Genomic DNA, 72,089 nt, shown 5'->3' on the forward strand with positions numbered 1-72,089 from the left:
TGATTTTCTATTTCTCCATTGGTTTTGTTTGTGTGTGGAAGTAAAATATACAGAATATAGAATTTGCCAGTTTTTCTATTTTTAAGTGTACACTTCAGTGGCATTTAAATACATGCACCATTTTACCTTCCCACCAGCATTGCACAGGGTTTCAGTTTCTCCACATCCTGCCCAACATTTGTTTTTCTGGTTTTCTTGGTTTCTGTTTTTTGTTTGTTTGTTTTGATAATAGCTATTCTAATGGGTGTGAAGTGGTATTGCATTTTGGTTTGGATTTACATTTCCCTAGTGACTAGTGATGTTGAGCGTCTTTTCAAGTGCTTATTGGCCATTTGTATATCATCTTTGGAGCAATGTTCGTGTACGTCCTTTGCCCAGTTTTGAATTGTGGTATTTGTCTTTTTGGAGTTCTCTATATAGTCTGGATATTAATTCCTTATAATGTATGTAGTTTACAAATATTTTCTCCATTCTCTGGGTTGCCTTTTACTCTGTTGACGGCAGTCCTTGATGCACAAAAGTTTTTAATTCTGATGAAGTCCGGTTTGTCTATGTTTTCTTTTGTTGCCTGTGCCTTTGATGTTCTATACAAGAAATCATTGCCAAATTCATTGTCATGAAGCTTTTCCCATTTTCTTCTAAACGTTTTCTAACTTTAGCTCTTACATTGAGGTTTTGGTCTATTTTAAGTTACTTTTTGTATTTGGTGTTAGGTAAGGGTCCAACCTCATTTTAGCTAAAATTTTATGTATTTTAAAATTTATTATGGAAATCATGAAATGTTTAGTTGAATAGAAAATTTTGTGCAGTGGAATTAACTGAATCTTTAAAACCTTTTTATTATGGAAATATCCAAACTATTCCATACATAGAAGAATATAATGAGTCCCCCATGTGCCCAGGCCCCAGCATTAATTATCAATATTTTGCCAATCTCTTTGATTTACACACACCCACACACACATTTTTTCCTAAATTTTAAGTAAAATCACAGATACTATGTCATTTTACCCATAAGTACATAAATGTACATTTCTTAATGTGGTATGTCTTTCTGTCATCACCTGTTTTCTTCTTTATTTTTATACATTATACTATGTCATTATCAAACCTTGTAAAATTAACAAGAATTCCTTAATATGTCGTATCCAGTTAATGATTGACTCATTTCTACTCTAGCTAAAGTACAATTTAGGAGGAGGTTTGAGGACATTTTGTAACATTAAGATGTAAACTTTTATAACAACTGCTTAAATAATTGTTCCGAGAGTCTAACATTTCTATTGGCAAATTGGAAATTAGTTTACATAGACATAGATTCTGCTCATTTTACTTTCAATCTAAAATCATAGTTAAGATTACTGGCCAGGTGCAGTGGCTCACACCTGTAATCCCAGCAATTAGGGAGGCAGAGGCAGCTGGATCACGTGGTCAAGAGTTTGAGACCAGCCTGGCCAATGTCGTGAAACCCCGTCTCTACTAAAAATACAAAAAAAATTATTCCGGCATGGTGGCAGGCTCCTGTAACCCCAGCTACTCGGGAAGCTGAGGCAGAGAATTGTTTGAACCCGGGAGGTGGAGGTCGCAGTGAGCCGAGATCGCATCACAGCACTCCAGCCTGGGTGACAGAGAGAGTCTCTGTCTCAAAAAATAAAAAAAGATTGCTACGCTAGAAAGTCTTCCTGTAGAGGCATTTTTAAGAAACATTATGATAGGCATTGCCTCTGGAAAGCAGGCATGAATAGATGGCTGGGGTCCATCATGAGAGAGACCGTTCTCTATATATCATTTTGTACCTTGACATGTTGCCTTTTGTTTTGTTTTGGTCCTTTTTTGAGACAGGACCTTGCTGTGTCACTCAAGCTAGAGTGCAGTGGCATGATCATAGCTCACTATAACCTTGAACTCCTGGGCTCAAGTGATCCTCTTTCCCCAGCTCCCCGAGTAGCTGGGATTACAGGCATGCACCCCCATGCGTGGATGTATGTTGCTATTTTGTGTTTTAAAAACCTAATCCTGACTGTGCTGGTAGTCACATGAATCTGTGCACATACATGCAAACAAGTACATGTAAAACTGGTGAAATCTGAATAAGGTTCATGGATTATATCAATGTCAGTTTCCTGATTCTGACAGTGTATGATACTTATGCAAGATGTCATCACTGAGACAAAGCGAGTAAAGAATATATGAGATCTTTGTATTACTTCTTACAACTGCAAAATAAAAAGTTTTTAAAACTAAATTATAATAACAAAAAAAGAACTGTTTCAAAACTAAAATATAAAGTTGAAATACTGATTTTATTTTTTAGGAATCTGATGGACTGTAAAAAACTTTGGTGAAATTTCGGGAACCATAGCCATTGAAATAGATGAGGGAACATATATACATGCACTCGACAATGGTCTTTTTACCCTGGGAGCTCCACACAAAGAAGGTTTGTGTCTGGAAGGGAAGAGGCTGCCACAGGTGTAGATTTTAGGACATTCATTCACTTAGGCCAAACTCTAACTAGTCTCAAACATTTTCCAAAGGAATGGAACCATTGCATTTGACTCTTCCATTTTTTTTTTTTTAGTTCCTTAATATTTACCAGCCATTGGCAAGTCCCTCTTCCTAATATAAGCATTTGAAAACATTCCGCATAGTTCCAGAAGAGTATCTTTGGAAATCAAAAGAAGATGAATAATTAAAATAGTAAGTGGAAAGAAAAAAGAAAACCTATTTGAGTCAAAATGTTTGAATTTCTTTTTTATTCAGACCTATTACCAAAACTAACCTGGGTGCGTTCAACAATTTGAAGTTTCCTCATTTTCTTTAGCCCATTAGAGGAAGCACTAATGAGATATGAAGTAATTAGAAGATAAAAAGCAGTATCGTTTGGTCAGCAAAGCCATCCCTTGAATAAATGAAAGCATTTAGCTTTTTAAATAAGTGCTTATTTATGACTGTATTTTAAAACATAAAGAGAAGCTATCTCAAAAGTTATTAAATAAGCATTATATCACCCTGTCTTACTCAGTATATAAAATTAGCACTGTAGTTAAAAGAAGATAAAATAGATCTTGATTCCAAAGATACAGTATTACAGTGACATCAGTATATCTGAATATTCTTACATTTAATTGCAGAAGAAAATAGCCACATTTTTTAAAGCTAAATAATGTCTTTATATTTATAGCAAATGTCAAATTTATTTTCAAATGTTTTTTCTCCAATAGTTGATGAGGGCCCTAGTCCTCCAGAGCAGTTTGCGGCTATCAGATGATCTGATTCCAGGTGAGCTTATGTTGTAATATAATTAGTAACCAGTTATTTTAAAAATTTAATTATATTCATTAAAAATTTTAGTATCTGTCTTAAGCCCACAGGGTAATTTTGATATAAAAAACAAAATAGCTTTTTTGAAAAATAGATTTTGTGATCTACTTTTAGTGGGTTTCCTATCAATATATAATGCTAGGCTGGAAAAAAAATATGTAAGTTAAAAAGTGAAGATTAATAATTTCACACACCGAATAAGATAGATTAAAAAATAAATCAAACACTACAAAACCTGGTTCACTGTTGCTATGATATTTAAACTCACTGTTTGGAATTCCAAAGGCAAACAGGAAGACTAAAAAAAGGAATATTGTTGAAACCAGCAGAGAAGGTTACAGAAACATAACGACCAAAAGAATATTTTTACTCAATATTTTTAGAGTCATTTTATAAAGTAACCTTTTTTATTCTCACCTTGTGCAAAAGTATAGAATGATTCTTTGGGTAGAAGATACTGAAAGTGAATTTACATATTTTAGTAATTGGTTACATCAATATGATAATGATTTTTGTTATATAATCATTAATGTATAAAGGAGTAAAAGTCAATTCTGGAATCCCAGGAGATTCTCGGTAAGGTAAAAGATTAGAAATCATAATTTTAAAAAATCACATTTAGATGATTATTGCTGTACTTTCTTTGAAAGTCTGATAAGTATGGTGAAAGACAAAGAATAAAAGCAGAGGAAGAAAAAATTCAATAGTTTTAAACTGCTTTACAATTATAAACAAAAAAGGATTATAAAGAAAATTAACTGACAAAGGAGGAAAATATTTGCAACAATCTTAATAGGCAGTGAGTTCTTACTCTTCATATGTATCTTATATAGAATTCATAGCACTGAAGACCCCAGTAGAAAAATTGCGATCAGATCTCAATAGAAAAATGGACAAGGGACATTACCAGATAATCTAAAAACTAAAAAGGAAAGGAAAAGAAAAACAATTGTTATTCTAGTTGACTACTAAAATGCAAATTTATAGGATAATGTTTTTTCCATATCAGGTTTTCAAGTATTTTTTTAAAGTCAATGTTTAAAAAATCCGTGATACAAAACATAATCTATTAATTTGAGGTAAGAATGTAAATGGAAGCAGCATTTTCTGGAAAACAGTTTTATGACATAAGAACTTTATACCCTTCGATCCAATTATTTCTAGGAATATTTTCTAAGGATAAAGCAGTTCTATGTCAGAATAGATGTACATAGAACTATTTATAATAGGAGAAAAAGTTTTAGTAATTTATTATTGAAGTTTATAACTAAAGAGGTATAATTGAAGAATGATGAATTTTGAAAATATTTGTTATGTAATATATAAGGTACAATGTTTATATTTAAAAAGCACAATATAAAACTAAATTTAAAACTGCACTGTCCAACATGGCAGCAACTAGTCACATGTAGCTTTTTTTTTTTTTTAAAGGCACAGAGTCTCACTCTGTCACCCAGGCTGGAGTGCAGTGGTGTGACTGTATCTCACTATAACCTCAAATTTCTGGGCTCAAGCAATCCTCCTGTGTCAGCCTCCCAAGTAGCTGGTATTACATGTGAACGCCACCATGCCCAGCTAATTTTTTAAATTTTTTGTGGAGATGGGGTCTCACTTTGTTGTCCAGGTTGATCTTGAACTTTTTGCCTCAAGCAATTATCCCATTGGCTTCCCAAAGCACAGAGATTACAGGAGTGAGTCACCACTGAGTCACATGCAGCTTTTGAACACTTGGAATATGTCCAGTCTGAAATTTTAGATATGTACACACCCACACACATACACGTGTCCTGTTTTGATGTTCTATTATTAATTTTCTCTCAGTTTTTAACTTTTATCTATCTTATTAATGTAGAGAATTGCCCTGAAATCTGGCTATGGAAAATATCTTGGTATAAATTCAGATGGATTTGTTGTCGGGCGTTCAGATGCAATTGGACCAAGAGAACAATGGGAACCAGTCTTTCAAAATGTAAGTGCTATTATTGTTCATAAAAACTTCCTGTCAGTTTAACAGAAAGTCTGTAACAATCATAATATATTTAAAAAGAAAAAGTAGTATGCAATACTATAATACATTAAATTGGAATAAATCAATAAGAACATAGAGCCTTAAAGAGATCTCAAAATAGAGTGCAACAAAAATAGCATTAGTACTTTTGCCCACAATTACTTCTGTATACCCTTAGTGCCTAGATATGGATCTCATTTCCATTAAAGAACCAGTCAATTTTAGGTCTCAGAGTAGGAAAACAGAATAGTTCCTAAGTATCTTCTTTGTAGCAGAAATCATGGATGCTTTCAGAAACATTCGAGACTGTCAGCGAACAGTGGAGCTTGCTAAGACCAAGTTGTGACAATTTGTGCATAAAATAAATAATAATCGTTCATTGAAGTAAATTATCTCTAAAAGACTTTCAGTTCATAAGCTTAAAATAGTGTACGAAAAGATAATTTTAATATAAGAAGAAAAAAGATACATACTAATTCTTAATTTTAGTAAGTAGACAGTTGTACTATATGGACGTTTTGTTAAATCTTTGTTGATACAGAATACATAATTTCCTTTTTCTGTTTGTGTGAGAAGTAAAGATTGAACAAAAATATGTGAGTGCTAAACAGTCTTTAAAAAGTAGATAACTATATCAAAAACAGTAAGGACCAACAGGCAGCTTGCAGAACAAGCAAATAGAAGATAAGCTCAGCCTGAGTAGCAGCTTTGGTATTGTACACTAATGAATTGAAAATAGGAATTCAGAGTGTTTTCTAAGATGACAGATTAAACAAACTTCCCCCCAGAAAGAGGTAATCACTTAGATTGATTTCTTCACCCCCTAGGATAAAATCTTAAGTCAGTGACTTGAAAACTATTTTGACCCAACCCATTGAGAAATGCATTTTTACATTGCAGCCCAGCACACACACATGTATAACTGAAGCAAGAGTTGTGCTTAACAATACTTATCCCTGTGTTATGCATCTTGATATTTCTTATTCTCTTTTACCCCTTCCTCTGTGTATCTGTGTGTATTCCTTCCCCCACCCCCCATACCGTTCAGGAAACACTACATTGAAACACTACATTGATTTCATGACCCGTTAATGTGCTGCAACCCCTTTGAGATGATCCTACTAGTTATGATGAGATACTTGTAATAAAAGTTACACCAGTAGAAAAGGCCAATATATCCTAAGGCCTTAGATGATGACTTAGGTAGTCCTAATAATACAACACTTTAGGAAAGTTCATTTCATTTTATTTTTAGGAAGGACACTAAGTTTCAAAAATTTTAAATTTAAATGAAAGAGGGTCTTAAAACTCTATTGCAAAAAGGACTCAGCTGAATAATCTGTGGCACAGGTTTAAATTGTCTTGGACCACCCTGCCATGTTCCAGGGCTCACCAGGAGCCATCCAGATGAGAGACCACCCAGCCCTTGTGACCTTGACTAAGAAATTAAATCCACGTTATCAGCACTTTTTTAACTGTATGTGATATAAGGTTAACATATTTTGTAATCATTGTATTTATAAATATTTTGTCTAAATATTATGGTATTCCAAGTTTTCCAAAACAATCAACCAAATACAAGTTATAAACATTATATTTGTTAAGGGAGTTAAGCTAACCAAATTTATAACCCAGACTTAGATACACAAGAAAATCAGTCTTTAAAGTTTTGTTTAATAGAAAGTAGTGTAATATATCAAACATTAAAAAACTAAAAAAGTTTATGAATATTTTTACACACAAAAGTCCCTCAGACATTGATTCTTAAATTCAAAACACCAAAGGCATTGTATATACCTTTTCATGTTTTCTAATTGTGAAGAAAATAAATTTTACTTAAAATGCTAATATTTGAATAAATTCCTACTAGGAAGATACACTACAAATGTTTATTGTGGTAATCTTTGAATAGTAAAATGATAGGTGATTTTGGCTTCCTTTTCTATATGTTGTTGTATTATATTTTTCAGGTTTTTCTATAAGTTCTTTCCTTTGATTTTTAAATCAGGGAGGAAAAATTAATCCGGTCTAAACACTTAATATTTCTTCTACAAGAAGTATCCTCATGGCTATTTTGTTATTTTGTTTCACTTAGGGGAAAATGGCTTTATTGGCCTCAAATAGCTGCTTTATTAGATGCAATGAGGCAGGAGACATAGAAGCAAAAAGTAAAACAGCAGGAGAAGAAATGATCAAGGTAATGATATTTTATACAGATAACTCCATTCACACATGCTATGTGACTGTATCTCTTTAAAATATTAAATGGTCATTTATTGTCACTGTAAAGATTTAGTTAATAGCTTTTTGTAATGTGGTGGTTCAAATAGACTCATTTTTGATTATAAATCCCGTAGTTGATGGCTTGTTTATACAATGTGGCAGAGAAATGAGTGCATCTAGGAGCTACCTTGCCATTATCTCCATGGATTAGTATCTTTTTCTGGTAGTTCCACATGCTCTCTTTAGGCTTTCATGTTCTTGTTTTCTTGTATTTTAAAATCTAATTTTTAAAATAGATAACATGTACACGTGGTCCAACATTTTCAAATAAAAGCATGTGAAGACATAGGCCTGCCATGCGTCTTACTCACCTGTGTCCCAGCTCCTGTTCCCCTTTCCCTTTCTTTTTATAGCCTCCTAAAATTTCTTTATAAACATATGAATATATTTATAATTTTCAACTGTTTTACACTAAAGGTAGCCTCCTCTATAGTCTTCTAGACTTTGATTTTTCTTAAAACCATATCTTGGAGAGTTTTCTACTATTAGTTTAAATGTAGAAAGTTTTTTCTTTTTCTTGCTTTTCCTCTCTTTCTCTTTTTTAACAGCCACATAATATTCCATTTTAGGGATGTACCTTAATTTATTTAGTCTCTTATAGATGGAAATTTAGGCTGTTGCCAGTCTTTTGCTCTTATAAACAGTGCTGCAGTTCATAACATTGAATATTCATCAATTTGTAGATGTGCGGGTGGACCTGAAGATAAATTTCCAGAAGGAGAATTACCATGTCAGGGGTATATGCATTTGTATTTATGTAATGCTTGAGCTTCTGTGATGATAGTCACTCTATGAAACATAAAAAATCATAGCAGAACTTCTGGGGCCTTAGCCCTCACATTTTAAAAATATTTTTATTAATAATTCCAGTCTTCTTTGCATTAGGAGAAACATTAATCACATAAAACATGATTTTTATTTTATTTTTAAAATTTGTGTGTGTCACTAAGCTGGAAATAAAAGTTCCTTATTCCAGGCTAAATTCCCTCATCTGTAGTCAGATGCATTATCCATTGCACCACTGGCCTGTGCCCTCCCTAATCCTACTCTTTGTTTTACATCACTGTAAAAGTTACACAGACACCTTCATATCAAGGTGAAATTCTAAATAATACTGTTAATATAACCTAGATAAATCAAGTAGTTAATTGGAATTTGATAAAAACATTTAAGGCTTTTTTAGACTCACAGAAGCCACTGATCTTTAATTATAAACATATACCAAGATGTGTCTGAAGAATAAATCCCCCCTTATTGACACATAGTTTTTCTGTTTCTTGGCATTCTGTCCCAGTACTGAGCATCCTGAACCTTGCTTTGTCTGTCTCTGTTGGGAATCACAGGTTGCATCCAGTCTGACCCAGATTTGCTCTGTAAGGCATTGTGGGGGCCGGAGTGGAAGGCCCTAAGAGGGGGGCAAATGCCTTTTCTAAAATGCCTGTCATTCTTATTAGAGCATAAAAATTTATATTACATTTTTCTCTACTACCAGTGCAATTTAAAAGCATCTATCAAATTTCTGTACGTGCTTCATGTTAGATTTCAGGTTATATGTTTGATTTTCTTTCTAGAATAGTCTTGATTTCAAATAATTTCAAATCTAAAGCTCAAACAATTTCAATCTAAAATGTAGGTATTTTCTTACAGAGAAGGGAAATGTTATATTTTTTCATTGCATGCACCCAGCACATGCGTTGTAGTCTTGAATTTCCATAATGCCCCTGTGAGGTGGATGTGAGCTCAGCGTTACAGACAAGAAGACAGCCTTTGACCCTCCTTAAATCCTCATGGTTTTTGTCAGTCAGTTCATGGAAATCACAGTGATTTCAAGGTGTGGTAAGACAGGATGTGTACCCAGGCCCAGCTGACTCCAGAGGCCACTCTCAATATTTCATAACACATTGCTTCTCAGGAAACAGGTCAATGGGGAAATGCAGATGGGTTTGTGACTTATATTTAATTTTATTTATATTTTATTGTATCATGTTTAAATTATTTTGCATCTGGATATCACCACAAAAATGTTATTGAAGGCAACAATTGCAAATATATATGCAGTGCTTTGCACTTACACAAAGATACAAAGATACTTACACAAAGATTGCATTTTTCACTATTTAAAGCAATTTTCAGACGAAATACAAAGTTTTCTGGGTCTCTTTGGCTAGTCAAGTACCTGGAAGCTCTGAACAGTGATTATTTAGGACTCTTTTCCTTTACCATTTAATTGCAGGCTCTCCTAATCTCTGTCAGCCCTTCACCTTTATGGCCTTGCCTTATCTACCAGAACACAGCTCCCTCTTACTGAAGGTAGCCTTGTGTTACCTCCGTCAGCCCTTCACCTTTATGACCAGAACACAGATCCCTCTTACTGAAGGTAGCCTTGTGTTACCTCTGTCAGCCCTTCATCTTTATGACCAGAACACAAATCCCTCTTACTAAAGGTAGCATTGTGTTACCTCTGTCAGCCCCTCACCTTTATGACCAGAACACAGATCCCTCTTACTAAAGGTAGCATTGTGTTACCTCTGTCAGCCCCTCACCTTTATGACCAGAACACAGATCCCTCTTACTAAAGGTAGCATTGTATTACCTCTGTCAGCCCTTCACCTTTATGACCAGAACACAGGTCCCTCTTACTAAAGGTAGCATTGTGTTACAGGCCCTAGCACGGAATGTTTTCAGGTCTGGGACCCCTTTAATCAAAACTGTCACAAAGATGTCATTGGCACAAACACGTTATTTATCATCACTTTCTAAGCAGCCCTGGAACTGGACTCTGGCCACAGAGATCCCTTAGGAGACATGAGTCCTTACCATTGCCAATTGCCTGTTCGGTGGGTGATCCTAATTGTTGAATGCAGATCAATTTACTTATGACATGTGATGGTAAACATCTATCCAAACTTAGGAGGATATAAGAAGCTAGTAAAAGAGGTGGGTTCCAATTAATTAAAAACAAGTTGTGTAATGCTAAAAGTTTTAATACTTTGGTAATAGTCTGTGCAACATAAAATAGCTATTAAGCTTTCAGTCTGACCAAATTAACACTTGTCTACTAGGGATAATTTGATCCTAGTGTATTCACTTGGAGGACAAAATTAAATTAGTTAATGATTGCTTTACTGCCTAGCAGGATCTGATGTGTAAAACGTTTCTGAAATAATTTTGTCTGTAGTGTTTCTGACACAAGGGCTTAGGAGGAAGCATGTGATAGCACTTACTCATATAGATTATATGTATGAAGTAAAAACACATAGCCAGAACCTTTTTCTGAATATAGTTGCTCAGTTAATTTTTTCTTCTGCATAGGAAATCATCTCAAATGTTCTTATGTGGTACATAAAGTGGGGAAGATGGAAGATAAACATATAACCCATTGGATTCTCTTTTCCAATATCTAGATTAGATCCTGTGCTGAAAGAGAAACCAAGAAAAAAGATGACATTCCAGAAGAAGACAAAGAAAGTGTAAAACAATGTGAAATCAATTATGTGTATGTATTCTTTTCCTTTTAGACCTACAGATTTGACAGTGAAGTGCTTCTCAAAGTGCTTTCAAAATAAATTACCTAATTAGCTGGGGATGGTGGTACATGCCTATAGGCCCAGCTACTCGGGAGGCTGAGACGGGAGGATTGAGCCCAGGAGTTCAAGGACGCAGTGAGCTCTGATCACCACTGCATTCCAGACTGGGTGGCAGAGCAAGACCCTGTCTGAAAAAATAAAACTGACAAGAAGGTACAACACAATGTGGCCTCTAGGACAGAGCACTGAGTTAAATGCTTTTCTTTTCTTGAGGCTTCAGTTTTCCTACCAGCTCTCAAAGCTAGTCACTCGGGTTAGTCAATCTCTCTGCATTCATAGAATGGGTGTGATGCTAGTCAAAGGCTGTGCTATGGCCAAGACACAGGGGACTCCAGCCAGTATGCCCTAATAGAAGTGGGGCCTTGTGCTAGCCAGCCAATGAGTGGACCTCCTCGTGAGAGGTCACGAAGGTCATCTTTGTTGAAGAGCTCCAGCTTATTAAAAAAAAATTCAATTAGACTTTTTTTTTTCTCCGCCAAGACGGAGTCTTGCTCTGTCCCCCAGACTGGAGTGCAGTGGCATGATCTCGGCTCATCGCAACCTCTGCCTCCCAGGTTCATGTGATTCTCCTGCCTCAGCCTCCCGAGTAGCTGGGACTACAGGCACGCGCCACCATGCTTGGCTAATTTTTGTATTTTTGGTAGAGATGGGGTTTCACCATGTTGGCCAGGCTGTTCTCGAACTCCTGACCTCGAGTGATGTGCCTGCCTTGGCCTCCCAAAGTGCTGAGATTGCAGGCATGAGCCACTGCGTCTGGCCTACAATTAGACTTTTTTAATAACTAACAGTATTTATAAATTTAATAGTAAATATGTATAATCAGAGTTTGAGGTATTTTTCAATGAAGACATTTTCTTTGCAGAAAGAAATTTCAGAGCTTCCAAGACCACAAACTTAAAATAAGTAAAGAAGACAGTGAAATTCTTAAAAAGGCTCGGAAAGATGGATTTTTGCATGAGATGCTTCTGGATAGGTAGCTATTTATTTACTTATTTCCACTATTTTCAGTAGCCAATAGAAATGGCATGTAGAAAACCTAAATTCTCTTAAATTACTGTAGTTTTCACATTTTTGTCTTTATTTCTAATTTATGAGTGTGGCAATATTACCTAGAGAGGACATCATAACTTTGGGAAAATACTGTCAAGAAAGAATATCTAAAAATTATAACCGATTCTAAGTATATACTTTAAGAAATTCAGATTTGACTGTATCTACTTCATAAATTTATCATTATCTTTTTATAACTATTAGAACCAGAGTTAGAAAGAAGCAGTTTGGCTAATATAAAAATTATGTGGATTCTGTTAGAGTAGTTCAGGTTCCTTAAAATAAGAATAGATCAACTAAAAAACTAAGTATAAAAGCTAAACAAGTGAAATTGAAGCAGTTTTATTGTAAGATTTGGAAGAGTGCAGGGTGTTTATCATAACACATTATTAATATTTATTACTCTTCCTAGGTAGATAAGTAATGTCCTAGATTTAGACATAGAAAAACAAGTAGAGATGTTTAGCTGTGGATGTACAAGTATAAATCAATTAAGTGCCAGATTTTGATAATCACCAGCCGCTCATTCAAGTCCTATGTTGCAAAGTTACTCTTTTTTGTTTGTTTGTTTTTATTTTTGTTTTTTGTCTTTTGTGTTTTTTTGAGACGGAGTCTCACTCTGTCACCCAGGCTGGAGTGCAGTGGCGCGATCTCTGCTCACTGCAAGCTCCGCCTCCCAGGTTCACGCCATTCTCCTGCCTCAACCTCTCCCAGTAGTTGGGACTACAGGCGCCCGCCACCACTCCCGGCTAATTTTTTTTTTTTTTTGTATTTTTAGTAGAGATGGGGTTTCACCATGGTCTCGATCTCCTGACCTCGTGATCCACCCGCCTCGGCCTCCCAGAGTGCTGGGATTACAAGCGTGAGCCACCACGCCCAGCCACAAAGTTACTCTTACCCTTTTTTTTACATTACTTGATAAAGACAATGTTTAATTACATATTTCCTGTTAACTAGCTGGTAGAGTTCATACTTAAAGTCAGTAAATAATGTTAAAAATTTTTTCCATCTGAGCAAATGAATATGCATATAGTTGTAAGAAATCAAGAAGAGGATATAAAATATAATCAGGATGTGAACTCTAAAACGGAATAAGCTCCATGTCTTCTAACTTTTATCACTTGTAATAATACAGCATTCTCACCCTGTTAAATGGAAATTTAGAGCACCTTTAAATTCTGGAATAATTAAAATTGCTATTTGGATTGAACAAGGCCTTAGGCAACATTTATTGAATATTAGGAAATCACTTTTATAAGATTAGAAACCATTTTTTATAGAAACCAAATTTAAAAGTATACATATTTTAATATAAGCATTGTGGTAATAATCAAAATTGAACAGTTTTAAAGCTTTTTATATTTAGTAGCAGTTGAATATATATGGCATGTTTTACATAGATTAATTTTATTATTTTTCTTTGTTTAAACAGGAGAGCCAAATTGAAAGCTGACAGATACTGCAAGTGACTGGGATTTTTGTTTCTGCCTTATCTTTTTGTGTTTTTTCTGTGTTTGGTTTTTTTGTCCTCACGACAGTTGGCTGAGAATGATGGTTTCCAGCTTCATCCATGTCCCTACAAATGACATGAACTCATCCATTTTTATGGCTACATAGTATTCCATGCTGTATATGTGCCATATTTTCTTAATCCAGTCTATCATTGATGGACACTTGGGCTTGTTCCAAGTCTTTGCTATTGTGACTAGTGCTGCAATAAACATATGTGTGCATGTGTCCTTATAGCTGCATGATTTATAATCCTTAGGGTATATACCCAGTAATGGGATGGCTGGGTCAAATGGTATTTCTAGTTCTAGATCCCTGAGGAATCACACACTGATTTCCACAATTTTTGAACTAGTTTACAGTCCCACTAACAGTGTAAAAGTGTTCCTATTTCTCCACATCCTCTCCAGCACCTCTTGTTTCCTGACTTTTTCATGATCACCATTCTAACTGGTGTGAGATGGTATCTCACTGTGGTTTTTATTTGCATTTCTCTGATGGCCAGTGATGATGAGCATTTTTTCATGTGTCTGTTGGCTGCATAAATGTCTTCTTTTGAGAAGTGTCTGTTCATATTCTTTGCCCAATTTTTGATAGGGTCATTTGTTTTTTTCTTGCAAATTTGTTTGAGTTCATTGTAGATTCTGGATATTAGCCCTTTGTCAGATAAGTAGATTGCAAAAATTTTCTCCCATTCTGTAGGTTGCCTGTTCATTCTGATGGTAGTTTTTTTTTGCTGTGCAGATGCTCTTTAGTTTAATTAGATCCCATTAGTCAATTTTGGCTTTTGTTGCCATTGCTTTTGGTGTTTTAGACATGAAGTCCTTGCCCATGCCTATGTCCTGAATGGTATTGCCTAGGTTTTCTTCTAGGGTTTTTATGGTTTTAGGTCTAACATTTAAGTCTTTAATCCATATTGGATTAATTTTTGTTTAAGGTGTAGGGAAGGGATCCAGTTTCAGCTTTCTACATATGGCTAGCCAGTTTTCCCAGCACCATTTATTAAATAGGGAATCCTTTCCCCATTTCTTGTTTTTTTGTCAAGTTTGTCAAAGATCATATAGTTGTAGATATGCGGCATTATTTCTGATGGCTCTGTTCTGTTCCATTGGTCTATATCACTGTTTTGGTACCAGTATCATTCTGTTTTCATTACTGTAGACTTGTAGTATAGTTTGAAGTCAGGTAGTGTCATGCCTCCACCTTTGTTCTTTTGGCTTAGGATTGACTTGGCAATGTGGCCTCTTTTTTGGTTCCATATGAACTTTAAAGTAGTTTTTTCCAACTCTGTGAAGAAAGTCTTTGGTAGCTTGATGGAGATGGCATTGAATCTATAAATTACCTTGGGCAGTATGGCCATTTTCACAATATTGATTCTTCCTACCCATGAGCATGGAATGTTCTTCCATTTGTTTGTATCCTCTTTTATTTCATTGAGCAGTGGTTTGTAGTTCTCCTTGAAGAGGTCCTTCACATCCCTTGTAAGTTGGATTCCTAGGTATTTTATCAACCAAAAAAAGTCCAGGACCAGATAGATTCACAGCCGAATTCTACCAGAGGTACAAGGAGGAGCTGGTACCATTCCTTCTGAAATTATTCCAATCAATAGAAAAAGAGGGAACCCTCCCTAACTTATTTTATGAGGCCAGCATTATCCTGATACCAAAGCCTGGCAGAGACACAACAAAAAAAGAATTTTGGACCAATATCCCTGATGAACATCGTGCAAAAATCCTCAACAAAATACTGGCAAACCGAATCCAACAGCACATCAAAAAGCTTATCCACCATGATCAAGTGGGCTTCATCCCTGGGATGCAAGGCTGGCTCAACATATGCAAATCAATAAACATAATCCAGCATATAAACAGAACCAAAGACAAAAACCACATGATTATCTCAATAGATACAGAAAAGGCCTTTGACAAAATTCAACAACCCTTCATGCTAAAAACTCTCAATAAATTAGGTATTGATGGGATGTATCTCAAAATAATAAGAGCTATCTATGACAAACCCACAGCCAATATCATACTGAATGGGCAAAAACTGGAAGCATTCCCTTTGAAAACTGGCACAAGACAGGGATGCCCTCTCTCACCACCCCTATTCAACATAGTGTTGGAAGTTCTGGCCAGGGCAATCAGGCAGGGAAGGAAATAAAGGTATTCATTAGGAAAAGAGGAAGTCAAATTGTCCCTGTTTGCAGATGACATGATTGTATATCTAGAAAACCCCATTGTCTCAGCCGAAAATCTCCTTAAGCTGCTAAGCAACTTCAGCAAAGTCTCAGGATACAAAATCAATGGGCAAATATCACAAGCATTCTTATACACCAATAACAGAAAAACAGAGAGCCAAATCATGAGTGAACTCCCATTCACAATTGCTTCAAAGAGAATAACACACTGCTTTTCTACCATGCAGCAGGTAAACATAAATATATGCAAATCTTGCCTGGTCAGATCATACATCAAGGTTAGCCTCTTAAATTTGTCTATGAATTTTCCTGGCACCTCTGAAAACTGTTTTAGTTTTTCCTTGCATATGGCTAATTCAGACATGGAAAAGGGTACATATACCTGTATAGTGTCCCTATTATCATTTGTCACTTCCCAGAGAGGGTAAACATTCAACTTTGCCACATGATAAGAGGGCCCACTGCATGTTGTTCTGGTGAAGCTCGGGTGTTTCAAGAGTGGGGTATGTATGTAAGACAGGACTCGAAGGGCAGGGAGAAGATGATGACCAGACACTAGATAACCCTGGAAAACTAGAAGAAGTTAATAACATGTTGCATACCTCACCAGAACTGGAAGGAGTCTGACTGTGTTCTTATGGGGTGCTCAGACTGGCAGGGGGAGTTCAGCTCCAGCTAAGAAAAGCCTAATATTAAGAGGCACTTGTATTAAAAGGGTAATCAATTATGTGCCGTCCCTATTTTGTCTTTTCCTCCATCAAACATACAGAGGCCCGTTTTAATTTTTTATCCTAACCAAGCATCAGAGAAGCCTATATGTAAAGTATTTCTTTCCATTTAGTTTCTCTTCTATAAAATTAAGCTGCAAAAAAAGGGGTCAGACTGAACAGGGGAAATGGGAAGGCTGTAACTTGTACATTATAATGTATTAGTCCATTTTCACACTGCTATGACAAAACTCTTTCAGGAAAAAAGTGACATGCTGGGTTTACAAAGTAGGGTCGAGCTGCCCTATACCAGCTCATCAAAGATGACCTTATGGTTAAGAAATGAGAGAAAACTGTTAAGAAAAAGTCTCATGTTCTCCATCTTGAGGCTAATTGTTTGCAGAGGGTTGTTATAAAAGAGGCTGTCACTAAACAGGCATATCTGATCTTATCATGTAGGACTGTTAAATACCACATTTCAACTTCTAGTCATAATGATGGGGAGGTTATTGCTGATTTTTTTCTGATAATTAAGGTACAAAAATACTAGGTTCCAAGACATCTCTCTTTCAGTGTCACTTGGACCAGTGGCAAATTAAATAAGAAATCAGCTAAAAGTCAGAGGATCGCTGAGGAAAGTAAAAGCTAAACTGTTTGGGGCCTCTTTCCTGGGGCAGCCTCCAGGCTACTACAAAACAGAGGTGGTGAGCAGAAAGGTGACAAGATGCAGAGCACTCAGGTGAGGGACAGAGAGCACAAGGTGGACAGTCCAAAAAGAGAAAGTGGTAAACATCTTGTTTAGCCAAATCCATTCCTCTCAATATTCCCGAGGGCCCCTAACCCTGCGAGCTTGGCCCCTAATCTGAGTATGATGCCCCTGGGCCTCTAACTTTTGGGGCTGAGTCTCTCACCCTAACATTGTGCCCTAGAGCCTCTCACTTAAGTAGTAGTGGATAATCATTCTTGCCCACCAGAATGGCTTCACAACTCTAAAAGACGGCCCACTTGCCAGGTGTCAGCTGATTGATTTGTGTGGATTGTTTTCCTTGGAATGGGAGTCTTGTCAGGTGTCCATTCAAGGTGTTGCTGAAAGATGTTGCTGGAAAAGCAGGTCCTGATACAGACCACAAAGTAGGATTCTTAGATCTTGTGCAGGAAAAAATGTGAGGTGGTCAGAGAGCACAGTGAAAGAAGCAAGTTTACTAGAAATGACTCCATTAGAGTTGGACACCCTCAGAAAACAAGAGCAGGGATGCATTGGCTTTTGTTAGTGTCTCTGCTTATAAGTAACTATAAAGAGAAAGAGTTATAATTAAACTTGGAAGGTGCAGATGTACTCACTAAAGTCGGGGCTATTGGTTTTAACAATGACCATTAACCCGTTGACCTATGCTAGCTCATTAATATTATCCTTACCAAAAAAATGCTGTCCTCCTAAGACATTTATACATTTTTCAGGCTTAGTGGAAAATGTCTTGTATGGCCACAAATATTCTGCAATTGTAATTTGTGGCCAGCTAAAAAATGTGGCTATTTTCAGACCATGAGTATTAATCTTCTAGATGCCTTGTGAGTACCTAGCTACTCATATTAAGATAGAGTATTCTAGTCATGTTTATTAAACTAGAAGCTTGGTAACCATGAGTTCCTCTAACACAACAAGTCTACTTCTCAAGGAGAAAATTTATTTCTCAGGAATTTTGTGCATTTTGCTTGATGGAATTTGGTATGTTTACTAAAACGGCAGAAAAGAGTGAAATTAGTCCTCAAAGATTTCTCAAGATTGGATATAAAGTAAACAAAATGATTATAGGTACTATGCAGTTTGATACAGTTGATATTCAAAAGAAATTTTGTTTGAAACACAATGAGATTTTTATTTTTACTTATTTATTATTATTATTATTTTGAGACAGTCTTCTCTGTTGCCCAGGCTGGAGTGTAGTGCAACATCTTGGCTCACTGAAACCTCTGCCTCCCAGGTTCAAGCAATTCTCCTGCGTTGGCTTCCCAAGTAGCTGTGATTACAGGCATGCATCACCACACCCAGCTAATTTTTGTATCTTTAGTAGAGATGGGGTTTCACTCTGTTGGCTGGGCTGGTCTCAAACCCCTGACAACAAGCGATCTGCCCACCTTGGCCTCCCAAATTGCTGCGATTACAGGCATGAGCCACCACTCCCAGCCACAATGAGATTTTTAAATAATTCTAACTGATTTCCCGCTGTTGAGCAGGGAGCTGAGCAAATTCAACAGATCATGGGCCTAAAGTAGAAGACTGAGGACAAACTCTAGAATGCATGTGATTAAATTAATTACAATTGAAACCAATGAAATTTAATAAGGCTGTACCTCTTAGTTTCAAGATGTTTCCCCTCATTTTGAAATGTGGTGTTATTCAGTGGAAAAGAAAACCAGTGTTTATCTCGAGTAAAGAACAGGGTTCCCTGCAGGGATTGATTGACTGAAAGCTATGGCTCAGGATTAAAAATCCTTCTTTTTTCCATTTATAAACTAAAAATAAGTTTTGTCATAAAAGAGGCTGTCACTAAACAGGCATAGCTGATCTTCTCATGTGGGGCTGTTAAATACCACATTTCAACTTCTAGTCATAATGATGGAGAGGTTATTGCTATAAACTAAACTAAATATAAATAAACGAAAAATAAATTTCTAAGCCCCTATTGGCTAATGGACACCTCTTCTTGGATAAGGACATTCCAGAGTTAACCTGAAAAGCTAGTTCAAGCCATGGGTCACACATGTCTCATTATACTCTCCTCCCTTTTGTTTTAATTTTAATTTCAATTTTTAATTTATTTTTGTGTGTACATATTTGGTGTATATATTTGACATACTTTGATATTGGCATACAATGAGTAATGCATAATAAAAAATGGGGTATCTATCCCCTCAAGCATTTATAGCTTGTGTTATAAACAATCCAATTATACTCTTTTAGTTTTTAAAAATGTAGAGTTAAATAATTTTTGACTATAACCATCTTGTTGTGCTATCAAATACTGTCTTATTCATTCTTTCTAACAATTTTTTGTACCCATTTAGCATCCCCACTATACCCCTGTTCCCTCACTGCCCTTCCCAGCCTCTGGTAACCATCCTTATACTCTCTATCTCTATGACAACAACTGTTTCGAATTTTAGCACCCACAAATAAGTGAGAACATGTGACATTTGTCTTTCTGTGCCTGACTTATTTCACTTAACATAAAGAATTTCAGTTCCATTTATGTTATTGCAAATGGCAGACTCTCATTCTTTCTTAGAGCTGAATAGTACTCCATTGTGTATATGTACCACATTTTCTCTATCCAGTCAGCTGTCGAGGGATATTTAAGTTCCTTCCAAATCTTGGCTATTATAAACCCTGCTGTAGCAAATATGAGAGTGCCAATATGTCTTTGATTTACCAATTTTATTTCTTTTAGGCATATACTGAGCAGTGGGATTGCTGGACCATATAGTAGCTCTATTTTTAGTTATATCAGGAACATCCAAACTGTCCTTAATTGTGCTCCCAGCAACAGTGTACAAGGTTTCCCTTCACTCCACATACTCACCAGCATTGGTTTTCGACTGACTTCTGGATAAAAGCCACCTTAACTGGGGTGAAATGATATCTCATTTTGGGTTTGATTTGCATTTCTATGGTAATCAGTAATGTGTAGCAACTTTTCATTTGCCTGCTTGACATTTGTATGTCTTCTTTTCATAAATGTCTATTTAAATTTTTTGTCCACTCTTTAATTGGATTATTATATTTTTTATAGAATTTTTTGAACTCAATATATTGTAGTGTATTAGTCTGTTTCAGCACCGCTATAAAAAAATACTCAAGACTGGGTTATCTATTTATTTAATGAGATGAAGTCTTGATCTGTTGCCCAGGCTGAAATGCAGTGGTGCAATCTCTGCTCACTGCAACCTCTGCCTCCTGGTTCAAGCAATTTTCTGCCTCAGCCTCCTGAGTAGCTGGGATTACAGGCACCTGCCACCTTGTCTGGCTAATTTTTGTATTTTTAGTAGAGACAGCGTTTCACCATCTTGGCCAGGCTGGTCTTGAACTCCTGACCTCGTGATCCACCTGCCTCGGCCTCCCAAAGTGGTGAGATTACAGGCATGCACCACCGCACCTGGCAAGACTGGGTAATTTATAAAGGAAATGGGTTTAATTGACTCACAGTTCCACATGGTTTGGCAAGCCTCAGGAAACTTAAAATCATGGCAGATGGGGAAGCAGGCACCTCTTACATGACAGCAGGTGAGACAGCATGTATGTGAAGCAAAGGGGGAAGAGTCCCTTATGAAACCATCAGATCTCATGAGAACTCACTCATTATCAGAAGAACAGCCTGGGGGAACAACCCCCATGATCCAATCACCTTCTACCAAGTCTCTCCCTCAAAACCTGGTGATTACAATTGAATATGATATTTGGGTGGGGACAAAAAGCCTAACCATATCATGTAGCTATTCTTTGCTTTTCAGATGGATAATTTACAAATATTTTCTCCCATTCTGTGGATTTTCTCTTCAACTTTATTTATTGTTTCCTTCACTTTAAAAAGGTTTTCTGACTTGCTGTAATCCCATTTGCCCATGTTTGTTTTGGTTGTCTGGGCTTATGGGGCATTATTTAAGAAATTTTTGCCCAAACCAATGCCTTAAAGAGTTTTCCCAATGTTTTATTGTAAAAGTGTGGTAGTTTGAGATGTTAGTTAGGTTTAAGTTTTTAATTCATTTTAATTTGATTTTTTATGTGGCAAGAAATAGGGTTCTAGTTTTATTCTTCTGCCTATGGCTTGCCAGTTTTCCCAGCCCTATTTATTACAAAAACTGTCTTATTTTTTATTGTATGTTCTTGGCAGTTTTGTTGAAAATAAGTTTAGTTTAGCTGTATGAGTTTGTTTCTAAGGTGTCTATTTATTTCCATTTGTCTTCACGTCTGTTTTTATGCTAGTGTCATGCTGTTTTAATTACTACAACTTAGTAGTATAATTTAAAAGCAGGTGATGGAATTCCTCCAGTTTTGTTTTATATACTCAGCATAGCTTTGACTATTATGGTGTTTTGTGACAGTTCCATATAAATTTCAGAATTTTTTTTTCTATTTCTGTGAGGAATGTCTTTTTTTGTTTTTTTTTTTAGATGGCGTCTTGCTCTGTCACCTAGACTGGAGTGCAGTGATGCGATCTCGGCTCACTGCAACCTCTGCCTCCTGGGTTCAAGCAATTATCTGCTTCAGCCTCCTGAGTAGCTGGGAAGGCACCCACCACAACGCCTGGCTAATTTTTTTGTATTTTTAGTAGAGATGGGTTTCACCAAGTTGGCCAGGCTGGTCTTGAACTCCTGACCTCATGATCCACCCACCTCCCAAAGTGCTGGGATTACAGGCATGAGCCACTGCCCCTGGCCTGTTACTTTGATAGAGATGGCATGAAATGCATAGATTGCTTTGGATTGTATGGACATTTTAAAAAATACTGATTCTTCCAATCTATGAACATAAAAATATCTTTCCAATTTTTGGGTCCTCTTTCATTTCTTTTATCAGTGTTTTACAATTTTAATTGTTGAGAACTTTTATTTCTTTGGTAAATTCCCACACATTCTGTTTTGTTTGTGGCTATTGCAAATAGTGTTACATTTTTTAATTCTTTTTCAGTTAGTTGACTGTTGGCACTTAGAAATCCTACTGATTTCTATATGTTGATTTTGTATTCTGAAAATTTACTCAAGTTATTACTTCTAATAGTTTTTTGGTGGATGTATTAGGCCATTCTCACATTGCTATAAAAATAATCAGTGACTGGTTAATTTATAAAGAAAATAGATTTAATTAGTTCATGGTTCTACAGGCTGTACAGAAAGCATAGCACTGGCTTCTGCTTCTGGGGAAGCCTCTGACAACTGACAAGGTGAAAAATAAATCCGTTGCTTGCACATCACATGGTAAGTGCGAGGGCAGGGGGCAAATGCTACACTTGTAGATAACCAGCTCTCATGAAAACTTACTATTGTGGGAATGGCACCAAAGGAGATGATGCCAAACTGTTCATGGAAATCCTGCCCTCATGATTCAATCACCTCCCCACTAGGCCCACTTCCAACATTGAGGATTACATTTCAATATAAGATTTTGTTGGGAACACACACCCAAACTATATCATTTTGCCCCTGGCCATTCCAAATCTCATATCCTTCTCATATTTCAAAATACAATCATGACTTCCCAGTAATTCCCAAAGTCTTGACTCATTTCAGCCTTAACTCAAAAGTCAAAAGTCTCATCTAAGACAAAGCTAGTTTATTCCTCCTATATGCCTGTAAAATAAAAAAAAAAAAAAGTTAAGTACTTCCAAGATACAAATGGGGCAGAGGCATTGGGTAAATACTCCTATTCTAAAAGGAAGAAATCAGCCAAAATAAAGGGGCCACAGGACCCACGAAAGTCTGAAGCCCAGAAGGGCAGTTATTGAATTGTAAGGCTCCAAAATAATTATTTTTGACTTTGTGTCCCATTTCCAAGGCACACTAATGCCTTGGGAAGGTCAACCTTGTGACTTTGCATGGTTCAGCCCCCATAGCTGCTCTCATGGGCTGGCATTGTGTGCCTCTGGCTGGTATTGTGTGTCTCTGGCTCTTCCAGGTGAAAGGTGCAAGCTGTAGCTAGATCTACCATTCTGGGGTCTGTAGGACAGTGATCCTCTCGTCACAGAGCTACTAGGCCATGCCCCAGTGGGGAGCCTGCATGGGGACTATCACCCCACATTTCTTTTCTCCATTGTTTTAGTAGAGGTTCTCCATGAGGGCTCCACCTCTGCAGCATGCTTCTGCCTTCACACCCTGGCTTATTCACACATCCTTTGAAACAAAGGTGGAGGCTCCCAAGTCTCAGCTCTTGCATTTTGTACACCCACGGGCCTAACACCACATGGAAGCTACCAAGGCTTATGGCTTGCACCCTCTGAAGCAGTGACTGGAGTTGTAACTGGGTCAATTTGACCTACACCTGGAGCTGAAGCAATGGTCAGGATGCAGGGAGCCATGTTCCAAAGCTACCCAAGGCAGCAGGTATGGGCCTGATCCCAGAAACTATTCTCTTCTTTTAGGCCTCAGGGCCTGTGATGGGGGCTGCCTTTTAGATTTCTAAAATGCCTTCAATTCCTCTTTCCCATTGTCTTGGCTATCAGCACTTGCTTTTATTTTAGGTTATACAAATATCTCTGACAAGTGGTTGCTCCTTAGGCTGCTTGAGTTCCTCTCTTATGAAATCTTTATTTTTTAGTCACATGACTAGGCTGCAAAGTTTTCAAGCTTTTACACTATGCTTCCCTTGTAAGTTTAAGTTACAACTTATTTTTTTTCGCTAGATCACGTGAGCATAGGTTGTCAGACGCAGCCAGGACATTTTTGCGACATTTTCCAACAGAAACCCTAAATCATCAATTTCAAAATCAAAGTTTTATATATCCCTAGGGCATACAGAAATTCAGCCAACCACTTTGCTAAGACAACATGCATGACCTTTGTTTCGGTCCTAATAAGTTTCTAATTTTATCTGAGACCTCCTCAGCCTGGCCTTCACTGTCCAGATCACTATCAGCATTTTGGTCACAGCCATTCAATCAGTCTCTAAGAAAATCTCAACTTTCCCTCATTTTTCTATCTTCCTCTGTATCCTACAAACTCTTTCAACCTCTGCCTGTTTACCCAATTACAAAGCTGACTTCACATTTCATGTATTCTTATAACAATTTTTCTCTCTTTGTGCCAATTTTCTGTATTAAGCTATTTTTGCATCACTATAAGAGTGGTACTGGATAATTTATTTTTAAAAAAGGAGGTTTAAGTGGCTCATGGTTCTACAGGCTGTAGAGAAGACACAGCACTGGCATATGCTTCTGGGGAGACCTCTGGAAGTTTACAGTCGTGGCAGAAGTTGAAGCAGAATCTTGCACATCATAGGGCAAAAAGCAGGAGCAAAAAACAGAGGGGCGAGTTGTTACACACTTTTAAATAACCAGATGTTATAGGAACTCACTCACTATTATGAGGATAGTACCAAATGGGATGGTCCTAAGCCATTTCTGAGTAATCCACCCCTATGTCTAAATCACCTTTCACCGGGCCCACCTCCAACATTTAGAATTACACTTAAATATGAGATTTGGGAGGGGACACACATTCAAACTCTATCAGAAGAGTCTTTATGTTTTTTCAAATATAAGATTATATCATTGGCAAAAAAAGATAATTTGACTTCTTTTCCAATGGGGATGTTTTTATTGCTTTCTCTTGTCTGATTGTTCCAGACAGGACTTTCAGAATTATGCTGAATAACAGTGGTAAAAGTGGATATTCTTGTCATCTTCCAGATTTTAGAGGAAAGGCTTTTAGTTTTTCCCCACTTAGTATGATACTAGCTGTGGGTCTATCATATATGACTTTTATTATGTTGAGATATGTTCATTCCATACCCAGTTTTCAAAGAGTTTTTTATAATTAAAGAATATTAAATTTTATCAAATAATTTTTTGGCATAATTGAAATGATTATATGGACTTTGTCCTTTTTTTTTTTGAGATGAAGTCTCCCTCTGTCACCCAGGCTGGAGTGCAATGGCATGATGTCAGCTCACTGCAACCTCTGCCTTCTGGGTTCAAGTGATTCTCCTGCTTCAGACTCCCAAGTAGCTGGGATTACAGATTCCTACCACAGTGCCTGGTTAATTTTTGTATTTTTAGTAGAGATGGGGTTTTGCCATGTTGGCCAGACTGGTTTCAAACTCCTGAATTCAGGTGATCTGCCACCTCGGCTTCCCAAAGTGCTTGGATTACAGGCCTGAGCCACTGTGCCCTACCCCTTCATTCTGTTTATCTGATGTATCACATTGATTGATTTGAATGTTGAACCTTCCTTGCATCCCTGGGATAAATCCCACTTGGTCATTAGGAATTACCTATTTATGTATTGTTTAATAGAGTTTGCTAGGTGTTTTGCAAATTTTTGCACCAATATTCTCAGATATGGGACGGTAGTTTGCTTTTTTAATGTGTCTGTCTGGTTTTGATATCAGGGTAATACTAGCCTCAAAGAATGAGTTTGGAAATTTTCATTCCTTCTCTATTTTTCAGTCTGTTCCTACTGACTTTTTATTAAGGCTTTAATTTTGTTAATTATTATTGGTCTTTTCAGGTTTTAGATTTTTTCCTAGTTCAATCTGGGTAAGCTGTGTGTGTCTAAGAATTAATTTCCTCTATGTTTTCTAATTTGTTGGCATACAATTGCTGATGGTAGCCACTAATGATCTTTTGATTTTCTGAAGTGTTACTGGTAATGTCTGCTTTTTCACCTCTGATTTTACTAATTTGTATCTTCTCTGTTTTTTAGTTAGCCTGTCTAAATATTTGTCAATTGTTTTTTTTCAAAAAATCAACTTTTTTTCATTAATCATTTGCATTGTTTTCTTCATTTTAACTTCATTTACTTCCACTGTAATCTTCATTATTTCTTTTCTTCTAATTTTGGGTTTGGTTTGGTCTTTTTATTCTAGTTAATTAAGACGTATTGTTAGGTTATTTATTTGAAGATTTTCTGCATTTTATGTAGGCACTTGCAGTTATAAATTTTCCTTTTATAATAGTACATCTTTTACTATATTCCATAGGTTTTGCTATGCTATGTTTCCATTATCATTTGTTTCAAGAAATTTTTCTGTTTTCTCCTTAATTTTTTTATCGGCCTACTAATCATTCAGGAGCATATTGTTTAATGTCCATGTGTGTGTATAGTTTCTGAAATTCCTTTTTAATTGATTTCTAGTTTTATTCCCTGTAGTCAGAGAAAATGCTTGATATTATTTCAAATTTTTGGAATGTTTTTAGACTTGTTACTTAACATATGGTCTATCCTTGAGAATAACCCATGTGCTGAGGAGAAGAATGTTTATTCTGCAGCTGTTGCATGAAATTTTCTGTAAATATCTACTAGGTTCATTTGTTCTATAGTGCAGATTGTCTGATGTTTCTTTGTTGATTTTCTGTCTGGAAGATCTATCCAAAGATTAAAGTGGGGTGTTGAAGTATCCAGCCATTATTTTATTGAGGTCTCTTTCTTTAGCCTTATAATATTTGCTTTATTTATCTTGGTGCTTTAGTGTTGGGTACATATATTTTTTCAATTATTATATCCTATTGATGAATTGATCTCTTTATTATTATATAATGACCTTTTTAATCTCTTTCTACAGTCTTTTGTTGAAATCTATTTTTGTCTGGTATAAGTATAGCTATTTCTGCAAAGAACTCAAACAAATTTACAAGAAAAAAACAAACAACCCCAGTGGGTGAAGGATACGAACAGACACTTCTCAAAAGAAGACATTTATGCAGCCAACAGACACATGAAAAAATGCTCATCATCACTGGCCATCAGAGAAATGCAAATCAAAACCACAATGAGATACCATCTCACACCAGTTAGAATGGTGATCATTAAAAAGTCAAGAAACAACAGGTGCTGGAGAGGATGTGGAGAAATAGGAACACTTTTACATTGCTGGTGGGACTGTAAACTAGTTCAACCATTGTGGAAGACAGTGCAGTGATTCCTCAAGGATCTAGAACTAGAAATACCATTTGACCCAGCCATCCCATTACTGGGTATATACCCAAAGGATTATAAATTGTGCTGCTATAAAAAAAAGGAGGCTTTCTAAATAAATCTCCATTAATGTTGAAAGAACGAGGTTTTAAGTCTTGGTCTCAGCCAAAAGGAATTCCTCGCATACCCAGGAGGGATGAAACACTTGCATTGTTACGTTAGATATTCTTAGAGAGAAAGAGGACCATGTGTAATGGAAAATTGCTAACTTTGCCTCAGGGAGACCAGGTTGATTCACTGAGAAAGTTTGAATTGGTTTAGAAAGCATAGTTCTGAGATTTCTAGGAGAAGGAGAAAAGTTAGGGTAGGGCGTAAGAAATAATGCCCACATCATAAAGTTAGAAAGATCTCAAATTAACAATCTAACAACACAACTGAAAGAATTAGAGAAGCAAGAAGAATTCAACCACAAAATTTATAGAAGACAAGAAATAACTAAAATCAGAGCAGAATTGAAAGAAATAGAGACATGAAAAACTGTTCAAAAAATCACTTAAAGTTCTTTGAAAAAATTAATAAGATAGGGTACTAGCTAGATGAATAAAGAAGAAAAGAGAGAAGATTCAAATAAACAAAATTAGAAATGATGAAGGGAATGCTACCACTGTCCCCAGAGAAATAAAAATAACAACCAGCAACTACTATGAACACATCTACACACACAAACTAGAAACCCTAGAAGAGATGGATAAATTCCTGGCCACATACACCATCTCAAGTCTGAACCAGGAAGAAACTGAGTCCCTAAACAGACCAATAATAGCTCCAAAAAATTGAATCAGTAGTAAATAGCCTATCAACCAAAAAAAAAAAAGCCCAGAAGCTGATAGGTTAATAGTCAAATTTTAACAGATATAAGAAGAGCCAGTACCCTTCCTACTAAAACTATTTCAAGAAATAGAGGAGGAGGGACTCCTCCCCAACTTTTTCTACAAGGCCAGCATCACCTGATACCAAAGCCTGGCAGTGACACAACAAAAAAAGAAAGCTTCAGGCCAGTATCCTTGATGAACATCCATTCAATAATCCACAACAAAATCCTTGCAAACCGAATCCAGCAACACATCAAAAGGCTAATTCACCACAGTGAAGTAGGCTTCTTCCCTGGAATGGAAGGTTGGTCCATCATGGGCAAATCAATAAAATGTGATTCATAACATAGATAAAACTAAAGACAAGAACCACGTGATTGTCTCAATAGATGCAGAAAAGTCTTCAGTAAAATTCAGCAATGCTTCCTGTTAAAAAGTCTCAATAAATGAGGTATCGAAGGAACATACCTCAAAATAATAAAGGCCACCTATGACAAACTCACAGCCAACATTATACTAAATGGGCAAAATCTGGAAACATTCTCCTTGAAACTCAGCACAAGACAGGGATGCCCTCTCTCACCACTCCTATTCAACACAGTATTAGAAGTCCTTGCTAGAGCAATCAGACAAGAGAGAAATAAAATATGTTTAAATAGAAAGAGAAGTCCAACTACCTCTGTTTGCAGACAACATAATTCTCTATCTAAACCGTATAGTTGTGACCCAAAAGCTCTATAAGCTGATAAACAACTTCCACACAGTTTCAGGATACAAAATCAATGTACAAAATTTGCTAGCATTCCTATACACCAAGAAGAGCCAAACTAAGAGCCAAATCAGAGAGGCAATTTTATTCACAATTTCCACAAAAAGAATAAAATACATAGGAATACAGCTAACCAGGGTGGTGAAAAATCTCTATAATGAAAATTACAAAACACTGCTCAAAGAAGTCAGAAAAAACAAACAAATGAAAAATCATTCCATGTTAATGGAGAGAAAGAAGTAATATCATTTAAATGGTTGTACTGCCCAAAGCTATATTGAACTACCAATGACATGCTTCACAGAAGTAGAAAAAGCTACTTAAAAATTCGTATAGAACCAAGAAAGAACCTAAGTAGCCAAGGCAATCCACAAAGCTTGAGGCATCACATTACTTTACTTCAAACAATACTACAGCACTACAGTAACCAAAACAGCATGGTACTGGTATAAAAACAGACACATACACCAATGGAACAGAATAGAGATCCCAGAAATAAGACCACATACCTACAACTATCTAACCTTTGACAAAGCTGGCAAAAACAAGCAATGGGGAAAAGATTCCCTATTCAATAAATGGTGCTGGAATAACTGGCTAGCCATATGCAGAAGATTGAAGTTGGAATTCTTCCTTATACCACACAAAAAAATCAACCCAAGATGGATTAAATACTTAAATATAAAACCCAAAACTATAAAAGCCCTGGAAGACAACCTAGGCAATACCGTCCTGGACATATAAACAGGCAAAGATTTCATGATAAAGACACCAAAAACAATTACAACAAATGCAACTATTGACAAGTGGGATCTAATTAAACTTAAAAGCTTCTGCTCAGCAAAAGAAATTATCAATAGAGTGAGCACACAACCTATAGAATGAGAAAAAGTATTTACAAACTATGTCTCTGACAAAGATCTAATATTCAATATAAGGAACTTAAATTTACAAGAGAAAAACAAATAACCCTATTAAAAATTGGCCAAAGAATTGTCTATTCATGTCCTTAGCTTACTTTTTGATGGGAGTGTTTGTTTTTTTCTTGCTAATTTGTTTGAGCTCATTGTATATTCTGGATATTAGTTCTTTGTCAGATATACAGATTGTGAAGATTTTCTCCCATTCTGTGGATTGTCTGTTTACTCTGCTGGCTGTTCCTTCTGCCGTGAAAAAGCTCTTCAGTTTAATTAAATCCCACCTGTTTATCTTTGTTTTTCTTGCATTTGCCTTTGGGATCTTGGTCATGAAATCTTTGCCTAAGCCAATGTCCAGAAGGGTTTTTTTGATGTCGTCATCTAGAATTTTTATACTTTCAGGTCCTAGATTTAAGTTCTTGATCCATCTTGAGTTGATTTTTGCATAAGGTGAGAGATAAAGATCCAATTTCATTCTCCTACTTGTGGCTTACCAATTATCCCAGTACCATTTGTTGGGTAGGGTGTTCTTTCCCCACTTTGCTTTTGTTTGCTTTGTCAAAGATCAGTTGGCTGTAAATATCTGGGTTAATTTCTGGGTTCTCCATTATGTTCCATTTGTCTATGTGCCTGTTTTTATACCAGAACCATGCTGTTTTCTGACTATGGTCTTATGATATAGTTTGAAATCAGGTAATATGATGCCTTCTGATTTGTTCTTTTTGTTTAATATTGCTTTGGCTATGCGGGCTCCTTTTTGGTTCCATATGAATTTTAGCATTGCTTTTTCTAGTTCTGTGAAGAATGATGATGGTATTCTGATGGCAATTGCATCGAATTTGTAGATTGCTTTTGGAGGTATGGTCATAGACAATTCTCAGAAGATATACAAATGGCCAACAAACATATGAAAAAATGCTCAACATCACTAATGATCAGGGAAATGCAAATTACAACCACAATGCAATGCCACCCTACTCCCACAAGAATGGTCATAATAAAAAAAAAATAGATGTTGGTGTGAGTGTGGTGAAAAGGGAACACTTCTACACTGCTGGTGGGAATGTAAGCTAGTACAATCACTATGGACAGTAGTGTGGAGATTCCTTAAACATCTAAAAGTAGGAGTACCATTTGATCCACCAATCCCACTACTGGCTATGTACCCAGAGGAAAAAAAGTCATTATACAAAAAAGTTACTTGCACACACATATTTATAGCAACAGAATTTGCAATTTCAGAAATGTAGAACCAATCCAAATGCCCATCAATCAACGAGTGGATGAAGAAACTGTGGTACATATGTACGATGGAATACCACTCAGACATAAAAAGGAATGAATTAATGACAGTTGCAGCAACCTGGATGGGATTGAAGACTATTATTCTAAGTGACGTAACTCAGGAATGGAAAACCAAACATCATATATTCTCACTTATAATTGGGAGCTAAGCTATAAGGATGCAAAAGCATAAGAATGACACAATGGACTTTGGGGACTCAGGGAGAAAGGGGAGAAGGTGGTGAGGCACAAAAGGCTACAAATTGGGTTCAGTGTACACACATGAGGTGATGGATGCACCAAAATCTTACAAATCAATAAATAACTTACTAATGTAACCAAATGGTCCCTGTTGTCTTAAAACCTATGGAAATAAAAAAAAATGTTTAAAAAGTGGGCAAAGGACATGAATGCTTTTCAAAAGAATACATACATGTGACCAACGACCATAGAATACAAAGCTCAATATCACTGATCATTAGAGAAATGCAAATCAAAGGCACAGTGAGACACCATCTCACACCAGTCAGAATGGCTATTGTAAAAAGTCATAAAATAACAGATGCTGGCAAGGTTGTGGAGAAAGAGAACACATACACTGTGGGAGTGTACATTGGTCCCACCATTGTGGAAAGCACAACAGTGCTTTCCTCGAAAGAGATAAAAGCAGAACTATCAGTTGACCCAGCAGTCTCACTACTGGGTGTATACCCAGAGGTATATATAAATTGTTCTGTCATAAAGACACAAGCACGTAAATATTTATTGCAGCACTATTCACAATAGTAAAGACATGGAATCAACCTAAATGCCCAAAGATGACAGATTGGATGCAGATAATATGGCACATTGTGGAGGAAAAAAATATTAAATTTGAACTCAATTGAACAGGGACACAAACAATGGTCACTAAGTCCTGGAACGAGTTGTGTGAGCCCCTTGAGGCATTCATCCAGTGCTGCTTCGGAGAAACAGTTATTGAAAAACAGTTATTGAGAAGCAACAGGCAATTGCAAAAAGAAGTTGACCTTTTAGTGTTCCTTGAGCTCAGTTGCAAAGGGCCCTCATGACTGGCCCTCATGACAAGCAACTGGTTACAAAAAGAGCTTGGTTCCCAGACCGTGCCAAAGATTCATGGGACCTCTCCTCATCTGTGCATGGACTAGTGGCCAATTCTGAATCCCAGGCTGTTGCTTCCCTGTCTGGTGATGAACCCCCCATAATCTGGTGAGTGTAAATATATATATATATATATGTATGTATATACATTTTCCCTTCTCCCCTTCCCATTAAAATTTGTTTATTGTATCACATGCTTATTATATCTATATTGCCATATACTCGGGATAAAGTAGGTTTACATTTAAAAGTATTGTGTGTTTCTTTTCTTTCCTTACACGTTTCCCACACAGAACACATATGTGCACCATGGAATACTATGCAGCTACGTGTTCTCACTTGAAATGGGAGCTAAATAATGAGAACTTCTGAACACAAAGAAGGAAAAAACAGACAACAGACACTGGAGTCTATTTGAGTGGGGAAGGTGGGAAAAGGGAGAGGAACAGAAAAGATAACAATGGGGTACTGGGCTTAATACTTGTGTTATGAAATAATCTGTATAACAAGCCCCTGTGGTATGAGTTTATCTATGTAACAAACCTTCCCATGTACCCCAGAACCTAAAACAAAAACTGTTTTAAATCCTTTTTTTTTCTTTTTTTTATTATTATACTTTAGGTTTTAGGGTACATGTGCACAATGTCCAGGTTTGTTACATATGTATCCTTGTGCCATGTTTGTTTGCTGCACCCACTAACTCGACATTTAGCATTAGGTATATCTCCTAATGCTTTCCCTCCCTCCTCCCCCCACCCCAGAACAGTCCCCGGAGTGTGATGTTCCCCTTCCTGTGTCCATGAGTTCTCATTGTTCAATTCCCACCTATGAGTGAGAACATGCGGTGTTTGGTTTTTTGTCCTTGCGATAATTTACTGAGAATGATGGTTTCCAGTTTCATCCATGTCCCTACAAAGGACATGAACTCATCATTTTTTATGGCTGCATAGTATTCCATGGTGTATATGTGCCACATTTTCTTAATCCAATCTATCGTTGTTGGACATTTGGGTTGGTTCCAACTCTTTGTTATTGTGAATAGTGCCGCAGTAAACATACGTGTGCATGTGTCTTTATAGCAGCATGATTTATAGTCCTTTGGGTATATACCCAGTAATGGGATGGCTGGGTCAAATGGTATTTCTAGTTCTAGATCCCTGAGGAATCACACACTGACTTCCACAATGGTTGAACTAGTTTACAGCCCCACCAACAGTGTAAAAATGTTCCTATTTCTCCACATCTTCTCCAGCACCTGTTGTTTCCTGACTTTTTAATGATGGCCATTCTAACTGGTGTGAGATGGTATCTCATTGTGGTTTGATTTGCATTCCTCTGATGGCCAGTGATGATGAGCATTTTTTCATGTGTTTTTTGGCTGCATAAATATCTTCTTTTGAGAAGTGTCTGTTCATGTCCTTTGCCCACTTTTTGATGGGGTTGTTTGCTTTTTTCTTGTAAATTTGTTTGAGTTCATTGTAGATTCTGGATATTAGCCCTTTGTCAGATGAGTAGGTTGTGAAAATTTTCTCCCATTTTATAGGTTGCCTGTTCACTCTGATGGTAGTTTCTTTTGCTGTGCAGAGGTTCTTTAGTTTGATTAGATCCCATTTGTCAACTTTGGCTTTTGTTGCCATTGCTTTTGGTGTTTTAGACATGAAGTCCTTGCCCATGCCTATGTCCTGGATGGTACTGCCTAGGTTTTCTTCTAGGGTTTTTATGATTTTAGGTCTAACATGTAAGTCTTTAATCCATCTTGAATTAATTTTTGTATAAGATGTAAGGAAGGGATCCAGTTTCAGCTTTCTACATATGGCTAGCCAGTTTTCCCAGCACCGTTTATTAAATAGGGAATCCTTTCCCCGTTTTTTGTTTTTGTCAGGTTTGTCAAAGATCAGATAGTTCTAGATATGCAGCATTATTTCTGAGGGCCCTATTCTGTTCCATTGATCTATGTCTCTTTTGTGGTACCAGTACCATGCTGTTTTGGTTACTGTAGCCTTGTAGTGTAGTTTGAAGTCAGGTAGCGTGATGCCTCCAGCTTTGTTCTTTTGGCTTGGGATTGACTTGGTGATACAGGCTCTTTTTTGGTTCCATATGATATTTAAAGTAGTTTTTTCCAATTCTGTGAAGAAAGTCATTGGTAGCTTGATGGGGATGGCATTGAATCTATAAATTACCTTGGGCAGTATGGCCATTTTCATGATATTGATTCTTCCAACCCGTGAGGATGGAATGTTCTTCCATTTGTTTGTATTCTCTTTTATTTCATTAAGCAATTGTTTGTAGTTCTCTTTGAAGAGGTCCTTCACATCCCTTGTAAGTTGGATTCCTTGGTATTTTATTATCTTTGAAGCAATTGTGAATGGGAGTTCACTCATGATTTGGCAATGTGTTTGTCTGTGATTGGTGCACAAGAATGCTTGTGATTTTTGTACATTGATTTTGTGTCCTGAGACTTTGCTGAAGTTGCTAATCAGCTGGAGATTTTGTGCTGAAACAATGGGGTTCTCTGGACATACAGTCATGTCATCTGCAAACAGGGACAATTTGACTTCCTCTTTTCATAACTGAATACCCTTTATTTCCTTCTCCTGCCTGATTGCCCTGGCCAGAAATTCCAGCACTATGTTGAATAGGAGTGGTGAGAGAGGGCATCCCTGTCTTGTGCCAGTTTTCAAAGGGAATGCTTCCAGCTTTTGCCCATTCAGTATGATATTGGCTGTGGGTTTGTCATAGATAGCTCTTATTATTTTGAGATATGTCCCATCAATACCTGATTTATTGAGAATTTTTAGCATGAAGTGTTGTCGAATTTTGTCAAAGGCCTTTTCTGCATCTATTGAGATAATCATGTGGTTTTTGTCTTTGGTTCTGTTTATATGCTGGATTACATTTATTGATTTGCGTATGTTGAACCAGACTTGCATCCCAGGGATGAAGCACTCTTGATCATGGTGTATAAGCTTTTTGATATGCTGCTGGATTCGGTTAGCCAGTATTTTATTGAGGATTTTTGCATCAATGTTCATCATGGATATTGGTCTGAAATTTTCTTTTTTGGTTGTGTCTCTGCCTGGCTTTGGTATGAGGACGATGCTGGCCTCATACAATCTGTTAGGGAGGATTCCCTCTTTTTCTATTGATTGGAATAGTTTCAGAAGAAATGGTACCAGTTCCTCCTTGTACCTCTGGTAGATTTCAGCTGTGAATCCATCAGGTCCTGGACTCTTTTTGGTTGGTATACTATTGATTATTGCCACAATTTCAGAGCCTGTTATTGGTCTATTCAGAGATTCAACTTCTTCCTGGTTTAGTCTTGGGAGGGTGTATTTGTCGAGGAATTTATCCGTTTCTTCTAGATTTTCTAGTTTATTTGTTTAGAGGTGTTTTTAGTATTCTCTGATGGTAGATTGTATTTCTGTGAGATCGGTGGTGATATCCTCTTTTTCATTTTGTATTGCATCTATTTGATTCTTCTCTCTTTTCTTCTTTATTAGTCTTGCTAGCGGTCTATCAATTTTGTTGATCTTTTCAAAAAACCAGCTTCTGGATTCATTAATTTTTTGAAGGGTTTTTGTGTCTCTATTTCCTTCAGTTCTGCTTTTATTTTATTTTATTTTATTTTATTTTTAAATTTTTTTTGCACACAAAAACAATAAACATTTTCTAAAAATACATACAAACAAAAAGATGCGTATCAAACATATTAGGAAGGTTACACATGGGAAGTCAGGGAATAGAAATGGGGGGTGGGAGTTAAAATAAATGAGAGAGGGACTTTATATGGATCAGTGATAATAACTCAATCCTCTATTTGACAAAGAAGAGGGAGAAGGAAGAGGAAGAAAAAGAAAGTGGGATAAAGGATCAGAAAGGGAGGAAAATAGAAAAAATTAGAGTATGACTCCAGGGTAGACCTGTTTTGTTGTCACTGAGTTGGTTGGTTGGTTTGTCTGTTGTATTTTTCATGCTTCGCCAAGTTGGCCAGACTGGTCTCGAACTCCTAGCCCGAAGTGATCAACCCGCCTCACCCCCCAGAGTGCCGGGACCACAGGCGTGAGCCACCACGTCCAGCACCCACATTGCTTCTGGCCTCCGTGGTAGACCTCCCGGACGGAGCGGCCAGGCAGAGGTGCTCCTCACTTCTTCCCAGACACGGGGCGGCCGGGCAGAGGCGCTCCTGATTTTAGTTATTTCTAGCCTTCTGCTAGCTTTTGAATCTGTTTGCTCTTGCTTTTCTCTTTTTTTTTTTTTTTTTTTGAGATGGAGTCTCGCTCTGTTGCCCAGGCTGGAATGCAGTGGCGCAATCTCGGCTCACTGCAAGCTCTGCCTCCCAGGTTCACGCCATTCTCCTGCCTCAGCCTCTCTGAGCAGCTGGGACTACAGGTGCCCGCCACCACGACTGGCTAATTTTTTTTTTGTATTTTTAGAAGAGACGGGGTTTCACCGTGTTCTTCATCTGCTGACCTCCTGATCCGCCCACATCGGCCTCCCAAAGTGCTGGGATTACAAGCATGAGCCACCGTGCCCGGCTGTTCTTGATTTTCTAGTTCTTTTAATCGTGATGTTAGGGTGTCAATTTTGGATCTTTCCTGCTTTCTCTTGTGGGCATTTAGTACTATAAATTTCCCTCTACACACTGCTTTGAACTTGTCCCAGAGATTCTGGTATGTTGTGTCTTTGTTCTCGTTAGTTTCAAAGAACATCTTTATTTCTGCCTTCATTTCATTATGTACCCAGTAGTCATTCAGGAGCACGTTGTTTAGTTTCCATGTAGTTGAGTGGTTTTGAGTGAGTTTCTTAATCCTGAGTTCTAGTTTGATTGCACTGTGATCTGAGAGACAGTTTGTTATAATTGTTCTTTTACATTTGCTGAGGAGAGCTTTACTTTCAACTATGTGGTCAGTTTTGGAATAGGTGTGGTGTGGTGCTGAAAAAAATGTATATTCTGTTGATTTGGGGTGGACAGTTCTGTAGATGTCTATTAGGTATACTTTGTGCAGAGCTGAGTTCAATTCCTGGGTATCCTTGTTAACTTTCTGTCTCGTTGATCTGTCTAATGTTGACAGTGGGGTGTTAAAATCTCCCACTATTATTGTGTGGGAGTTTAAGTCCCTTTGTAGGTCACTCAGGACTTGCTTTATGAATCTGGATGCTCCTGTGTTGGGTGCATATATATTTAGGATAGTTAGCTCTTCTTGTTGAATTGATCCCTTTACCATTATGTCATGGCCTTCTTTGTCTCTTTTAATCTTTGTTGGTTTGAAGTCTATTTTATCAGAGACTAGGATTGCAACCCCTGCCTTTTTTTGTTTTCCATTTGCTTGATAGATCTTCCTCCATCCCTTTATTTTGAGTCTATGTGTGTCTCGGCACATGAGAAGGGTTTCCTGAATACAGCACACTGATGGGTCTTGACTCTTTATCCACTTTGCCAGTCTGTGTCTTCTAATTGGAGCATTTAGCCCATTTACATTTAAAATTAATATTGTTATGTGTGAATATTATCCTGTCATTAGATGTTAATTGGTTATTTTGCTCGTTAGTTGATGCAGTTTCATCCTAGCCTCGATGGCCTTTACAATTTGGCATGTTTTTGCAGTGGCTGGTACCAGTTTTTCCTTTCCATGTTTAGTGCTTCCTTCAGGAACTCTGTAAGGCCGGCCTGATGGTGACAAAATCACTCAGCATTTGCTTGTGTGTAAAATATTTTATTTCTCCTTCACTTATGAAGCTTAGTTTGGCTGGATATGAAATTCTGGGTTGAAAATTCTTTTCTTTAAGAATGTTGAATATCGGCCCCCACTCTCTTCTGGCTTGCAGAGTTTCTGCCGAGAGATCAACTGTTAGTCTGATGGGCTTCCCTTTGTGGGTAACCCGACCTTTCTCTCTGGCTGCCCTTAACATTTTTTCCTTCATTTCAACTTTGATGAATCTGACAATTATGTGTCTTGGAGTTGCTCTTCTCGAGGAGTATCTTTGTGGTGTTCTCTGTATTTCCTGAATCTGAATGTTGGCCTGCCTTGCTAGATTGGGGAAGTTCTCCCGGATAACATCTTCCAGAGTGTTTTCCAACTTGGTTCCATTCTCCCCGTCACTTTCAGGTACAGCAATCAGACATAGGTTTGGTCTTTTCACATAGTCCCGTATTTCTTGGATGCTTTGTTCATTTCTTTTTATTCTTTTTTCTCTAAACTTCTCTTCTCACTTCATTTCATTCATTTCATCTTCCATCGCTGACCCCATTTCTTCCAGTTGATTGCATCGGCTACCGAGGCTTCTGAAATCTTCATGTAGTTCTTGAAACTTGGCTTTCAGCTCCATCAGCTCCTTTAAGGACTTCTCTGCATTGGTTATTCTAGTTATCCATTCATCTAATTTTTTTTCAAAGTTTTTAACTTCTTTGCTATTGTTTTGAATTTCTTCCCGTAGCTTGGAGTAGTTTGATCGTCTGAAGCCTTCTTCTCTCAACTCATCAAAGTCATTCTCCATCCAGCTTTGTTACGTTGCTGATGAGGAACTGCGTTCCTTTGGAGGAGGAGAGGTGCTCTGCTTTTTACAGTTTCCAGTTTTTCTGCTCTGTTTTTTCCCTCATCTTTGTTGTTTTATCTACTTTTGTCTTTGATGATGGTGATGTACAGATGGGTTTTTGGTGTGGGTATCCTTTCTGTTTGTTAGTTTTCCTTCTACCACACAGGGCCCTCAGCTGCAGGTCTGTTGGAGTTTGCTAGAGGTCCACTCCAGACCCTGTTTGGCTGGGTGTCAGCAGTGGTGGCTGCCAAACAGCGGAATTTTCGTGAGACCGCAAATTCAGCTGTCTGATAGTTCCTCTGAAAGTTTTGTCTCAGAGGAGTACCTGGCCGAGTGAGGTGTCAGTCTGTCCCTACTGCAGGGTGCCTCCCAGTTAGGCTTCTCAGGGGTCAGGGTCCCACTTTAGGAGGCAGTGTGCCCATTCTCAGATCTCCAGCTGCATGCTGGGAGAACCACTACTCTCTTCAATGCTGTCAGACAGGGATATTTAAGTCTGCAGATGTTCCTGCTGACTTTTTGTTTGTCTCTGCCCTGCCCCCAGAGGTGGAGCCTACAGAGGCAGGCAGGCCTCATCGAGCTGTGGTGGGCTCCACCCAGTTTGAGCTTCCTGGCTGCTTTGTTTACCTAAGCAAGCCTGGGCAATGGTGGGCGCCCCTCCCCCAGCCTCGCTGCTGCCTTGCAGTTTGATCTCCGACTGTTGTGCTAGCAATCAGTGAGACTCCGTGGGCATAGGACCCTCTGAGCCAGGTGTGGGACACAATCTCCTGGTGTGCTGTTTTCCAGGCCCATTGGAAAAGCACAGTATTAGGGTGGGACTGACCCGATTTTCCAGGTGCCATCTGTTACCCCTTTCTTTGACTAGGAAAGGGAACTCCCTGACCCCTTGCACTTCCTGAGTGAGGCAATGCCTTGCCCTGCTTCGTCTCATGCACAGTGTTCTGCCCTGACTGTCCTGCACCCACTGTTTGGCACTCCCTAGTGAGATGAACCCGGTACCTCAAATGGAAATGCAGAAATCACCGTCATCTGTGTCACTCACTCTGGGAGCTGTAGACTGGAGCTGTTCCTATTCTGCCATCTTGGCTCCACCCCCCCTTAAATCCTTTATGAAAGCTGTAAGATCTGCTCCTGTGTGTATGTCTACATGTGTTACATGTATGTGATAATATTTTGTAAATAAAGCTCGTTCTTAAATCATTAAATAGAAATGGCTTTACAATTATCCATTAAAAATAATTAGATTCTTGCTTGATTTAACTGTGAGCTTGTCTTTTGTTGAGAGTTTCTAGATTCATGGGTCTTCATAGGTGACCATGAAGAAGTATGGAGACACGTCCTCAGTGCCTAGACCAGCAGCTACAAGCCAGAATCAAGCAGTCGGCCCCTTCTTTCTCTGCTTTTCCTGTTTTGCCTCCTGGTTATTTTAGGCGTCTTTGGATCCTCCAGTTACAGCCTTCACAGCTCTGTCTTTAGTCCTAATAGATTCAGGCAGGCCTTGATCTTCATAGTTTTCTTCAGTGCCATGTGGCTACTTGGGACCTAAAATTACTGAGGGAAGACATTAGGGATGCTACCTGTGTCATAGTTTCAAAATTCTGTCCAGTAATTTAAAATCTTAAAGTCACGTTAAATTAAGTAATACATAACTGTAAAATATCTTGAGTCATTTGTAAGCTAAAATAGTGAAATATTAACCATTAAAAATTAGTTTAGGTCTATACCTGACATGTTACTTGTATATGGTATAGAAAACCTAAACATCTTTAGTTCTGTTAATAAACAGTAATTTGAAGAACCATATTTCTTAAAAGTTATAAAATGGTTTTTATCTAAAAATACTGATTCAAGACAGTTGAAAATCACTTTTTAGGGTTTTCACTGAAAATTGGGGTTCCTAAGACTTAATTACTACATATGAGAGAAATAATTCTGCATACAGAGTGTATAAAAAGCAAGATATGCTTTTTTTTTCTTTTTTGAGAACGAGCCTTGTTCTGTTGCCCAGGCTGTCATGCAGTGACATGATTTCTGCTCACAGCAACTTCTGCCTCCCCTATTCAAGCGATTCACCTGCCTCAGCCTCCCAAGCAGCTGGGATTACAGGTGCTCGCAACCACACCCAGCTAATTTTTGTATTTTTAGTAGAGATGGAGTTTCAACATGTTGGCCAGGCTGATCTCGAACACCTGACCTCAAGTGATGCATCTGCCTTGGCCTCCCAAAATGCTGGGATTACAGGCTTGTGAACATATGCTTTTGATGATAAAACTCACAAAGACATAAAAATGTGTTTTAATTTTTTTTTGGTTTGAAGTTACTTAAAGATTTCAAATTGAGGAAGTAAAAAAAAACTAGATAAAAATAGATAAATATAGAAAGTTGGGGGGAAATGCAAAGCATAGGTTTACAAAAATCTGGGATTAAAAGATGACAAAATTTGATAAATTTATTTATAAAGTTTTATTGAATTAACTTTAGAGGCTGGGCATGGTGGCTCACGACTGTAAATAATAAAATTATCTTTCCAATTATGTCTAACTATGATAGTTTAAAGTCATTTCCACAGTAAATTCTTTAATTCTGAGGCAGTTTCTCACAACTTTACAATCTTGCAAATTCCGAGAAGATTGTATCTTTAGGGAAGTTCATGAAAGGATGGAGAAGGCCTGAGAAGCACTCTTGAATACAGGGTTTTGAGAACTTTAGAATTCTATTACTTGAACTTGGTAAGAATTACCAGAACTTTAATGAAGAGACTGACTGGTTTATAAAACTGCTCACCCAAGCAGAATAAAAATCAATTGAATACCAAGAAAATACTTTGCCAGATTTTCATGCCAAATCAGCCAGTACTTAAATTGTCTAGATAAAAAATTTGAATGAACTGCATAGTCCAAGTCAAATTATATATGATAATCCCTGATTAGTCAGTGCTATGCACCTAAGCTGAAGAAACAGTCCAATATTAAGCATGGAGAACCAGAATGTCTTCCTTGTCCTTCCTGAGTTCTGAAGGCTTTTCTTATTAAAAGTTCTGCATTCTGATTCTTGGGTTTGAGAGTAAAGCAAGATGGCAGAAAGAAGGCTCCACTGATTGTCCCTCCTGCAAGGACACCAGATGAACAACTATCAATATCCACATAAAAAATACATTCATAAGAACCAAAAATCAGGTGAGTACTCAGAGTACCTGGTTTTAACCTCATGTCACTGAAAGAGGCACTGAAGAGGGAGAAAAAACAGTCCTGAAATCACCGTTTCCTCATCCCCAGCAGGATGGCATGGTGCAGAGATCAACTCTGCATTCTGCGGGAGGGAGAACACAGCAATTGTGGGGCACTGAACTCAGTGCTGTCCTGTTAGAGCAGAAAGGAAAACCAGACCAAACGCAGTTAATGCCCATCCACAGAGGGATCAATTAAACCAGCCCCAGCCAGAGGAGAATCAGATTCCAGTGGTTGGAACTTGAGTGTTTGGAAACCTGGCAACTAAGGGCTCCCACACTCTGTGTGTCTAAGAAAACTTGAAAGGCAGCCTAGGCCATCAGGACTGCAACTCTTAGGTGAGGCCTAGGGCTGAACTGGGCCCAGGGACAGAGGGCTGGGGTGGGGAGGGCATGCAACATACTGAGACAACAGCTGGGGCAGCCAAAGCAGTTCTGGCATTATCACTCCCCTAACACCAGACTGCACAGCTCATGGCTCCAAAAGGGACCCCATCCTTCTACTTGAGGAGAAGAGGGAAAAGAATAGGGAGTGCTTTATCTTTCATCCTGGACACCAGCTCAGCCACAGCAAGATTGTGCACTGGTCAGAATCCTGTGGCCTCCTTTCCAGTCTCTGGCTCCTAGATATTCCTAGACACACCCTGGGCCAGAAGGAAACCTGCTGCCTTGAAGAAAAGAACCATGTGCTCGTAGGATTTATCGCCTGCAAACTTGAAAACCTTGGGCTCTGAATAACCAGAAGCCATACCCAGTACTACATCAAGGGCCTTGGATGATCCTCATAGACTTGCTAGATTTAGGTGAACTCACCACATTACCAGCTGTGGTGGCTAAAAGGCAAAACTCCTTCTTCTTGGGAAAAGTAGAGGGAAAGTTAAAGGGGACTTTGTCTTGCCCCTTAGGTACCAGCAAGGCCAGAGGTGGGTAGAGCACCAAGCGAGCTTTCGGAATCCCTGTTTCTAGGACTTGATTCTTGGTTGGCATTTATGAAGCTGCCCAAGGCCAGTTGGGAGCCCATTGCCCTGAAAATGGCAAGTCCCAGGCCAGGCAGCATTCACCGCAAGCTGACAAGAGGCTTTGGGCCTTAAAGGAACATTGGTGGTAGCCTGGCAGTACTCACTGTGGCCTGAGGTGGTGGTGGCTACTCTGCCTTTAGGAAAGGAAGGTAGGAATAGGAAGGACTATGTCTTGTGGCTTGAGTGCCAGATCAGCTGCAATGCAATTGAATGTCAAGTGGACTTCTAAAATTTTTGACTCTACTCCATGACTTCTGAATGGCACTTCTGGACCCATCCAGGGGCTGAGGGCACTCACTGCCCTAAAGGAAAGAAGACAGGCCTGGCTGGCTTTGCCACCTGCTAATTGTAGAGACCAAAGGCCTTGAGTGAACATAGGCAGTCATCAGAAAGTGCATGCAGCAAGACTTGAGCAAGACCCCGTGCTGTGTTAGCTTCAGGTCTGATCCAGGGCAGTCATAGCGGTGGTGGCCAGGGGTGCTTGTGTCTTTCTTCTCCCAGATTTAGGTGGCTTATAACAGAGAGAAAGACTCTTTATCTCTGAGAGAAAATAACGGTAGAGAACAAGAGTCTCTGGCCAGTAATCCAGAAAATTCTCCTGGATCTAGTTGAAGGCTGTCAAGGTGGTACTTCTCTGAGTCTGGAAGAATTACAGCATTATTGGGTACAAGGTACCCATAAAGCATATATGGCTTAGATCACAACACCCAAGTCTTTTCAAATATGTGAAAAGTCTTCCCAAGAAAGACAGCTACAAATAAGCCCAGAAAGTGAAGACTACAATAAATACTCACCTTTTCTCTTTTTTAATTTTATTTTTTAAACCTCTCATATGGTGCTGCATGCCCAAGATTTTAATGTCCAGACACTGAAGAACATCTACTAGCATCAACACTATCCAGGAAAACATGACCTCACCAAGTGAACTAAATAACTCACTGGGGACAAATCCTGGAGAAAAAGAGTTATGTGACCTTTCAGACAGAGAATTCAACATATCTGTATTAAAAAATAAAGTGAAAGAAATGTAAGATAACAAAGTAAAGAAATTCCAAATTTTATCAGCTAAACTCAACAAAGAGATTGAAATAGTTACAACAAATTAAGCAGAAATTCTTGAGCTGAAAAATGAAATTGGCATGCTGAAGAATACATTAGAGCCATTTAATAGCAGAATGGATCAAGCAGAAGAAATAGTGAACTTGAAGACAGGCTATTTGAAAATACATAGTCAGAAGAGACAAAAGAAAAAGAATAAAAACAACAAATCATGCCTACAGGATCTAGAAAGATAGCCTCACAAAGACAGATCTAAGAGTTATTGGTTTTAAAGAAGATGTAGAGAAAGAGGCAGGGGTAGAAAAATTTATTCAAAGGGATAATAACAAAACGTTCCAAACCTAGAGAAAGATATCTGTATCCAACTACAAAAATGTTATAGGACATTAAGCAGATTTAATCCAAAAAGACTACTTCAAAGCATTCAATAGATCTTCCAAAAGTCAAAGATAAAGAAAAGTTCTAAAGGAAGAAAGAGAAAAGAAACAAATAACATACCGGTGAGCTCCAAAACCTCTGGAAGCAGACTTTACAGTGGAAACCCTACCGGCCAGGAGAGAGAAGCAATAAATATTTAAAGTACTAAAGGAAAAAAAAACTTTTACCTTAGAATAGCATATACAGTGAAAATGTTCTTCAAATAAAAAGAAGAAATCCTGACTTTTCCAAACAAATAAAAGCTGAAGTATTTTATGAATACCATGTCTGTCCTAAAGGAATGCTAGAGAGTACTTCAATCAGGAAGAAAAGGACATTAACGAGCAATAAATGATCACCTGAAGGTAAAAAATTCCTCACTGCTAATAGGATACAAAACAAAACAATATTATAACACTGTAGCTGTGTGCTGTGCAAACTACTCTTATTCAAAGTAGGAATACTAAATATTATCCAATCAAAAGTAATAACTACAGCAACATTTCAAGACATACCACAATAAAATATAAGTAGAAACAACAAAAAGTTAAAAAGTGAAGGGATGAGCACACCTGTCCTGAGCCGGCCGATGTGGTGGAAGCTCGGAGCTCCGGAGCCAGGGAAGGCCAGGAGCATGGGTGGAAGGGAGGCCGCCCTGAGAGCCGGAAGCCTGGGCAGGGGACGGAGGCCTCCGGCGCCCCCCAGCAACAGCAGGGCTGTGCCAAGTTGGTCCTGCGTGAGGCCTGGCCGCCGGCGACGGCAGGACGCTCTGGGAGGCCAGCGGTGCTCGGGCCTGGAGGGAAACAACTGCCCGGGGGCACCAACGAGCGGCTCTGGGTGTCCTGGATCCGAGCCCCGCTGCCCCGGGGTGGCGGTGACGCCTGGAGTCGGGCGGGCGTGGCTGGGCCGGGCTCTTGGGGCAGCCAGGCAGCGCTGAGGGCATCTAGGCCACACCACCCTGAACACGCCCCGTCTCCTCTGATCTCGTGAAGCTAAGCAGGGTCGGGCCTGGTGAGTACTTGGATGGATTCTGCCTGGGAATAGCTGGTACTGTAGGCTTTTGGCTTCCTGCTCCCTCCCACTTTCCCCCTTTTGTCTCCGTGCTTCCCAACCTCCCCTCCTCCCTCCACCTTGTCTGCCCCTGCACCCCAGCCAAAGCCCAGGGCCTCCCCCTGAAGATCCACCACTGCAGCACCACAAGGCAGCAGCATCCCACCTCTTCCGACTCGCCGCAGCCCCACCAGGAGCCCGGCTCCAACCCAGGAGGACGGGACCAACCCCGAGGGCGCAGGCGCGGGTTCCCTGAGGTCCCGGGTGTCTTTCACGCTCCCGGGACGCCCAGACAACTCAATCATTCATCCAGCGCTGCAGCAACGGTCCAAGCCCGGGGAAGGGGCGGGCAGGGGCAGCGGGTCCCACAGACGCCAGCCAAGACCTCCGCTCCAGAACCCGTGGGCTGCTTTCCCCGGGTGAAGGACATTGCCTTCACCAGCCATGAGGAAATCCCTCCCTGTGCACTTTGCCACCGACTTCGTGTAAACTCCAGTCCCGAGGACACGAGAGAGACCCAGGCCTGGCCCCATGGACAGGCTCAGAGCCATAGCTCTCGCCAGACGGATGGGCACACTCTACAAATCTGGGGGCCCACTGCACCAAGAAGACAGAAAGAAGCAAACAAGGGAAGGACTCTATGAAACACACCCCCAAAGCAACCAACCAATCCAAGAAAATAAAACACGTCTCAGGGCTCCACTGGTTTTCCCGCGTTGGGGGCCCTGACCCCCTGTTCTAGCCGGGCCTAAGCACCCTCCACCCCACCCCGGCCTGCTCAAAGGGGCCCTGTCTACCTGAGCAGAGCCTCCCTCTCCAAGGCTCTGTCACTCTCGCTCTACAGCTCCCTCACTCTCTCCCTTTCTCTACTTCCCCCTCCACCTCAGGCTCTTCTGTCACGCTCTCTCTTTCCCTCCTTCCCTCTTTCTCTCTCTCTCTCCTCCCACACTGTCTGGGTATCTCTCTCCCTCTGGTTCTATCTCTCCATTCCTCCCTCCCTTGCTTTCCTTCTGTAGCAGGAGGAGCTGCAGACGAAACCCTTAGACACCGAGTTGTGGAAGGAAGGGCTTTATTCAGCTGGGATCATGAGTAGACTCAGGTATCCAAAAACCGAGCTCCCTGACTGAGTAATTCCTGTCCCTCTTAAGGGCTTACAACTCTAAGGGGGTCTGCGTGAGAGGGTCGTGATCCATTGAGGAAGCAGAGGGTACTGACTGGGGGCTGCATGCAGTGGTAATTAGATCAGAACAAAACAGGACAGGGATTTTCACAGTGCTTTTCTATACAATGTCTGTAATCTATACATAACATAACCAATTAGGTCAGGGGTAGATCTTTAACTACCAGGCCCAGAGTGTGGCACCAGGCTGTCTGCCTGTGGATTTCATTTCTGCCTTTTAGATTTTACTAAAAGGGGTGCACCCATGTGTGTCTGTTTGGGAATGGGTTTGCTTGTGATTGTGGTGGGGTTTGTCTGGATGTCCGTCAGTACCTTTGTCCTGGGATCAGGGTGCCATGTGTATCTGTGTGTGTGTCGGGGTGGGTTTGCTTGTGGTGGTGGTGGGGTGTGTCTGGATGTCCCATCAGCCCCTCTCTCCCGGGATCAGGCTGCCGGGGCTCTAGTGCCAGCGCGGGGCAAACAGGGCCTTGGTCAATGGGGCGGGTCCTCGTTGGGACAAGAGACAATGGTGTGGGCGTTGTGAGAAAAAGCGCCCACGGGCCTGAGCCAGCTGTTTGCCCCTGGGCAGCCCTGATGGCTCTGGGTATGTGGGGCAAGAGGGAGGCTTGCAGGAGGGGCGGCGAGGGATCCAAAACAATTTTTCCGCAGCAAGGCAGAGGACTGGAGGGGATCCCAGGACCGTTGGCCCTGGGCCCTGACGCCTCAGAGCACACCCCGCCCTGAGTGGGCCCCATGTGTTGGGAGCTTGGAAGCTCCCGAGATGGGGAAGGCCTGGAGCGTCTGCGAAAAGGGAGGCCGCCTGGTGTGCCTGGAGCCTGGGCAAGGGACTGAGGCCTGTGGCTCTCCCACGCTGCAGCAGGGCGGCGGTCCGGCATGTGGTCTGGCCGCAGGTGAGGAGGGTGGCTCTGGGAGGCTGGCGGAAGGTGCAGTGCGGTGGCCAGCGGTGCTGGGGCCTTGATGGGGAGAGCAGCCTGGCCGCGGGGGAGCGGCTCTGGGGCCCTGGGTCTGAGGCCCGCGGCCCCAGGGTGGCGGTGATGCCTGGAGTCGAGCAGGCTTGACTGGGACGGGCTCTTGTGGCAGCCAGGCACCACTGCTGGCCTTTATGGCCACATCACCCTGAACGCACGGGATCTCAACTGATCTTGGAAGCTAAGCAGAGTCGGGCCTGGCTAGTACTTGGGATGCGAGACCACCTGGGAATACTGGGTGCTGAAGGCTTTTGGCTCCCCGCTCCCTCCCTCTTTCCCCCTTTTGTCGCCGTGCTTCCCAACCGCCCCCTGACTCTACTCCCACTTCAATGCATGGGCTGCTTTCCACCGGGGAAGGACATTGCCTTCGTCAGCCACCAGGAAAACCGTCCCTATGCACTTCGATTTTCATTGCCACCGACTTCATGTAAAATCCAGTCTCAGGGACACGAGAGAGACCCAGGTCTTGTGCCCTGTGAGCACGCTCGGCGTTATGGCTCCCGCCAGATGGACAGGCGCACTCTACAAATCTCGGAGCCTACTGCATCAAGAAGACAGAAAGGAGCAAACAAAGGAAGGACCATACGAAACGCACAACTAAAGTAACCAACCAATCCAAGAGTAAACACGTCTCAGGGCTGTTAGTCCTCTGGCTTGGACAGCCCTGCCCCCCTGTTCTGGCCCAGCCCAAGCACCCTCCACCCCACCCCGGCCTGCTGAAAGAGGCCCTGTCTACCAGAGCAGAGCCTCCCTCTCCAAGGCTCAATCGCACTCGATCTCCAGCTCCCTCACCCTCTCTCTCTCTCTTCTTCCCCCTCCACCTCTCGCTTTTCTGTCACTTCTCTCCCCACCCTTTCTGTCTCTATGTCTCTTTCTCACCCTTTGTTTCTATCTCTCCATCCCTGTCTCCCTTGCTGTCCTTCAAGCTGTGTCTTTGTGTGTGTGTCCGTGCATGTCCCTGTCCGTGTCCCTGTGCGTGCGCTGTGTGTATCTGTGTGTGGGGGGGGTGGCTTTGCTCATGGTGGTGGTGGGGTGTGTCTGGGTGTCCATTAGCCCCTCTTTCCCGGGATCAGGCTTCCGGGGCTGTAGTGCCAGCCCGGGACAAAGCAGGGCCTTCCTGCCCCATTGGCCACCGGCCGGGTCTTCCTCGGGACAAGCGACAATGGTGTAGGCATTGTGAGAAAAAGGGCCTGCGGGGCTGGGCCGGCTGTTCGCCCCTGAGCAGCCCTGGCTTCTCTGGGTGTGTGGGGCAAGAGGGGGCCTTGCAGGAGGGGCGGGGAGGAATCCAAAATAAATATTCCACGGCAAGATGGAGGACCATAGGGGATCCCAGGACCATGAGCCCTGGGCCCTGATGCCTGGGAGCACACCCCGTCCTGAGCAGGCCCCAAGTGTTGGAAGCTCGGGAGCTCGAGAGCCAGGGGAAGGCCTGTAGTGTCAGCTAAACGGAGGCCTCCTGGAGAGTCCAGAGCCCTGGCAGGGGATGGCGGCCTCTGGCGCCTCTGCGGTCCCGCGCGTGGTCTGGCCGCCGGCGACAGCGGGACGCTCTGGGAGGTCGGCGGAAAGCGCAGCACAGCGACTGGTGGTGCTTGGGCGTATAGAGGGGGAGAGCAGCCCGGCCGCGGGCAAGCAGTTCTGGGGTGCCTGATCCCAGCCTCATGGCCCGGGGTTGGTGGTGACACCTGGAATCAGGCGGGCATAGCTGGACCGGGCTCTTGGACCAGCCAGGCGCCACTGCCATTGTCTACGGCCATACCCCTCTGAACACGAGAGAAACTCAAGCGGCGGCCCGTGGGCACGCTCGGCGCCACTGCTCCCCCCACAGGGACGGGCGCACTCGACAAATTTCAGAGCCCACAGCACCAAGAGGACAGGGAGGAGCCAGCAAAGGAATGACGCTAAAACACACCCCCAAAGCAACCAACCAATCCAAGTACAACACGTCTCAGGGCTCCCCTGGTTTTCCCGTGTGGGCGGCCCTGCCCCCCTGTTCTAGCCCGGCCCAGGCACCCTCTACCCTACCCTGGCCAAAGGGGCCCCTGTCTACCAGAGCAGAACCTCCCTCTCCAAGGCTCTGTTGCTCTCCCTCTCTAGCTCCCTCACCCTCTCCCTTTCTCTACTTCCCTCTCCACCTTGCCCTCTCTCTCTCTCTCTGTCTCTCTCTCTTCTCTCGCAATTTCCCCGGTCTCTCTCTGTCTCTCTCTCTATCGCTGTTTCTCTCTCTCCTTCCGTTTCTATCTTTCCATCCCTCTGTCCCTTGCTCTTCTTCAAGCTCTCTGTGTCTTTGTGTGTCTGTGTGTGTGCTTGTGTTCCTGTGCGTGCGCCCGTGTGTGTCTGTGTGTTTGGGAGTGGGTTTGCTAGTGATTGTGGTGGGGTGTGTCTGGTGTTCTTCCCTCCCTCCCCAGGTTTTGTCCTCCCTTTCTCCCTCCCTCCCTCCCTTCCAGGGTCCTTCAGTCCATCCATCCTTTCCCAGCTCCATCCTTCCCTCCCACTCTGTCTCCGTTCCTGTCCTAATCGCTGCCTACCTTCCCTCTTGCCTGGAAAGGGCAGCACCCCGGTTTGCGCGAGGTCTCGGGTCTACATTTAGTTGCAAGGCTCTCCATGGTGCTGGCGAGGAGGCTGGCGGGACATGGGTTGGCAAGTGATGGTGAGCGAAGAGGCAGAGGAGTCGAGCCGCGGAAAGGAGAACTGGCCTGGCTTCTGCCCGGGCCCGGTGTTTCGCGGACTGCGGTCTCCTCCAACCCGACTGAAGAACGCGAGGGGAAAAGGGATGAGAGCTCCGCCTGGGCTGGTTAGAAAACCTAGCCGGCTACCAGCAAACCCGCGCATGAGGAGTAGACAGCCCACCTCCCGGTACCTGGGTGGGCCCTGGGATCCCCGGGATGCTCAGAAAAGAGTGACAGCCCTCCTCTGTGTGGAGTCTCTCGTCAGACCTGGAACTCAGGGATCCTAGACAGGTCTGCTGGAAGGGAAGACACATCTCTCCATACCGAGTCAGAGGTTCACCGCGAAAGAGAGGCCGCCGCCCAGCCCCCACCCCGCCCCATCCTGCTCCAACCTGCTCCTCCAGCAGAGCCCGGTGTCCTTCCTGTCTGAGGAGTGGTTCCAGCGGAGCGGGCTCTTCCACGTCCTTCAGCTCCCCCAGTGGCGCCGGATCTAGGAAAGGTTGTGACTTTTGCTGAAACTCTGGGGTCCACAGGAACTCATCTAACAGCCTGGAGGTGAGTGCACACGAGCACCCTGGCTCCTGGAGCGGTGGGGAGGGCGCCCGGATGGCTTGCATCTGTGCTTGACGCAGAGGCCCCAGGGGTCACGAGCTTCGGAGGTAGAGGTGCCCCTTCTTCGGGTTCCCACGCCGCCCCGGTGACCTGGGGCCCCAGCCCCACCACGGACTGCCCTGGGACGTGGGTGGCGCAGGCACACCTTGGCCCTGTGGCCTGGCTTGGGTGGGCCCCGGCTGTCTGGGTCCCGGTCCTCCTGGCATTTGCTCGGGTGCAGAGGCCACCGAGGCGTCTGAGGGTGGGAGAGCGCCCTTTTGGAGGAGCCAGGGAGGCGTAGGCAAAATCCCCGCCTAATGGGGCAGGTTGGGAGATCCCTCGTGCCGGCGCGGCCTGGCTGGGCTGGAGCAGGGCCACGGCCCTTGCTCCCTGGCTCATGAAAGCCCCCTGTGGGAGAGCTCCGGGTGCGCAGGGCATGTGGGGTGAGGGGATCCCCATTCCCCAAGCCCCGGTGTGGGCGAAGGCGACCAACCAGGGAGCAGGGTGACACCTGCCCAGGGCCACGTTGCACAGGCTGCCTGTGGGCAGCGGCGCCCTGCCACCCTGTCCGGGGTGCCTGGCCCTTCGGTTCTGAAACCACATGTGGATCCTGGACTCCGGGAGGCCCATCTCTCTGGCCAGTCCTTCCCTGGTGGTGATGCCTGGAAAGCGATCCTTCTCAAAGGCTCAGACCAGCAGGGTGGTCTGGGATGGGGTGATGGAGGTCCGCTTTCACCTGCCTTCTTTTGGGCCACGTCTCCCCAGCCAGGGCCGAGATTCCTGCCAGTCCTGGCTCAGCTTGCGTGACCTCTCATTCTGAAACCAATTCTGGACCCTGGGCTCCAGAACGCCGATGGCCTGGGCCAGCCATTCTCTGGTGGCGATGCCCGGGTGCGGGTTCCGCTCAAAGCAGGCTCACAGGGCCTCACTTTGGCTCGGGGTCAAGACGAGTCTCCTCTGCCATCCTTGTCCTCGGGCTTCTGCCAGGAGGTTGCCGTCTGAAGGTGTCAGGAGAGCCATCGCGGGGAGCCCTGGGCAGAATTTCACGGACAGACCCGGGTAGAGAGAGGCTGGAGGGCTCCCCTGCTCCTCAGCCGGCCTGCACGCTGCGTTCAGGTCCAGCCGGGAGGCCCTTAGAAAGACCTACCACCTCTATCCCGTTATGAACAGGCATGAGCTCGGGGCCCAAGGTCCCGGAGTAGCCCGCCCTCCGAAGCCGAAAACCACAGGGACCAGGGCCTTGTGGGGTGGGTGGGTGTAGGGCCGGATTGGAGGGGAAAGAGGGGCTTCGGGGGCTGGCTCTCTGAGGTTCCGCAGTAATTCTATGGAAACTGGAAGCAGCTGTCTTGACTCACACAGTTTTCAGGCAGAAACCACCCTGAAGTGTGGAGTGCGGAACGGAACCTCCATGACAATCTTGAGTTTTCCAGGCCCTCTCTGGGAAGGCGGCAATGCCTGTGGGTGTCGCCATTGCCGTGATAGTCTCACACACGCAGGGGTGTGTATCTCGTTCATTTTCATGTAGAAAACGAGAGTGAAACTACAGAGAAAAGAAACGTCCAGTGCATCACGGCCTGACAACGGATTCCTGTTTCCTGCAACGTGGCGAGTCTCCACTGTGGCCTGTTTGGAAACTGGAAAGGGGAGCAAAGTCACAAGGCTGCTTTTCCGCACTTCGCTGGAGGTTTCTGTGTCGCCACAGAGCTCTGGAAACAGTCAACATGGTCACGCTTTCGGGGGCCAGAGACACGTGAGTAATAGGCCCCCTTGCAGAGGGCAAAGGAACGTGGAACCTGCAATCATGGTTCACTCGGCCTGAGTGTGACTCCTGTGTGGATGGGAGTATCTGCCTCACGCTCTGTTGCAGGCTCAGCATGGGGCTATGTCATCTGTGAACCATTTGGATGAAAAACGGACAATCACCCGAGTCTCCACTCATTGCTCTCTGGGCAATTCACTCATTCCTTGGGAGGCGGAATTCGTCTGAATTGCTCCGGGATGAGGTGACACAGGCTGGCAATCCAGAGGGCTGGTGAACCCACCGCTGGCCGACGCGGCTGTCGGCGGAGCACTCAGCCTGCACCAGGCACCCAACATTTTCCCGGAGTGCGAGGTCCTGCTGGTCCTGGAGGCGGAAGACTGCCTTTCTCTCTGCCTTCCTCTCTCTGTCTCTTGCTCCCTTTCTCCCTCTGTCTTTCCTTTCCTCCCTCCTCCCTCCCTCCCTTCCTTCCTCCCCCTCTCCCCACTTTCTCCTTTCCAATGTCCTTCTGTCCATCTGTCCTTTTGTTGCTCCATTCCTCCCTTTCTCTCTGTCTCTGTTCCTCTCCCCATCTCTATTTTTCAACATTGTATGACCCCATTGTGTGTATCTGTGTGTTAACATTTTTTAGCAATAAAATTTATTTTCATTAAGATATGTACATTGTTATTTAGACACGTTATTTATGTATGTGCATTTGTTTAATAGACATAATTTATTTCAGAGTTATTCTATAGCATAGTGCAAGCATAACTCATAAGCAGTGTCAACCCAAAAATTGTGTGTCTCACATTACTGATTCTTTTCTATTGCAGTGATTGAGAATAAAATGTCTATATCTCCAATTTATGTCTGTGTATTACCATTGAATTGGCCCCATTTCCTGTAATGATAGAACACTATTCCCGTACTATGACAAGAGCTGTGGGCTGTGGGGACGTCAGGGTTAGGATGACACAGAAGTGAAGATAAGACATTCTCTTTTTCACATCTTTATTAAATACAAATTCCATATGAAAGAAATTTAAAATTCCAAACAACATTAATGTTTATTTCATTACATAAAATGAAATTATAAAGCAACCAAACAAGTAATTAATACACTTAGATAATGAAAGATTGTATGATCTCAGTACAAAATACAAGTAGAATATTCGTCAAATATAACAAAATACACTGTATGGTAGTATGTGATGAAATCTCCATATCCTGAAATATAGTACAATCAATTGAAATGTATAAAATACAAATTTAGGATTTTACAATGAAATAAAACATAAAGCAGTTCAATAAATAAGTACAATCATTCACCATTTAATATATCTTGACAAATTTTATGTAGGAATATTAAAAGTAAACAGCTTGCATAGTAATTTTACTATAATTATATCAAACTGTAAAAATGTATAGACATTTTTTCACAGGGAGTGCTATTAATGGTTTGTGGATATTAGTACTCCATGGGTTCAGGCTGGAAGAGTGAGAGCCTACAACATTTTCTGGATTAAAAGAGAAGCAATTTCTTGGTAAGGGGGCTCATGCCGGCCGGGTGCGGTAGCTCATGCTTGTAATCCCAGAACTTTGGGAGGCCGAGGTGGGCAGATCACGAGGTCAGGAGATCGAGACCATGGTGAAATCCCGTCTCTACTAAAAATACAAAAAATTGGCAGGGAGTGGTGGCAGGCACCTGTAGTCCCAGCAACTCGGAGAGGCTGAGGCAGGAGAATGGCGTGAACCCGGGAGGCGGAGCTTGCAGTGAGCCGAGATTGCACCACTGCACTCCAGCCTGGGCAACAGAGCGAGACTCCATCTCAAAAAAAAGGGGGGTGCTCATGCCTGTAATCCCAGCCCTTTGGGAGGTGGAGGCTGGAGGATCACCTGAGTTCGAGGCCAACCTGGCCAAAGTGACAAAACTCTGTCTCTACTAACAATACAAAAAAAAAAAAATTAGCCAGGCATGGCAGTACATTCCTGTAGTCCCAGCTACTTGGGAAGCTGAGGCATGAGAATTGTTTGAACCCAGGAAGCAGAGGCTGCAGTGAGCTAAGATTTTGCCACTGCACTCCAGCCTGGGTAACATAGCAAGACTGTCTCAAAAAAAAAATGGAGCATATAATTTTATATTTACTTTTCTACAGCCTAAAATATGCAAATTCACGATTACATTCTAATATTTTTCTGATTATATAGAAATGCACGACTCTCAGACATCCAAAAGGCATCAAATGTCTAACATGAAATATAAAATTTGTCTATAGCCTTAGCGGTCTGCAAAATGCAGGGCTCACCATTCTGAGTATACCACTCAAGTTTCTTTCCTATGACTTCTTCAGGTTCTGTCATTTATTAACACAGTGTGTCTGAAATTGTCACTGCTGGTCATCTGGAAGAATCTGAGAAGAATCAGGTCCTTGTTCTCATTCCCAGAGCTGCATCTCTGCTGAATAGGGTCAGGGTGCTCCCAGCTTAGTCTCATCTGATCCACTGACAGGCTCAGTTATCTCCTTCCCACGGAAGGACTGGGCTTCTCTCTCCAGGGCTGAATCCCCAGGACCAGGCAGTGTGGCTGGGACAAGCCAGCCCTCTGTGGGGAAGACATAAGCTGCCTGGGTGGCCATGGAATACAAGGTCTGCAACTGGGCACACAGAGGCCCCCGGAGCTGAGTGAGCAGTGTCAGCTGCTCACAGGTCAGTGGAGAATGGATCTGCTGTGCCCACACCTGGGCTAGGTCTTGATAAACATAGCTCGCACCGAGGTCACCAAGCTTTTTCGAAGTGACGGTGTTTGGACTCCTAGGGGCCGAGAACTGTGCCGCTTGCTGTGCCCAGTGCGAGCCCTGGAACGTCCCCTACGGTGGGCATCACAGGTCTCCTGGATTTCACTGTTGTGCACAGCAGTGGAGGATCTTGATTTCCTTTTCAACATCAAGCTGCACTCCTCTTCTGGATGGTTCCCTGCAAAGAAAGCATGTGAGAGACTCACCAGAGCAGTCCCCACAGACCCTCATTTCCAGAACCCCCTGTGCACCCAGGTGAACCCCACTCGTCTCTCCCATTCCTTCCTGACCATCTCAGCACTGGAATGAAGTGAGGCTGAAACACTTGTGAGTCCCCAGATATTCTCACAGTGCTAAGATCTCAAAAACTTACTCGTCAATAGGTAACTCCCTTTCTGCTCAAGCCTCGTATAAGTTTCCTGATTATTTACCTTTTGGGGCAAACCAAAAACAAAAAAACCACCACCACCACCAACAACAAAAAACACCAAGATTCTACCTGCTCTGTCTGGCAGCTGTTTTTGGAACTGATTTTTCTTTTCCTGCAGTTTTCCCGATATGAGCTGGACTCTGGTTCTGTGAATACAATGAGAGTTTGAGAAAGTGCCTCCAGCTGAACACCCTGAAATTCCTAGTCCATCCTGGACACACAGGAGCTGAGGTTGCCACCAAACCCCAGCTCTCTTCTGTTCTCCAGTGTCCAGGATCTGTACGGCCCTGGCTGCCAAGGAGCTCCCAATGTCCTTGCCAGGGGAGACTGTGTTGCTGCTCTGTCCCTTCTCACCTTGAAAGAGTCAAATCTTACCTGATCCAGCAGTGCTCTTCCCGGCCTTGAGCTTGGTTTCCTCAGAATTCTCCTTGTTTGGATTGGGCTCTGATCCTGCTGCAAAAGAAAGTTAAGATGACTCACCTCTCCCTAGGCAGAGTCCCATAGTCTATCTCTGATGCATTTTTGCGAATCAGTCTTTCATGGAAGTTCTTCTGCCAGTGTCACGAGTGAACACATTTCTCAAAGTCCCCTGAGGGCACTAAGCCATTTCCCATCCCCAAATCTCAAAATAAAACCCTGCTAAAGACACATAGCTCAGTATCCCTGATTCCAACCCTCTTTCCAGCCTCCATAGGAGCAGCCCAAGGCCTTACCTTGCCTTTGTATGTGCTTCTCTCTGAATGGGAGAAGGCGGTCTTGCCTTTTCCTTTGAATGGTTTCTTCTCATCTGAGCCCTTTTCTGTAAAGGAGATCGGTTGGAAAGGGGGCTGGTCAGTGGAGCATCACATGGAGGAGCAGTGGAGATCAGGGTCTTCATTTCCCTTTCCCATGTTGAAGCTCAAGTGAAAGGTGCACTCTCTCACACGTCCAAAGGCAGAGTGTGGGTTATTCTGATAGACCTGCCTTTTATACGTCCCTCGGCTGGGCGTGGCTTACTCTGATTGGCTGAACAGTTTTCTCATTCCTGCCGCTTCTTAGAGCCTCAATCAGTTTCTTGCAGTAGTTCTACTGGGGACCTAGACACAGTTAAGGGGAGACATTTTCAGGATCCTGTCATAGTGTCAAGAAAACAAAGAACCAGTAGCACAGGGATCAGAAGATCAGGGAATCATTTCTTCCGATTTCTGTCCCAGTTCCTACCTGGAAGTATTTATGATCTTGTTCACATTTCAAGATGCACAATTAAACATGCCTATATTGACATACGTTATATATTTTGCACAGAAAGAGAATTTATTATACATGGTGTTAACATTGTATGCATAGATAATGTAATTTCTTAAATGCTTGGAAACAACAAATGTCAAATTATGGTTGATTGTATTAGATCCACACATGATGAAATAAAAATGCAGAGAAAAAATAAATACCAAATGAAATGACCCTTCCTACCTTAAAAATGGGGAAGATAATTAGATCAAATGCAATAAAATTGAATTGATTAGGTTGAGCCAGTGCTAACCTAATCAGCTCCTGATTCCTGAGGTAGCAAAAAGTCTAGGTGGAAAAAGTTTCCCCCTTTCTCACCCTCCCTCAGTCATCCTGGGAGCGCCATTGTGTTCTGTGGAATTTATTCAGCTTCCCTAGTAAAAATGGACTTGCTCTCAAACAGGTAACCCAACTGATCACAAGAAAAGCAGCCTGGATTCTGAACATTCAGCTCCTGTCTTCACACCGCAGACACCACCTGAATCCCGCCAAAGCCCACATTGTTTCTCAACAGCACCATATTCCAGGGCAGCCTCTCAAAATTGCCTCAGTGAGACGGGACAAGGTGTGGTGGAGCTCCAGCTTCAGAACAGCTGCCTCGTCCCTTCCTACTGTGGCGGAGTCTGTCTCTGCCGGTCAGAGCCCTCCAACTAGCCTCGTCTATGTCCAAGCAAGTGTCCCCTAAAAGGACCTTCTCGTCTCCCCCTCTGCCGAGGAAAGCATGCAGGAATGAGACCTTCTATGTTAGGGAGTACTCAGCCTCCAGTCCCACATGACTTGATTGACTGATGAACTGATCCCTTGAGGAGGAGAAAGACACAGGGAAGAGACTGTGTTGGGTGAGGCTGTGTTTTCCCAGCTGTGCTGCCTGTGCAAATAGTGGAACCAAAAAAAAATTAGTGGTAGACAGACACTGCCTAGTGAAATTGTCTGAATGTAAATGGAACTTATCATAATATAATATCGTTATATATTATAATATTATGATATCATAAAATTCATTTGACATCTAAATAAATTTTGATATATTATGATATAACATATAAAATGTGATCAGGTAATTTTATAGGAAAATTGAGTTAAATTTTGTAACAACATTAACATATAAACTCAACAGAAAGTTAGGAAAATTGTCTGCTCTTGTGTAAATGACTGCTTTTTGGATAACTCTGTAAAAGGTGTGGAGAGGAGTCTGCTACTTACTTGATAAGTAAGTACTTGATAAGACATCAACTTCCACATCTTTGCTGTTTTTAACCAGTGCCCTCTCAAGATACGAGAATATTTTACTCTAAGAAAGTATTTTCATAGGTATCATAATAGGAACTTTGTTCATTTTAATTAAAAAATTTATTATAACATTTATTGATTATTAATAATTTATGCCATTGTTAAAATACACTCCTACAGACAACATATTACACATGTGTTTTGATTTGCCCTTTAATCTCAGGTTAATTTTTTAAATTTTTATTTATTAAATTATATTCATTTTAGATAAAAGAGTCTTTGTAACTGCCGTATGATGTACTTTCTTAGAAAGAGAAACTGTCAGTCAAAACTCAGGCCTGGCCAGGCACGGTGGCTCATGCCTGTAATCCCAGCAATTTGGGAGGCCAAGGTGGGTGGATCACCTTAGGTCAGGAGTTCAAGGATAGCCTAGCCAACATAAAGAAACCCCATCTGTACTAAAAATACAAAAAAAATTAACTGAATGTGGTGGCTCATGCCTGTAATCCCAGCTACTTGGGAGGCAGGAGGATTGCTTGAACCCCCGGGAGGCAGAGGTTTTGGTGAGCCGAGATCATGCCACTGTACTCCAGCTGGGTGACAGAGCAAAACTCCATCTCAAAAAAAGAAAAAAATCAGGCTTATTTTTATCAAAATCTAGATTTTAAATAACATTCTTAGGTGTCCCCTTTCAATAAAAATCCAAACCAAAACAAACAAAAAATTTATAGGTAATTCCCATGAATATTAATAACTGTTAAATTGGGTACTTTTATTTTTAAGAGAGGGATTTTTTATATGGATGTGTTGATGTGTCAAACATGTACAGTTAAAATTGTACCTTTTTTTTGACAGACCCTCACTTTGACCCTCTGGATGGAGTGCAGTGGTGCAATCACAGCTCACTGCAGCCTTGACCTCCCAGACTCCAGTGATCCTCCCAAGTCAGCTTCCCAAATAGCTGTGACTACAAGTGTGCACCACTATGCCCAACTAACTTTTGAAAAATTGTTGTAGAGATGAGGTCTCACTCTCTTGCCCCAGTGAGGTCTTGTTATGTTGCCTAGGCTGGTCTCAAACTCTTGAGCTCTGGCTTCCAAAGTGATGAGGTTACGAATGTGAGCCACCATGCCCAGCCAAGATTAGACCTTACAATGAGTGCACATCTTACCTCAAAAAAAAAAAAAGAAACATTAAAAGATAAAGTCTGAGTTAAAAATGGGTTCACATTAATGATTTTTAATTTGGTACTTCTATTGTTAAAAGAGGGATTGTTTATATGGGTGTGTTTATGTGTAAAAAGCTAGCTAAGGTTGAACCTCTATTTATTTTTCTTTGAGACAGAGTTTCACTCTGTCACCCAGGCTGATGTGCAGTGGCACAATCACAACTCCCTGTAGCCTCAAACTCGTAGAATCAAGGGATCCTGCTATGTCAACATCCCAAGTAGCTGGAATGACAGGCAAGCACCACCACGCCTGATTAATTTAAAAAAAATTTAATAAAGATGTGGCCTCACTATGCTGCCCAGGCTGCTCTCAAACTCCTGACCTGAAATGATCCTCCTGCCTTGTCATTCCAAAGTGATGGGATTACACAGGCTTAAGCCACTGTGCTCAGCCAAGGTTTTACCTTCAATGAGCACACATTTTATATCTGAAAAAATAATAATAATAAAGTCTGTGTGAGAAATGAGTTGAAGTATAGATAATACAAAATTGGCATGTTATTAGTCATTGAGCCTGGGTAACAGGCCTATTGTACTGTTTCTTTTATATTGTGTGTTTTAAATTTTCTGTAATAAAACATGTATAATAATACAAAGTTGATCTACAATGTTAGCTCTTAAGGTCTTAGTGACTTTGGGGGAGCAAAAAGAGAGAAACAGGTTGCCAGGGCATCAGTGAAGCTGGTTCGATTTCTAGGTTACACACGTATGTTCACTTTGTAATAATTCATTGAACTTTACATGATTTCTTTGTATACGTCTTTCTGCATGAATGTTATACATATATAAAAATTTAAATATTACCTATGTGCACAAAATTTTAACTACATATCTCAGAATAATAGCACTGTTTCATATTGTTTTAAAGTGGGACATGTTTGCTCAGGGCATTATCAGATGGATTTTAATATTCCAAGGTATTTACTTATGTCCTAACTCTTTGGTGACCTTCTAGGTCTTCCCATGTTTACATCAATTTAGTAAGTAAGATAGTTTTAATTGTCTAGGGTATAGGCCAAGCACGGTGGCTCATGCCTACAGTCTCAGCTCTTTGGGAGGCCAAGGCAGGAGGATCATTTGCGTCCACTATTTTGAGTTTTTTTAGGATACAATTATTATTCAGCAAAGTCCTCTCCAGACAGTGAGGTTCAGCAATGCAAGGGCACCTAGTGTGTACTATTCATTTGGTATGAGTAGAACTGGATTGAATCAGGAATAAAATGTGTAGCAGAGGTCAGTTCAGCAAAGAAAAGTAGGTAATGCAGGTAAGATCAGAAGACCACAACCCAGCAGCAAATCTTTCCATTTATTTCAGGAATACAATTGCCACTAGTTCACTGGAAGAGGCTGATTTAAAGCAGCAGTTTGGGGGCTTGGTTGTACCCCATACTCACCCAGAGAGCTTTAAACAGCACTGTGGCTCAGGTCCCACTGCAGGGATTCTGAATTCATTTATCTATTGCCTTTTGAGTTTAGGTGATTTTAAAAGCCTCCCTGGCGATTCTCATGTGCACCCAGGGGGACCAACCCCTGGTTCGGGGTGAGAAATGTGTTTGCTACCCATGCATTCCATGTGTGCAGCAGTGATTTGCCCCGTGGCCACTCCTGAGTTTGGAGTCTTAGAAAATAGACTTGTCCTGTTAAAAATCAAAAAACAACTTCAAGACACACTCAGTTGTTTTGCTAAAATGCAACAGGAGAAAATATCTTCTCAACAGATGTATCTGGATGGCACTTGCTTTCAGAGTAAAAGGTGGTTTCAAGCACAATATAGCACTTTTTTCCCAAAGGCTTTTAAGGCCTTTTACTATCATATCCTTATGAATCACAGGAATAAAAAAAACACAGTTATATAACTGTCAAATATTGTATTAGGAAAAAAATTAAGGGCATGTCTTCCATGCTCAGGTACCCTGATTAAAATCAGTTAAGACCCATCTGCCCTGTGTGGTGTCCCACACCTATAATTCCAGCACTTTGAAAGGCAGGGGCTGGAGGATCACTTGACCTCAGGAGTCCAAGACCAGCGTGCTCAACATAGAAAAACCTCATCTCTGCCAAAAATACAAATATTATCTGGTTGTGGTAGTGTGCACGTGTGGTCCCAGCTACTTGGGAGGCTGAGGTGGGAGAATCGCTGGAGCACAGAATGTCAAAGCTGCAGTGAGCCACTGCACCCCAGCCAGAATGACAGGGAAAGAGACCCTGTCTCAGAAATAAAAATAAATAAAGAGACCCATTCTTTCAGACAACCTTATTCTTCTACATAAAACACGGGGCTTTTGACTGAAATGTTTTAAGATGAACTGAAGATTCTCCCATGATCAGGAGCAGTAGATGGGGGTTGCTCCCTTCCTGTTCTTTGAGTTGAAGCAAAGCAGAGGTCTGGAGACTCAAACTGGTAAATACTCAAACTGGTAAATATATCAATTGCTTTCTTTTCATATGATGTATTAAGCTATTCTTCCATTGCTATTTAAAAAACCTGAGACTGGGTAATTTATAAGAAAAGAGTTTGATTGGCTCATGGTTCTGCAGGCTGTACAGGAAGCACAGCACCAGCGTCTGCTTCTGGGAAGGCCTGGGGAAGCTTACAATCATAGTGAAAGAGAAGCAGGCATCTCACATGGTAGAAACAGAAACAAGAAAGATGCGGGAGGGATGGGCCACACTTCTAAACAACCAGATCTCGCGAGTACTCGCTATCACAAGGACGGCACAGAGTCATGAGGGACTCACCTGGTGATTCAACCACCTCCTCCGCAGGCCCCACCTGCCATATTGGGGATTAAAATTCAATATGAGATTTGGAGGGGACATCTAAACTACATCACGTGACCATCAGAAAATCAGATGAAGAATTCATGGTTTCTACTGTCCAGAAACTTTTCATCTAGAGCAAACGGATTAATGGCTGAATTCAGCATCCTGTGGTCAGAAGGGAAATGGATTAATGGCTGAATTCAGCATCCAGTGGTCAGAAGGGAAACGGATTAATGGCTGAATTCAACATCCTGTGGTCGGAAGGGAAACGGATTAATGGCTGAATCCAGCATCCTGTAGTCGAAGGGAAAGATAAGGGAATCACATGGTTGAAGGGAAACGGATTAATGGCTGAATCCAGCATCCTGTAGTCAGAAGGGAAATGGATTAATGGCTGAATTCAGCATCCTGTGGTCAGAAGGGAAATGGATTAAGGGCTGAATTCAGCATCCTGTGGTCAGAAGGGAAATGGATTAATGGCTGAATTCAGCATCCTGTGGTCGGAAGGGAGAAGGGAGCTGCACAGGGGGCCTTGGCTGCATTTGCTCCACTTCCCTCATGCTGTTCCTTGAGTTCTGATGTCACCACCTGAAGGGCTATTCATGGACAAAAGAATTATTGTTATTGTTGTGATTATGTCTATTTCTTTTATCTTGGTAAAAATAAGTTTTTAGCTTCTCATATAATTGTCCTAAAAAACCCTAGGAGTTTTGCTTAAGTTTCTTGTTATTGTGTGTTATAAAAATTGACAGGGAAGTGGCTAAAACAGATTAAAATTACACAAGCTCTAAGAGTCAAGTCTCTGTCAGGCAGGCTTAGGAAAGACAGAACTAGAAATACTCCACCAGCATGAACATCAGAAACATGGGGTCCACTTTCTGTTCCAGCCCTGCCCAGATCCACCCTCTTCTAAGGCCTCATCCAGGTCTGGCCTCACTCTGGAATCTTCTCTCACAGAACTGATTAAAGGAGACCAGAGATTCGGGCGGGGGCTCCTGCTGCCTCTCCTGAGCTGGTGCCCACAATTTCCTAAAATGAAAAAGCAGATAAATGGAAAAAAATTCTATATGCGGGGGCTATAATTTCTTTTTCATTGAAGCCAGTGCTTCTAGAGACACCCCACCTAGCAACTTGTTTTCCATTCCTGCAAATTCAGTAGCTGCTCCACAAGGCACAAGAAGGTAAATATAAATATAAAACATCTCTCTGAAGAGTTCAACCTTTTTTCTCTATCCCTCTCATCTGTCGATATAGCTTTTATTCTGCACATTTTATTTTCCAGGTAAATAATTTTTAAAATGGAAGAAAAAATAGAAACACTAGGCCCTTCATTTAAATCCTGAAAATTACAGAAAACTTAGCACCCAACTCCCAGGGTGCTATGAGGATTAACTCACATCATGTAATGTTTCCTGAACAGTGCTCTATAACATACTTCTGAACACATAGTATGTGCTCAATAAACATTGTATTAACTCATGTGCATATGTTTTCCAAATGCAGACTTACTCAAATATTGATGCCTTCTCCAGGCTTTCTAAACCATAAACAGCCAGCAGAAAATGACATGTTTGAAAATGGTGATTGGTGGCTTCCACTTTGGGCCAAATGTATTTGTGTTGTGGTAAGAGTGTTGGGTGTCAGGAGCTCTGTGCTGTGCCTACTTTCTCTAGCTGAGCGCTACTATATTGGATGTAGTGGAAGCAACATCAGCATTAAGAGGAGACTTTTTAAAGAAACCAATTCATGGACCCCTTCCAAGCCTGCAGAATCACATTACTAAGAGAGAGCCTGGAATCGGAAATAATTCATGTGCACATTGAAACTTGAGAGGCAGCTGGGCGTGGTGACTCACGCCTGTAATCCCAACACTTTGGGAGGCCAAAGTGGGCAGATCACATGAGGTCAGGAGTTCAAGACCAGCCTGGGCAACATAACCAAACCATATCTCTACTAAAACATACAAAAGTTAGCCAGGTGTGGTGGCTGGGGCCTGTAATCCTAGCTACTCAGGTGGCTGAGACTGCAGAATCACTCGAACCTGGGAGGTGGAGGTTGCAGTGGGCCAAGATGGCGCCACTGCACTCCTGCCTGGACAATGAGTGAAAATTCTGTCAAAAGAAAAGGAAGAAAGAAAGAAAGAAATGAAGAAAGAAAGAAAGAAAGAAAGAAAGAAAGAAAGAAAGAAAGAAAGAAAGAAAGACTTGAGAGGCAATGCTTAGCTAAGTGGCTCTCGGCCCATGCTTCCAACCATAATCACATGGCCAGCTTAAAGAAATACCATCACCTGTGCCCTCCCCAGAGACTCTGTCTATTGGTCTTGGTGGCAGCATCTATGTGGTTGTAATTAGAAAGTCAAATTGTCCCTCTTTGATGATTATATAATATCATATATACAAAAATTCTAAAGACCACCAAAAAAACTCTTAGATTTGATGAATAAATTTAATAATGTTTCACGACGCAAAAATGAATGTACAAAAATTGGTAGCATTTTTATACACTAATGATGATCAAGCTGAGAACTGAATTAAAAAGTCACTTCCTTTTACAATAGCTACAAAAAAGGTAAAATGCTTAGAAATAGAACTAGTCAAAGAGATGAAAGATCCCTACAAGGAAAACTACAAAACACTGATGAAAGAAATTGTACATGACACAAATGAGAAAAACATCCCATGCTCATGGATTGGAAGAATTGTGATCATTAAAATGACTCTACTGCCCAAAGCAATCTACATATTAAATGCAATTCCTACCAAAATGCTAATGTTATTTTTTATAAAATTAGAAAAAAACATTAAAATTCACATGGAACCACAAAAAGAGCCTGAATAAACAATGCAAATCTAAGCAAAGAGAATAAAGCTGGAGATATTACATTATCTGACTTAAAATTATGCTAGAAGGCTGTAGTAACCAAAACAGCATGGCACTGATATACATTGACACATAGATCAGTGGTACAGAATAGAGAACCTAGAAATAAAGCCACATACCTACAAATAACTGATCTTTTACAAAGTCAACAAAAACATACACTGGAGAAATGACATCCTATTCAACAAATTGTTCTGGAAAAATTATATTGCCGTATGCAGAAGTATGGAATGGGACCCGTATGTCTCACCATATACAAAAATCAACTCAATATGGACTAAAGACTAAAATGTAAGACCTGAAACTAAAAATCCTAGAAGAAACTCTAGGATAAACTCTTCTAGAGATTGACTTGGACAAAGAATTTATGACTAATATCTCAAAAGCAGATGTAACAAAAACAAAAATAGACAAAACGAACTCAATTAAACTAAAAAGCTCAAGAAAATGAGCTTTTTAATTAGCACAGTGAACAGAAAACCTATGGAATGAGATAAATGTTTACAAGTTTTGCATTTGACAAAGTTCTAATGTCCAGAATATACAAGGAACTCAAACAGCTCAACAAAAATAAAACACGTAACCTTATTAAAAAGCAAGCAAAGAACATGAACATTTAAAAAAAAAAAAGATTTTGGGGTTTTGACTCCCAGAAGCTTCATCATCGGGGTGGTGACTCCCAGAAGCTTCATCATTGTTTTGGTGACTTCCAGAAGCTTCATCATCGGGGTATTGATTCCCAGAGACTTCATCATCCTGGTGGTGATGCCAAGAAGCTTCATTATCGGGGTTGTGACTCCCAGAAGCTTTATTGTCCCAGCGGTGACTCCCAGAAGCTTCATAATCGGGATGCTGACTCCAAGAAGCTTCATCATTGGGGTGGTAAATCCCAAAATCTTCATCATCGTGTTGATGACTCCCAGAAGCTTCATCATCGGGGTGGTGATTCCCAGAAGATTCTTCATCTGGGTGGTCATACCCAGAAACTTCCTCATTGGGTTGGTGACTCTGAGAAGTTTCATTATCGGGGTTATGACTCCCAGAAACTTAATCATCTTCTAGGTGGAGACTCCCAGAAGCTTCATCATCATTGGGGTGGTGACTCCCAGAAGCTTCATCATCATCGTGTTGGTGAATCCCAGAAGGTTCATCATCATCAGGCTGATGACTCCCAGAAGATTCATCATCATAGGGGTGGTGACACCCAGAAGTGTCATCAGGTGGTGATGCTTCCCACAATCTCCATCATCAGGGTACTGACTCCCTGAAGTTTCGTCATTGGGGTGGTGATTCCCAGAGGCTTCATCATCGGGTGGTGACTCCCAGAAGCTTCATCATCAGTGTGGTGATTCTCAGAAGATTCATCATTGGGGTGGTGATACCCAAAATCTTCAACGTTGGGATAGTGACTCCCAGAAGCTTCATCATTTGTGTGGTGGCTCTCAGAAACTTCATCACTGGGGTGGTGATTCTCAGAAGTTTCATCACTGGGGTGGTGACTCCCAGAAGCTTCATCATGGCGGTGGTGAATCCAAGAAGGTTCATCATGTGAGTGGTGACTCTCAGAAACTTCATCATCATCAGGGTGGTGACTCCCTGAAGCTTCATTATCACAGGGGTGGTGACTCCCAGAAGCTTCATCATTATCGGGGTGGTGACTCCGAAAAGATTCATCATCATTGGGGTGGTGACTCCCATAAGTATCATCAGCGGAGTGGTGCTTCCCAAAATCTCCATCATCGGAGTGGCGACTCCCAGAAGTTGCATAATCAGGGTGGTGATTCCCAGGAGTTCATCATCGAATGGTGACTAGTAGAAGCTTCCTCATCGGGGTGTTGTCTCCCAGAATCTTCATCATAGGGATGGTAAATCCCACAATCTTCATCATCAGGGTGGTAACTCCCAGAAGATTCATCATAGGTGTGAAGACTCCCAGAAGCCTCCTCATTTGGGTGGTGACTCCAGAATCATCATATTGGGTGGTGACTCCCAGAAGCCTCATCATCGGGTGGTGACTCCAGACATCATCATTGGGGTGTTGACTCCCTGAACTTTCATCATCATCGGGTTGGTGACTCCCAAAAGCTTCATCATTGGGGTGGTGTCTAAAAGAAGCTTCATCATTGTCGGGGTGGTGACTCCCAGAAGCTTCATCATCATCACAGTGGTGACTCCCTGAACCTTCATCATTGGGGTGGTGAATCCCAGAAGTTTCATCATCGGAAAACGAATCCCAGGAGCTTCATCATTGGGTTGGTGACTCCCAGAGGCTTCATCATGAGTGTGGTGAATTCCAGAAGCTTCATAATCAGAGTGGTGACTCTGAAAAGCTTCATCATCATCACGGTGGTGACTCCTAGAAGCTTCATCATTGTTATGTTGACTCCCAGAAGTTTCATCATCGGCCTGGTGAATCCCAGAAGTTTCATCATCAGGATGATGAATCTGAGAAGCTTCATCATTGGGTTGGTGACTCCCAGAGGTTTCATCATCGGTGTGGTGAATTCCAGAAGCTTCATCATTGGGTTGGTGACTCCGAAAAGCTTCATCATCGGGGTTATGAATCCCAGAAGCTTCATCATCTGGGTGATGACTCCCATAATTTTCATCATCGTGGTGATGACTCCCAAAAGCTTCTTCATCATCAGGGTGTTGACTCCAAGAAGCTTCATCATCGTTGGGTGGTGAATCCCAGTAGCTTCGTCATCATCGTTCTGGTGACTCCCAGAAGCTTCATCATCAGGTTGTTGAACCCCAGAAGCTACATCATAGGGGTGGTCACTCCCAGAAGCTTCATCATCGGGGTGGAGACTCCCAGAGGTTTCATCATCAGTGTTGTGAATTCCTGAAGCTTCGTCATTAGGTGGTGACTCCGAAAAGCTTCATAATCGGGGTTATGAATCCCAGAAGCTTCATCATCTGGGTGGTGACTACCATAATTTTCTTTTTTTTTTATTATACTTTAGGTTTTATGGTACATGTGCACAATGTGCAGGTTTGTTACATATGTATCCATGTGCCATGTTGATTTCCTGCAACCATTAACTCGTCACTTAACAATAGGTTTATCTCCCTATGCTGTCCCTCCCCCCTCCCCCAACCCCATAACAGTTCCTGGAGTGTGATGTTCCCCTTCCTGTGTCCATGAGTTCTCATTGTTCGATTCCCACCTATGAGTGAGAACATGCGGTGTTTGGTTTTTTGTCCTTGCGATAGTTTACTGAGAATGATGGTTTCCAGTTTCATCCATATCCCTACAAAGGACATGAACTCATCCTTTTTTATGGCTGCATAGTATTCCATGGTGTATATGTGCCACATTTTCTTAATGCAGTCTATCGTTGTTGGACATTTGGGTTGGTTCCAACTCTTTGCTATTGTGAATAGTGCCACAATAAACATACGTGTGCATGTGTCTTTATAGCAGCATGATTTATAGTCCTTTGGGTATATATCCAGTAATGGGATGGCTGGGTCAAATGGTATTTCTAGTTCTAGATCCCTGAGGAATCACCACAGTGACTTCCACAATGGTTGAACTAGTTTACAGTCCCACCAACAGTGTAAAAGTGTTTCTATTTCTCCACATCCTCTCCAGCACCTGTTGTTTCCTGATATTTTAATGATGGCCATTCTAACTGGTGTGAGATGGTATCTTACTGTGGTTTTAATTTGCATTTCTCTGATGACCAGTGATGATGAGCATTTCTTCATGTGTTTTTTGGCTGCATAAATGTCTTCTTTTGAGAAGTGTCTGTTCCTGTCCTTTGCCCACTTTTTGATGGGGTTGTTTGTTTTTTTCTTGTAAATTTATTTGAGTTCATTGTAGATTCTGGATATTAGCCCTTTGTCAGATGAGTAGGTTGCAAAAATTTTCTCCCATTCTGTAGGTTGCCTGTTCACTCTGATGGTAGTTTCTTTTGCTGTGCAGAAGCTCTTGAGTTTAATTAGATCCCATTTGTCAATTTTGGCTTTTGTTGCCATTGCTTTTGGTGTTTTAGACATGAAGTCCTTGCCCACGCCTATGTCCTGAATGGTATTGCTTAGGTTTTCTTGTAGGATTTTAATGGTTTTAGGTCTAACATTTAAGTCTTTAATCCATCTTGAATTAATTTTTGTATAAAGTGTAAAGAAGGGATCCAGTTGCAGCTTTCTACATATGGCTAGCCAGTTTTCCCAGCACCATTTATTAAATAGGGAATCCTTCCCCCATTGCTTATTTTTGTCAGTTTTGCCAAAGATCAGATAGTTGTAGCTATGCGGCATCATTTCTGAGGGCTCTGTTCTGTTCCATTGATCTATGTCTCTGTTGTGGTACCAGTATCATGCTGTTTTGGTTACTGTAGCCTTGTAGTATAGCTTGAAGTCAGGTAGCATGATGCCTCCAGCTTTGTTCTTTTGGCTTAGGATTGACTTGGCAATGCGGGCTCTTTTTTGGTTCCATTTAAAGTAGTTTCTTTCCAGTTCTGTGAAGAAAGTCATTGGTAGCTTGATGGGGAGGGCATTGAATCTATAAATTACCTTGGGCAGTATGGGCATTTTCACGATATTGATTCTTCCTACCCATGAGCATGGAATGTTCTTCCATTTGTTTGTATCTTCTTTTATTTCATTGAGCAGTGGTTTGTAGTTCTCCTTGAAGAGGTCCTTCACATCCCTTGTAAGTTGGATTCCTAGGTATTTTATTCTCTTTGAAGCAATTGTGAATGGGAGTTCACTTATGATTTGGCTCTCTGCTTGTCTGTGATTGGTGTACAATAATGCTTGTGATTTTTGTACATTGATTTTGTGTCCTTAGACTCTGCTGAAGTTACTAATCAGCTTAAGGAGATTTTGGGCTGAGATGATGGGGTTTTCTAGATATACAATCATGTCATCTGCAAACAGGGACAATTTGACTTCCTCTTTTCCTAATTGAATACCCTTTATTTCCTTCTCCTGCCTGATTGCTCTGGCCAGAACTTCCAGCACTATGTTGAATAGGAGCGGTGAGAGAGGGCATCCCTGTCTTCTGCCAGTTTTCAGAGGGAATGCTTCCAGTTTTTGCCCATTCAGTATGATATTGGCTGTGGGTTTGTCGTAGATAGCTCTTATTATTTTGAGATACGTCCCATCAATACCTAATTTATTGAGAGTTTTTAGCATGAAGCGTGGTTGAATTTTGTCAAAGGCCTTTTCTGCATTTATTGAGATAATCATGTGGTTTTTGTCTTTGGTTCTGTTTATATGCTGGATTACATTTATTGATTTGCGTATGTTGAACCAGCCTTGCATCCAGGGATGAAGCCCACTTGATTATGGTGGATAAGCTTTTTGATGTGCTGCTGGATTTGGTTGGCCAGTATTTTATTGATGATTTTTGCATCAATGTTCATCAAGGATATTGGTCTGAAATTCTCTTTTTTGGTTATGTCTCTCCCAGGCTTTGGTATCAGGATGATGCTGGCTTCATAAAATGTGTTAGGGAGGATTCCCTCTTTTTCTATCAATTGGAATAGTTTCAGAAGGAATGGTACCAGTTCCTCCTTGTGCCTCTGGTAGAATTCGGCTGTGAATCCATCAGGGCCTGGACCCTTTTTGGTTGGTAAGCTATTGATTATTGCCACAATTTCAGAACTTGTTATTGGTGTATTCAGAGATTCAAATTCTTCCTGATTTAGTCTTGGGAGGGTGTATTTGTCGAGGAATTTATCCATTTCTTCTAGATTTTCTAGTTTATTTGCATAGAGGTGTTTGTAGTATTCTCTGATGGTAGATTGTATTTCTGTAGGATCAGTGGTGATATCCCCTTTTTCATTTTTTATTGCGTCTATTTGATTCTTCTCTCTTTTCTTCTTTATTAGTCTTGCTCGCAGTCTATCAATTTTGTTGATCTTTTCAAAAAACCAGCTCCTGGATTCATTAATTTTTTGAAGAGTTTTTTGTGTCTCTATTTCCTTCAGTTCTGCTCTGATTTTAGTTATTTCTCGCCTTCTGCTAGCTTTTGAATGTGTTTGCTCTTGCTTTTCTAGTTCTTTTAATTGTGATGTTAGGGTGTCAATTTTGGATCTTTCCTGCTTTCTCTTGTGGGCATTTAGTGCTATAAATTTTCCTCTACACACTGCTTTGAACGTGTCCCAGAGATTCTGGTATGTTGTGTCTTTGTTCTCGTTGGTTTCAAAGAACATCTTTATTTCTGCCTACATTTCATTATGTACCCAATACTCATTCAGGAGCAGGTTGTTCGGTTTCCATGTAGTTGAACGGTTTTGAGTGAGTTTCTTAATCCTGAGTTCTAGTTTGATTGCACAGTGGTCTGAGAGACAGTTTGTTATAATTTCTGTTCTTTTACATTTGCTGAGGAGAGCTTTACTTCCAACTATGTGGTCAATTTTGGAATAGGTGTGGTGTGGTGCTGAAAACAATGTATATTCTGTTGATTTGGGGTGGAGAGTTCTGTAGATGTCTATTAGGTCCACCTTGTGTAGAGCTGAGTTCAATTCCTGGATATCCTTGTTAACTTTCTGTCTCGTTGATCTGTCTAGTGTTGACAGTGTGGTGTTAAAATCTCCCATTATTTTTGTGTGGGAGTTTAAGTCCCTTTGTAGGTCACTCAGGACTTGCTTTATGAATCTGAGTGCTCCTGTGTTGGGTGCATATATATTTAGGATAGTTAGCTCTTCTTGTTGAATTGATCCCTTTACCATTATGTAATGGCCTTCTTTGTCTCTTTTGATCTTTGTTTGTTTAAAGTCTATTTTATCAGAGACTAGGATTGCAACCCCTGCCTTTTTTTGTTTTCCGTTTGCTTG

At 41.2% G+C, this 72,089-nt stretch overlaps 3 pseudogenes; 1 reads left to right on the forward strand and 2 right to left on the reverse strand.

The window, feature by feature from the left end:
- The first annotated feature begins 2,362 nt into the window (after positions 1 to 2,362).
- Positions 2,363 to 32,005, forward strand: LOC100602951 (annotated as a pseudogene).
- Positions 32,006 to 48,754: 16,749 nt separating this feature from the next.
- LOC115834224 lies at positions 48,755 to 51,997 on the reverse strand (annotated as a pseudogene).
- A 3,174-nt stretch (positions 51,998 to 55,171) lies between these two features.
- Positions 55,172 to 56,818, reverse strand: LOC100603643 (annotated as a pseudogene).
- Between the last annotated feature and the right edge of the window lie 15,271 nt (positions 56,819 to 72,089).

The sequence above is a fragment of the Nomascus leucogenys genome, unplaced genomic scaffold (genome assembly GCF_006542625.1).
Source record: "Nomascus leucogenys isolate Asia unplaced genomic scaffold, Asia_NLE_v1 000607F_164872_qpd_obj, whole genome shotgun sequence".
Lineage (NCBI taxonomy): Eukaryota > Metazoa > Chordata > Mammalia > Primates > Hylobatidae > Nomascus > Nomascus leucogenys.